This window comes from Ornithodoros turicata, chromosome 4, assembly GCF_037126465.1.
Source record: "Ornithodoros turicata isolate Travis chromosome 4, ASM3712646v1, whole genome shotgun sequence".
Taxonomy (NCBI): domain Eukaryota; kingdom Metazoa; phylum Arthropoda; class Arachnida; order Ixodida; family Argasidae; genus Ornithodoros; species Ornithodoros turicata.
Window position 1 is genome coordinate 53243078 of NC_088204.1, and position 67696 is coordinate 53310773.

Consider the following 67696-nt stretch of genomic DNA (forward strand, 5'->3'; position numbering starts at 1 on the left):
TCGGACGACGCTTCGAAAAGCCCGCCGCTTTCACGCATACGATGCCGCGATCGGCGCAGAGAAACGGTGTTACGCGGTGCTTTTTTCTCATTATTAAACACAAACGAAGAAAGACATGAATTTGTTGTTGTGGCGAGCACATACAGACTTTATACAACACAATAAACGGAAATGCACATGCGGACCCATCACGAAACCCATCGCCGCTCAAAGTAATCTACCCTCTTTCGCTAGATTACTTTTCAGCTTTGAAACTAATCTTTTACGTCATTGTTACGTCAAAATGACGTAGGGTCACGGTCCGAGATTAGGGCCGAGAGGCTGCGAAGGAAAACTAGGTATAAATTTCAATTGAAACGGGCGGGATTTAAGGGCGGAGTATATCGTGGCAGCCCCGCCCTACAGCTTGTGACGTAAAGTAATCGAGGTCGATTACTTTTGACGAGGATAGGGCCCCTGCAAGTGTATGCCGTTTTACGAGTAACACCCGGTTTATATGTTAACGTTACCAGCAACTTTTTTCATTAATGTTTTTGTTTTTGCTTTTTTTCGTTCATTCTCGTGTTTTAGATCCTTCGCACCACGGATGTTGTCGAAGTAGCGTAGTGCGCAGAGTAGTACTCATTGCCCCCGAAAGCCGGCGAATCTCTTAGTTGAAAGGTCCAACTACTGCACAACGGAAATGTTGAGAGATTCGAGTACTTTCCGGGGCCACGACTGCTCAAATTGAGTGACTGTCCAGGCACACACCACAATTACATGTTGCAATTGAATGCATATTCACTTGTGCCTTTTCAACTTTCCAGAAACCTTAGCTGCTGAGGCTCAAAGGAAAATATCGATCCATCGTGTGCTATTAACATCTCAAATACTTTGTTGAATGATTCAAGATGTCCACAAGGCAGTTAAGCAAGGGACCAATCAACCATGAAGTATTATCTATTCCATGTAACTCTGTAGTTCAGCTACTGCTATAATTTAATTATGTTATAGTTACGCTGCATGTACATTAGAATATGTGTAATGTTTGACTACAAATAAAATGCAATTTTGCATTGCAGTTCTTTCGATCTGCTGTTGCTGGGAACAGCGGTTCTGCAAAGGGGCACCGGTTACATACAAGCTAACCTCTGTCCGAACAGGCCGCTCTAAGTGAAGCCACTTCAACCGATCCCAGCTCAACAATGAGGTTTGCAACCAGTTCCAGTCGAGACTGCGACCGGTTAGAAACCAGTTGGGCCAACTAGTACCAGTTGAGACTGGGAGCGGCCAGAAACCAGTTGGGCCAACTGGTACCAGTTGATCGAACTGGTCCCTGTTCGATAACACAGTTCGCCCAGTCCCAGTTGCAACTGGACCAGTTCAACTGGGACTGGGTGAGCTGTGTTATTGAACAGGGACCAGTTCGATCAGCTGGTACCAGTTGGCCCAACTGGTTTCTGGCCGGTCCCATTCTCAACTGGGACCGGTTGCAACTGGGACTGGGTGAACTGTGTTATCGAACAGGGACCAGTTGTCCCATCTGGCAGTTGATCTGGGGCTGGTTGAACTGGTCCCTGTTCGATAACACAGTTCAACTGGTACCAGTTCAAAAAATTTTCGCCTGGGGAGCTGAGAAACTCATATCTGTATATCTTGTGCAGCAAGTCAGTGTAGAATTCTCAAGTTCTAGCACTTTCAGCTTGTGCAAACACGCAATATGAGTCTGTGACTGTATCTTTTTTTTTTTCGGAACAAGTCTGTTCTAGACGTTTTTTTTTCTTACTTTTTTCCTGTTCAAACTTGTCTAGACATGTGATGAGCACGTGATTGGTTACGTCAGAGAAGGTAACCAACAAAGTCAAACATGTCTATGCATGCACTGTTCGCAAAGCGCTATATAACACTGCCCTCCATGACGATTCTTCGCACAGATCCTCACAGGAGGAAGGGTACGTTACACTTTTTTTCCTTTCGCTCCGATATGTGGGAAAGTGTGCTTATATTTATTCTTATTTTCAGCTTCACTCTGTGTGTAGAAAAGAATAAGTGAGCCAGAGTGAGAAGTCACCACAAGAGAAGGTATGACATCTATTTTGGATAAGCTCGATAAACTCAAGAAACCTGGAGATGGAGATATTCAGAAAATGAGTACCCTACCGAAGAATGAAAAGCTGGAGGTCTTGGATTTGAGAAAGATTGACACGGTGTACGGCGAAGCGGTCTATGTAGAAGTGTTGATGGAGAATGACAAACGTGTAAAGTTCTACCTTCCTAGTCGCTTTAAGCGTTTGACAGAGGATGATCTAGAGGAGATGAGACAACTGCCAAATCTTAAAATTGAGAAAAAGGAGAGATTCAAAGATGGCAAGAGAGTTGCTTCGCCCGACATTCTATTCACTCATGGGAAGAAAAAGTGATGATACATCGACATATCGGCAGCACCCATCCTGAGACACTTCTCTCCACATCATGGTGACCTGTCACTTATGTCCTCAACACGAACGTCAGTACTATGCATCAATAGAGGGACTCCAAATTCATCTGGCAAACGTTCACGAACTCCAGACACCCTGCATACCATTTTGTGAGACTCTCTGCACACTACGGAACTACACGAAACGCTTCGAGTTGCATCTACATGACAGAGACGAGGCGGGGCATGAAGTGACAACGTTTTTTCATGACTATGAACACTATCTTGCTAATGTATTGCGACACTTTGGATTCCCACTGCGCTACTTCACATTTCTTAAAGTAGAACTTGGGCGACATACGCCCGATGAGGAGTTACGACTTGAGATTCATTTTGTACCTTCTAAAGTGAGAACTGTTTGGTCAGAGGGAGATGTACTGCCTTCGATTGCGCAGTCGAGTAGTGAGATAGCACAAACATTAGAAAACTTAGAAATTCAAGGCTCCAGTTTTTTTCTCTTTCGCATTCTTGCTTGTATTCTAAACATTGGACGTTTGGCTCCTCAACTAATTGGATGTTCCCAATTTGAGTTACCGAGTGAATTGAAACGAAAGTATCGTTCCCTGTTGAATGTGGATTACGGACTACATGAAGATGAAGAGAACATGTGTTTTGTCTTCTCCGTGATTGCTGGACTACATCCTGCCTCGCATCACAGGCGGAGGGCATCTTCCTACAGACCATACATAACACAGTATGTATTTCCTGATACATTTCCCGTAGCTTTCCCAAAAGATGTAGAGATATTTGAGAAACGTAATGAAATTAGCATTAATGTGTACGCGTACGAAAAGGAAGAAAACTACATTTACCCCATCAAAGTTGTTGATCAGGAGCGTCAGAAACATGTGGACTTGTTACTAGTTGACTCTCATTTTGTGCTCATCGCAAATTTTAATGGATTGTTTGTTCCACGTGGACAATTTCATTGTAAAAGATGTACAATGGGCTTCTGCTCAGAGGGAAGTCTGAAGTGTCATTTAAGTATGTGTAAGCAACAGAAAGTAGCCAAGACCATTTACCCAAAGAAGGGAGAGACATTAGCATTTGCAGGGGAACATCTCATGTCAGAAGTTCCCTTCTACTGTGTGTATGACTTTGAAAGTGTGCTGTCACCGTGTCTGGATTCAGGAAATGTGTATGAAGATCACATCCCCTCTTCATTTTGTCTGTTAGTGATACGCGCATCCGACTCATATGTCCTCCAAAAGCATCTGTATCGTGGACCTAATTGTGTCATTGTCTTTATGGAGCTACTGCACAGACTCCATGACGACATTTTGGAATGGATACATACAATTGCCCCTCTAGAAATGACCGCAGAAAACGAGCAGCAGCATGCCACAGCAAGTCACTGCAACGTTTGCGAGGAATCTTTTGCAAAGAAGAAAAAAGTTTGTGACCATGACCATGTAAGTGGAAAATTTCGACAAACTTTGTGTAACACCTGTAACTTAAAACTGAGAGTGCCTCCTAAGATTCCAATCATTGCACACAATGCCAACTATGACTTGAGTTTTCTTTTGTCTCACTTGCATTTGCTTAAGAAAGTAGACATAAAGGTGATTGCCAGTAGCTCCCAAAAACTCAAGGCTATAGACGTTGGCTCTTATCGATTCCTAGATAGTTTAAACTTCTTGAATGCAAGTCTCGAAACATTAGTGAAAAATCTACGTGAGAAAGGTGAAGACAACTTTCGTTGTCTTCGTCAATTTTTTCCAAACGAAGAACACTTTCAACTAGTTGTTCGCAAAGGAGTGTTTTGTTACAATTTTGTCACCACTTTCGAAGCCTACAATGAGCTTTCTCTGCCTCCTCGGGATCAATTCTTCAACACTTTGAATGGGACAGAAGTAAGTGAAGAAGATTATTGTCATGCACAGAGGGTCTTTAAAATTTCAACTCCGTAATCTGGGAGAGTATTCAGACCTATATTTACTCACAGACTCACTGCTTTTAGCAGACGTGTTTCAGGGCTTTCGTAAGTGAACACTTGACTTTCGCAAGATTGAACCTTTTCACTTTGTGTCTCTGCCCGGATTAAGCATGTCTTGCGCCCTAAAAATGAGTAAGGTAGAGCTAGAGTTCATTCACGACCCTGACGCGTACCTGCTGATTGAAAATGGCATACGAGGAGGTATTACACAGTGTTCGCTGAGGAAAGCGACTGCAAATGTACCAGGAACAGAGCAGTTTGACCCCAACAGCCCAAGTAGCTTGATCCACTACATAGACGTTGATGGGCTTTACGGTTCAGTAATGAGAGAACCACTACCTTACGGAGGTTTCGAGTGGCTCACAGAGGATGAAATCACGAACTTGGATATAACACACCTCCCAGATGACGCACCTATGGGTTACTTCCTCGAGGTAGATCTAGCATATGACAAAGAAATCCACCAACGTCACAGAGATCTGCCAGTTGCCCCCGAGAAAATGTCAGTTCCCTATGATCTGCTGTCAGAGTATCAAAAGGAATTGATGAAGAAGTTTCACCTTCCTGAGAAAGCTACCGATGCAAAATTACTGTTGACATTATTCGACAAAGAGAGATATTTTCTACACTATCGCAATCTGCAGTTGTATATGCATTTGGGCTTGCGTCTCACCAAAGTTCACAGGGTTCTAAAGTTCAATCAAAAGCCCTTTCTCCGATCCTATGTGGACTTCAATCACGATCTTCGAAAACGAGCTACGAATGCCTTCGAAAGCTCCCAAGCTAAGATTGCAATTAATAGCGTGTACGGACGTTCGTGTATGCAGGTTAGAAAGTTTGGAAACTGTCGTCTCACAGTAACCGACGAACAAGTGCTCAGACTCCTACGCAAACCAAACCTAAAGGAGTTCCGACCGCTGAGCTCTCATGTTATCCTCTTCCAATTCTCTCAATCTGTGCTCCGCATGAGACAGCCACTGTACCTAGGATTCGCGATACTGGAACTGTCCAAGCTGAAGATGTTTGATTTTTACCACAACCACCTTCTTCGTGTAGCTCCAGATACTAGACTGTTGTATATGGACACAGATCCCTTCATCATAAAGTTGAGTGAAGAGAAAGCGCTTCTCGAACTAGCTGACAATCATCTGGATAACTCTAGCTATGACCCCGATCATCCGTTATATTCCGCGAAAAATAAGATGGTACTGGGAATGTTTAAAAACGAGATGCCTCGTGATCACATTCTCAGTTTCTGTTGTCTAAAACCAAAACTGTACGCTCTCGAACTGAGTAGCAAAAAGCAGTACAACCGTGCGAAAGGTGTGAAACATTCTGAAGCTTCTTTATTCCCTGTACACCGACGCTCTTGAGTATGGCAGAATACACTCTATTAAACAGAACCTGATCGTACACAAAGACAATGTAAACAAAAGTGTCTCAGTGACAAAGATTGCTCTCAACCATTTGGATACAAAGCGTTACATTTGTGCAGATGGAATTGAAACGTTCCCTTTTGGTTTTCACACCTAATCATATGTATGCATCGGACAAGTGTAAACAAAGATGGAAGCATCAGGATGGTAAATGATGGAAAAGCCAATTACCATCAATATAGATGTTACCCTTTCTTTATTCTTGTGTTTTTTTTTCTAACAAGTGTTGAACACTAAAGGAGTGTTGATCGTACATATCTTCATTTGACTTATTCAGTGCACCTTTTTTCCTAAGTTTTTTTATGTGAATGAGAGAGTTGTCACTTCCTTAAATAATGAAACTTTTTCAAAGTGTTTGCAAAAAAAGTGGAGTATGTACTTTGCAAAACAGCTTGTTTCAGTTCTCTTGTTTTCAAAGTGATGATGAAATTGTGACTGTATAATACTTTTTGCCATTTTTGTGAGCTGTCTGATGTAATGTATCCTACTTTCTTGCTAAGATGACTAAATAAAGGCTCTTTTCTTTTTAAAAACAAATTCATTCACTTTTAGAGTACACTACAACATGACATGTTATCTGTTTTTCGTGGTATCTGTTTACGCACAAGTATTGCTAACAACCTATCATTGAGTTTAAAGTTGGTGTGTGAGAACCTCCGAGTACACTCTTAAAGTAGAAACCCACAGCAGAGAAGACTACCTACATAGAGACAATAAAGTCCACATGTGGCTGAGCCGTATCCCTGAAGTCGTTTCCTGTTGTAGTGAAATGAAGATGCTGGGTGTATGAATTTGTAGAACTCCTTGTATAGTGGTCGCATTCCGTAGCTATCGAAATAAGAAATGCTCCTATCGTTAGAGATATGGAATAGAGTCCAGTGTTCTCCCGGGGAAGATCTTGGAGCTGTATTCACCACATAAAGACCAGGTCCAGCTTTTTGCAATGCAATTTCATCGCGAGCGAAAGTTCCACGAAAGTATGTCCTTGTGCAATGGTTCCGAGCAAAAGCTGCATAAAATTCCCATTCTTCCATTTTGATTCGTTTATACGAATTTAACGCGTCTGTCTTTGTTTATTTCCAGAACACGAGGTGTCTCGGAAACAAAGAGCACCGTGACAGCTTCTGTGAGGTTAGCAGCAAATGTCAATGTGAGACGAACATTAGCTTGAAGCACTGGACTTAGTGACTGCAGTTCCACATCCGGTGTGAGGTGATAATAAAGCATAAATGTCTCTTTTGCATATGCAGCCGGAGCTAGAGGTATATCCTTGCTCTTAAGTTTGTGAAGCAAATTCATGTATCCCTTTGCATAGATGTCTCGTTGAAAGTCGAAGTCGTCGGTGTAGTGTTGACCGCCAACGTCGAGCACTGCTCTTTTGAGTTTAAAATTTTCAAGCTTAAAAGGGTTCCGTTCTCTATGACCCTGATATGCTTCACTCTTGACCATCAATACGGTCAACTTAGAAGGAACTCGTTCACTATAGAGATCATCAAATATCACCTGAGATTGGTTTGGAGCGATTGTCCTATACTTAATCTCTAAACCTCGAAGAAGGTATCTGGCGGGTGTCGTTTGAAGTCTTCTTTCAATGCCAACGAGTACGCTTGGGGAAACCTGCACACGTCGGAGGTAGAGCACAATTCGAGAAAACTCTATTGTATGCTTTTCAGTCTCGCTGGGACCAGAGAGGAGCCTAAATTCGTCAGTGGCTTGTCTTAGCACCACTCGTATGTCGGTGTTATTAAGGACAAATTTCTCTTGCTGACAGATGTCGCTAAAGATAGGAGAATAAAGATCACAGAGAGTTGATCCTTTGGTGCGTTTATAGCGTGCGAAAAGTCCTTTTGCTTCGTTGGGGATAGCAAAATTTTCAGATTCTCCCACTGGATCTGGTTCGTAAAGCATTGCAGACAGGGTGTGAGTTTGAGTAACATTGTTTGCATTTGTAACAATGTCTAAGTAAGAACGATAGGCATAATGTTCGAAATTAGATACCAGAGTCGAATTAAGATAAATGTGGACATGATGAAAGAGAGAAGATGCAAATGCTTGTACAGGAGTAACGTTGTCAGTTGTCACTGTACTGCCAGTTGTAGTCAATGCTGCGTCTCCATTTTTACGCACAACTCTACATTGAATGTGTAAGAAACTCGACAGGAGATCAAAGAAGCCGCCACCGAGACCTGGAACATTATATTCAATCACACCGCTCGAGGTAGGTGCAGAAATGGGGAAAAACTCCACATATTCTGACTTCTCCAGAGAAAAGTTTGTCGGTGGAACAGAAAACAGGTCCAACTGATTCGTTGTGCAGAAGCAAGAATTTTTATGTACTAAGGCGATGGTAGACATCTTTTTTTTCCTCAGGTGAAAAAGTCAACCTTTCTTCGTTTCTTCGTTGGTTTTACTGATCGATCAATTCTGTTGCCCTTGCTTTTATTACGTTTCCTACCCTTCCCTCTGAGTCTATGCAGCAACTCGTCACGAGTTGAATGGATGGTGCGACCAACCCCTTTCCTTAGTCCCTCTCCAAACGTTGTTCCCTGTTTCACTTCCTCCGCTATGTGACGTCCTGTGTCAAGAAGTTTCCGACCTACATAGGGCGCTACTTGTTTAGTCAGTATAGGTATAAACCGCTGCACCAACTCAGAAAAAAAGCCAGATCCAACTTGATAAAGAGGAGCTGAGTAATGTGGCAATGGTTGATCTCGTTTACCGCTGCCGAAATGCGATATACAACAGGGTGTCTGAGTTATATGCATTTTCGAAAATGTAATGTTACTCCCACACGACCAGAACCAGCAATGAAGGGAATGAAATCACCTATCTCGTTTGCCAGTTTGATTTGAATGCTAGTCAGCTCCTTGACAGTCACATATTTATAGTAAAGATTTGTGAAAGAGTAGGACATAACCTCATTCCGACTCTGCAGTCTAAATGGGAGAAGTCGAAGAAGGGGTGCGGTTATATCACCTACAGCTTCACTTTCGATGATATCGCTGTAAACGAAAATGTAATTTTGCGCTGGGGGAAGAGGCAGACATCACGCTGAGCAACTGTGAAACTGGAGAAGGTTGTTCGTTTTCCAAATCCAAGCATCAGAGCTAAATATGGGTGAAATGTAACGTAACCCTCATTGCGACGTTCCAGTTGACAAACTCCATTATAGGGATTGTAAAATATGAGACGAGCATCTTCTGGTAGGTGTAAGTTTGCTCGATATGCATGATTTATTGCATCGGCGAGGTCCTTCCCTGACTCATAATACCCTTCTGGAACTTCGTATTTGGTTGTACGTGAACGATACGTGATTAGGGTGACTTTCTCTTCAGTGTCCACCTGATATTTCAATACTTTTACTGGCTGGCCTTCATCCAATTCCGAAGAACCGATAATCTTTTCAGGAAGGCCAAGCTTAGCAGAGAGAGTTGAACTTAATTCCAGACCAGTATTTAGTGGAGGTTGTATTTCATAATGACCACTGACTCGTATTATTTTGGCTTGGTTTTTGAAGTGTTTCGTTAGAAGTTGACGAAAAGGTACAATAATGTTTTCTCCCGCAAGAAACTTAACTTGCTCTGTCGTGGTTACGCCACCGAAGAGGCTAGTCTCCGATATACCATTAACGATATCTGTGACATTATTAATTGCAAATGGGATATTCACCTCCGCCAGAGCAACCTCCCACTTTCCATCTAATTGCACTGGCTGAGCTAGTTTAACTCTGAACTTGCTCATTGTGTTACTAGGAAATACATCACTCGAGGCGTTTGACAGTAAGTTGACATAGAACTGACTCGCCATTGTTTTTCTTTTTCTAAAATGAAAACAACATTATCGTGAGGAGTTCTTTTAAACCAAGAGCGAAGTCAAATGGGCGCGAAATTTAAAATTTGGGGGCGCAGGTAGCGCCATATGTTGAACGGCGGTAAATTTGCTGGAAGTGCTGCCATCTCTAGATGAACGAACTCAACTCCCCATGACGCCACCTGGCGTAAAAGAAATCAAACGACGTCTCCATCCCACACAATTCTATCCTGATTAGCGACGCAAGTAAACATGTAGAGCCCATGGTCCAGATATTGTGCAATAAAAAAAAAAAAAGAGCCCATGGTCCAGTGGCTTGAGCTGCTCGTCTGACAACCTAAGGGACCCAAGTTCGATTCCTAGTTTGTTTCACCATGACGTCATTATTGTTTAATCTTATCATTGATATCATATCACTAAGATTAACTATGTGATGTCACTGATAGTTAATCGGTGGATACACTATCTTATCCACTGTGACCTCACTGATATGAGGGCGGAGCGGCTGCGGCCTGGAGTGACGTCATACGTCCTTGATGACGTCATTTCCTGGCTGCAGAGTTAATCTATAGTACTACTTAGGCGTAGTCATAAAAAGTCATTTCACGGCTGTAAACGAGGAAATTGTCAAAACAGGTCATAAATCATGCAGGTAGCCCCACACTAGCCCATTGCAGTGCATAGGGTAGTCCTAGTCCTAAAAAGTCAAATTACAACTGTAAAGAACGAAATAGTGAAAACATGCCACAAACCATGCAGATAGTACATGTAATCTCATTGCAGTGCATAGAGCAGCAATAGTAACAAAAAGTCAATTTATAGTTATGTCATATCAGTCAAATTATGCAGGTAGTCCCATACTATCACATAGTAGTGCACTGTGCAGTGAAAGTCACAAAAATGTCAGTGTATAGCCGTGAAGCAGAAAATAGTCAAAACGGGTCATAAATCATACATGTAGTCCCATACCGTCGCACTGTAGTGAAGAGCAATGTAGTCCCATACTGTCGCATTGTAGTGAAGAGCAATGAAAAGCTAACCCGAGAATTTAGGATTAAATTCCACGGCATCGGAATTAAAATTGTTAGCAGGAGGATTAAATTTAACAGTAGAAGGATTAAATCCAGCGAAACAATGATTAAAAGTGGTAGCATGAGGATTAAATTCCACGGTATAAGAATTAAATTCTGCGGTATACGGATTAAATATGCTGCACAGCCGCATTGAAACCACGCAGTTAGCAGGGTTCTTCTGGCACCTCTCAAACGCACAAAGGGCAGAGCTGTCGGGGACTCATGGGCAGCCGTTTCTGCTCTGTGAGCATGCTCATTGCCTGTTCAACAGCAGTGACCAGAAATCCACTGCAGTGATATATGCACGATGACCTTCATCATGTAGACGCTGAACTTGGTGGGGAATGTCTACTACGATGGGGGCCATCGACCCACGAAGCCCGATGGTTGCCGTACAATGCAAAGCAGCCCGTGAACCGGTGTAGATCACTCAGACACGCGGAGGAACTTGGGATGCTGAGTAGGGTGGCATACAGCACCTCCGATGTTGATGACGTACGACGTGAGAGACGATATCCACGTGAGACTGCATCAGATGGGACGACAAAAGCACACGACGAACACTCCCGTATATCCATCAATGAAGACGGCAGTGTAGTCAGGATATTTAAGGTGTCTCATGTCGCTGCCAACTGTTGAAGAACTAAAGTTGGCACTTGATGCTTTGGAACCTTGAGGCCAGGGACAGATAGGGGGAGTGATTGGCGCGGAAACGACCACGGAGGGGCTGTGGGAACTGTTGGGTGGATTACTAACTGAAGCTTGGGCTTGACTTCCATGAAACACTTGAAGACAACACTTCGGCTTCGCCGATAGATTTTCGCTACAGAGGGATGACGACGGTGGTACATTCTGAAGCGCATGTAATGGCAAATAGTTTCCATCTGCCGTAGGATCTCTAGTGGTAACTCACGGGTTTTGGGCATCGTCATCCGAGTTTCTGCGGCTCTCGGAACATGAAGACATATCCTCAGGCTCAAGTACACACCGCGCACTGAAGACGCTGTTCTTGAGTCCTGGAGACGCCATGTAGGACAGGGAGGCTGTACACAAGTGTGCCACGAACTAGAGCGTGGTGGAGGGCCAGAAGGGAATTTTCATCTGTTCTCCACTTAGCTCCGGCAAGGTGACGGATGACAGATATCCACCGATGGGGCTTGGTTTTTGCTTGGTTTTGGACTTCGATGGGGCTTGGGCTTATTTTTGTTTTGTTTTTTGGGCTGGGCGTTTTACCAATGGAAAGCTGGCAGTGGCGCATATCCTCCTTGGTAAAGGCCAGCGCTGCTTTTTGTTCAGCTAAGATATCCATGCATGCTTCAGTGAGATACCGCAAAATCCTATCCAGCGAAAGCTGAAGACGACGGGGTATGGCTGACATCGATTTCCCAATAGTTCAAATACAACTGTCATTATCGTTAACTTATTTGTTGTTGTTGTCGTCAGCATAGATGGAAATTTTCACACTTCGGCTAACGCAGAACTTGGAGAGACCAGAGAACAAAAGAACTTGGAGAACAACCAGATTGGAAAGAATTGGGCTTAGGACATTCCCTTGTGGTATCCCATGAGCTAAACCAATTTTCGGCGTGGACCCCTTATGCGTGAGAACAGAGAGTGCTCTGTCGCACACAAAATCCACCAGGCACAAGAACACTGTCAGAGACCTGGACTTGCAGCAGTGCGTGCAGCACAAAAGGGTGACTGACGGTATCGTAAACTCTTCTGACGTCCAGGAAAACAGCCACGACAATTTTCTTCTGGCTCTTAGCTTGTTCGATGGAGGTGACAGGGTCAAGGACGGACTCCATGGCACTGCAATGGCGACGGAAACCTGTCATCTCTGCAGGAAAAGTTCCGTGCGGCCGTGCCCCTCAAGCCACCATTCTAACCTATGCAGCACCATTCGCTCCAAAACTTTACCGAGGCAACTTGTCAGGCCGACGGGACGAAAGGAGAGATCAGAAGGTTTAACAGAGGGGCAACCACTGATCTCTATGTATAAAGGCTGGATCGCGTATGGGAGAGGGGCTCGTGGGAGAGAGGCACGCATTCGGGCCGCCATGTTGGTGGGCCCTAAAACGCTGCGTGTGCCCATTGGAAACAATGGGAGGCAACAGAGATTGTGAGTATTTATTGCGCTACAGGCGTTGATCATTGTTTGTCGTCACGCGATTTTGTAAGGTGCCAGTATACTGATGTATCCTAACAGTGTTTCGCAGGTGCCCTGCATTTCGATTCTTAATAACGTTATGTTTTGCATTCCGAAACTAGACCGTCACTGCAGTGCAGCGCTGGGAATTGTACTACAGCACGTTTCCCAGCCAATATTTCAATAAGAAACGATGTGAGGTTAACAACAACCATGTATATAATATCCCGTGCTGCGTTCTGGACAAAAATTGTTCCACAAAGAACGGTCCCAGAAGGGATACCCGCATGGTAGAAAGAAATCGCCCCGTAGAATCACAGCCGTTGTTTCAAACAGGCGTATGCGTTTAATTTGATTGATATCAAGCAAGAAAGGGTCTTTTAGTGAACGACAGTGGTGTCTTCGATGTAATGCCTCGCAAATATGAACACACCGAAGCATCCCAAACAATTACTGCACGCAATTAGATTACGCTTAGGCCAGTTAATCTAGGTGTTGATGTAAACTTAATGAAGTTATTTAGTAAGTGGTAACACCTCCTTGAGACACAAAACTTATATCCTTTTGAAGTACAGCACTTCTTTTTTCTTCTTCCTTCATTTTTTCTGATTATTTGCAGGTGAAATTGAATGTCCTTCTCGCGTACTCACATGCTTTTGCTGAATAGAACTGCAGCGTGAACAAAGCTGCGTAAGGATGGGGGCCTGCCATCCACTGCTGACTTTGTCATGCTAGTTATGTGGAGCACGTTGCAAAAAATGCAGCTGCACATCTGAAACTCCAATCATTATCATCGTCATCTAAAAGGGAATGTGGTAGCACTGCTGTGAAACCAGGCACAATTTCTGAAAACCCTCTATGGCACTTACCGCAGTTTGCACACTTTTCTTCAGCGTCAGTCTCTCTCATAGGAGTCACTTTGCATTAACAGTGACTCCCATCTTACATTTTCATGTGCGAGGGCTCTCTTGCACTACACATGTACGGTTTCCCAACTGCAACATGACGATTTGGAGCTTGAAACTGGAGCCCTGGTGTTCCCTGTGTATGAAATGATACCAACTGAATCTTGTCAAACGTGATGTTTAGTGGAAGATGGCTTTCTTGCATTCTGAGTGACAAAGATTAACACGATATGCTTTTGTAAAGATAAGTGATGTTATGCTCTATGAATAAAGAAAATATACATTTTTTCAAGTTCAACATTTATTCTGGCATATACGCATTTCAAGATACAATGAATGCGCAGGGAAGTGACAAAACAATACATTTATTATTTTGTGACCTCCCTGCAATGACAATATATATCACAGAAATGACAACGTACAGGTACACTATGTAAATTTGTTGCACCCAATTTTCATACATGCTGAATTTTAAATTTTTGTTTTGCTGCCTATGTGTTCAGTGTATTACAAATTGCGTAATGCAAACAACACTTTGTTAATTTCAAGCTTTTTGCTCCCATCCAAGATATTCCTGTCCTGAAGGAACCGCCCCTTCGACACCATAAATATTCAGTAGGTTTCACTCTGGCAGGCCCCGCCACTGCAAATTTCCTGAATTGAAACCCTTCAAACTGTGTCATAACCTTAAATACGTCAATATTTTTGCAAGTAGTTTACATGCTGGAGGACACTCCTCCTGCAGCTAAGGCAACTACAGAGAGTTCCAAGAGGCCGAAGGTAAACCTACAGCTGCATGAGTTTAATCAACAGTAGTGCATTCTCAAGAAATAATTTTCTTCTTATAGCATATATGTGCATGCCTAGTAACTGAAACAATGACCACAGTTCCGCAACGAGTTTTAATTCCTGAGGGTGTACACTGTAGAGGTGGGTTAGATCTACAACAGTTAATACAAGGTATTATACACTATGAATCAGTGATGGCCACTAAGTACTTCTACTATAACTACTAACTACTTTGCAATGGAGTAGTTTAACTAGTAGTTCAACTACTTTTCAGGCAGGGTAGTTAAAACTACTTCTTTAACTACTGCAGTGTAGTTTAACTACATCTATAACTACTTAATGTTGTCCATCAACACCAATCCCATTCTATAGCATTCTAAGACCCCTAAATATGAATCACAAGCAGTGATAAAAGTGAAAATTTAGTACACATGCACGGCACAATTGCTCTGCACCTCCGTTCTCATCAAACAAGTAGCTCAAGGTAAAAATCGGAAGCACAGCCATGCCGTAAAGCTTGCGGCAAAATCGGAAGTAGTTGGCGCCTGCAGTAACCTAACTACTGTAGCCAACTACTCGAAATAGTAGTTTAACTAGTAGTTGCACACTACATTTCTGCAAGTAGTTGATAACTACTTTTTAACTACAATCAGGTAGTTTAACTACATGTAGTTAACTACTGGCTATCACTGCTATGAATACCTTTAAAAATCTCATGTGACACATATGCTTTTACTTTTTGGAGGTGCTGCGGTGATCGAAGTTTGTGGGCACTGCTCAGGTTTTGCACCCATTTCTTGCGTATGTCGAGGCAGCTGTGAAGGAGAGAACATTTGTTAGGTTGCAACTAGTTAAAAATAAATATGTTGTTTAGTAAAAGCATCGCATAAATGTTTAAAACATCAGTTTAAAACAGGGTTTACAATCTTGATATCTTTTAAAAATTTCAACGTTTAAACGCTGTTGTAAAAGAAATTATAGCTTCATCACTAAGACACAATGCTGGGTGAAGGGGTCTAAGGTGTATATAAAGCTCTTTGAAGTGATGTGTTCCATGATGTGAACATGTAAAGAGAATGTACAAAATTGAGAGAGGCTCACCACAGTGCGTGCACTGGGGTGGTTCCTCCTCGTACAGTAGGAACCCGTGAATGAGGAACATGATACTTATCTGTAAGCTCGATCGCATCAGACGATGACACAGGTGATGCTCGATGACACAGACGATCCTCCGGGTAGCCCCCGTGAGGAAACCTGTATTGAGGGACCACACTGCTGCAAATAACACGACAAGATACAAATTATTATTATCGCAACAAGCTGACAACATAGCTCAGACACAAAGGCGGTATCCAAGTCACACCACACCACCGTTACGTAGGATTCTTTGTCACAAATCAAACCAAGGCACAAAATAATACCAATACAAGAAAAAGGGTGACTATCTTGGTCTTATTATGACGTAATACTGAACTTATACGCGAAGGTGGTTCAAAGAAATGACTGTGCACTTGCTTCCGTAGATAACACTTGGTACCGTGCTAGCAATGCATGCAGAAAAGCGCTCGAGTGCTCGCACATATTGATGACACCACTATCAGTGTAGTGTAACATGTTATCTCCAGCATGTTATGCACTCAAACTGTATTTGCCGGCGGGTAAAATGCATGTGGGTTCGATTGAACCTCGGAAGAGCGATCAAACAACTTGCACCCAGTGCTGGTTTTGGACAAAAAAACACTTCATAATTGTCAAATAAATGTACAGAATGGACGCCTATTTATTCCTTGATAAAGAATGACTCACCTGTAGAAATTTCGGCCCGGTATCATTGCCGGTACGGTTGGTACGACCGTAATTGCAAGAAGTTGCCATGATCGCTGCGGCGACTGTTTTGGGTACAGTAAGATGGCGGCCGGTTGCCGCACGATCGCGCTCCCTATCCGCGATCCAGCCTTTTACAATCGAGATCAGTGGGGGCAACTAACGCATCTTTCCTGCTCGCCGGCACTTCCCCGTTTCTCCATGAGGTACTGTAGACATGGAGCAGATAGGAAATATCGGCATCGCTAAGATTTCAGATGGCCCGATAAGTGATGCCGTCTGCACCTGGCGAGGAGTTGGCACGTGAGAGGCATATGGCAGCTCAGAATTCGGCAACTGAAAAATCCATGTCCATGACATACCTTGGCCACACTGTACACATTATCGATTGGTGCCTAAGCAGCACTAAAGAAGTACATATGTTGCTGCGTGTCCTGCTCACTTCGCAGAAATGCAAGAACATGCAGGGTGTGTTGGTTTACTTAAAACATGAAGAAGAAATGCAAGAGAGACAGACTCTGTTCACTATAACAACTTGTTTATTGAAACCAAGAGAGAAGACAGCTAACCTGGCAAGTCTCTCGCTGCAAAGTCGACATCCGCTGCAGAACTGTTCCCTTAACTTTGTCTCACATTAATGTGGAAGAACTCTGTCTGCAGTGTCTGCACAATTTCAATATTCTATTTCAGGTAATGATGTTGAAAATTATATTTTTGCACATCCAATGTGCTGTCCTCATGGCCTTAGCTGCTACGTCTGTGGTTAGGAGTAAATCACCAATATGGTTTCAATGCGATCCCTCGTAATTTCATAAGGAATTCCACTGTTCCCAGCTGTAGAAATGATTTTTAGTATCAGTAAGTGTAATGTGTATATTTTCGTTAGTCTACCACTGTTGCTACTCAAATATTTCTGTATCTGATGCCAGACGTTCTCAATTTTGTCGCTTTTCCGTTCTGACAACAGAAAGTCTTCTATGGAGCTGTTAGTGAACAACCCTTTCAGATCTAGCTGTCAACACTCCATTGTACCGATGTCTGCTTTAGAACACATAACAAGTACACACCACACAAGTAATTTAACTTAACACAAGTAATTTAACTTATGTGTAATCATACATCTTCTTTTAAAAAAATAACAATAGAAATCCTGTATAGTGCTGTGTTGAAATTTTGAGACCAGTGACATTGTGTTAGAGATTGACACGGGCAACTATTTTTCAGCCTGGCCCGGCAGGAGTCTGTCAGAGAATGACCAGGCCAGCTTGTCCAGTGGGATGCGGCCGAAAAAAATCACTCCGGAATATCCAGGGACACCGTCCAAGCTCACACAGACCAACACACGACAACCCTTATTGGCGGTTTAAAGACTATTGCAGAAGAAAAGGATTTTGTCCCCTTTTCAATATTCACAGTGCTGAAAATTAGTCTCTAAATGTCACGTGTTTTTTTTTAACTATTTCTAAACTGTTTCATTTGTCGTGCTGCTGCAGTGGTGTAGCCAGGGGGGTTAAACCCCCCCCCCAAAAAAAATCGTACCCTTGGTAGTGAATTTGGGAGAGGGAAGCGAGGATGAAGTCCTCCTCCCCCATGTAAAGTCCCCATAGAACCCCACTCGAAATATTTTTCTGGCTACGCTGCAGTGTTGGTGGTGTGTCTCCTATTTTCGGATAACGAATATTCACAATGCATAAAGCAACACAGTCCCGGAGCCAAACACGTATGGTTGACCCGAAGCCGTGTCAATCTTTACTATACGCATGAGTAAGTCCCCTGGTTTTGAGCTGCGGCAAATTCAAAATTTTGCGGCACTGACTCGTAAATTCCGCGATTTTCTGCGGCGAGTCAACGGCTGCTTGGAAGGGGAAACACTTCATTTTCTTGGATAAAGTGGGAACAAAAAATATGTTATAAAATTAGATTCAAAGCACTGTTGTGGCTCAGCATGACGTACACGATATCTTGTGTTCGCCTCTGAGACGCTCTGTCGCTTGCAATCACTCTATACCAGCTGAAAGGTATTTCAGCATCTACAGAGTTTATAGGTACTTTATAGGAAGATTATAGGAAGGAGCTTACAATACATGCCCTGGGGAAGTTCCATCTTTAGGACACCCTTTTTGTTCCTGAGCTGTAGGCTTAGCTGTAGCTTAAGGCAACCTCCCAGACATCAAATCAAAATCCCCCCGTGCCAGCACTAAACTGCACACGGGAGGGACGCCGCCCCTTCCTCAGGCGAAGTACGCACAATAAACTTGGGCTAACGTTATTTTAATATAAACTTCAATATGTCTGTGTTGGTCCTGCAGCATGGGCAATTTCGTAAAGCAGGCTTCCATTTTGTAAAGCACCCTTCGCCTCATGCAGGGAAGCGTCAGGTGAAACCCGCTTTCGGGAGGTGTCGTTCATATTTGGCGAATGATCGAATATTAGGTATTCGATTCGCGAAACGAATACTTCGAGTGATTGATATTCGATCCGAATTCGAGAACTCGAGTATCCGCACGCCCGTAAAAATAAGGGATTCTGTGAAATTCCGTGCCAGACGAAGGATTCCGCGATGAATTCCGAAATTCGTGAAATTTCGCGCGGAATTCCGGAAAACCCGGCGGCTTATGTATGAGTCCTACCAGATGTCCTTCCAAGGTTGCACCCACGGATGGACGCTAACTGCCATGCAAAAGTGAAATGTGAAAAATCATAAGCTCAAGCCCTCATGCTGTGTCGGAGTGCCCTTGTGTAGGTCTCAATTCGCAAATGTCTCGAACACTTAGCCCTAGATGATCTACTCTGTAGCCCATTGGCTCTTGGCCACCAAAGAGAACGAAGCTACCTTCACGAAAAATTTTGTGAATAAGTAGGGATAAATCCAGATTTGTTTCCAGACCTGCCCCGCGCACCGCTGACTCTGTTCATGTTAGGCACGTGAGCACTCCATGTAGCTAGCTCATGAACCTCACAAGGCTACGGACACGGCAACCTGGTATTCACGTGCAATTTAGTAAACTAGCACGATAGCTAATGTGAGGATTAAGACAAATAGCGACACATTAAAAACAACACAACAGTCTCTCAACAGGCTATTGTAAAGCTCAAGTCAACGTTAATAATAACACCGGAAAAAAGGCGGCCTCGTTCCCGATTGCGGTTACAGCAACCGTTGGGGACATGAGGAAAGCTTAATCGAACAAACTTTTTCTGTTAGTTTAACGCAAGAGAATATGATACCGAATTTTTTCCAGTGTTATTATTAAGGTTGACCGGAGCGCTGTACCTAATTTTTTAGCAGTCATATTAAAGTAGTAAACCAGAAGTAACCAATTGTCAATAATGTCAGCTTGCTGTTTTTCTTCGAATTTTTTTTTCGTTTCTTTTTCCAACTTGAAACCGGGAGCAAAGGCAACAATCTATAAACAGAAGATAATTCTGAATGCTCCTGAACATTCTCATAATCCTCTATGAAGGACTACGTATTTCTCAGAACCCGATTTGAAGGGCAGCTTATTTATTTCTCTCGCTACGTCAAATGGAGTTTTCCAGTGATGAATTCTGGACGCACTGTTCTGTTCTTTTGCACATTTTTATGGTACGATATATCGAGGCATATGGTAGTTACCCTCATTTCTTTTCTTTGTGGCATTCCGTGTTGTGGTCTAAGGTCAATTCGGTCAAGGAGGAAGGTCCACAACTTAAAAACCCGAGACTAGCAGGGGACAGACAAGGTTCTTGTCTGTGTTTGTCGTTTTTTTGTCCCCTAGTCTCGGGTTTTTAAGTTATGAATCTATACCACCAGCTCGCTTGCTACCTCTCTATTCTCTCGTTAGGAGGAAGGTGTGTGTATAGCCACCAGCTTCTCACAATTTCAGTTGTATACTACTTGTTTGCGTTACTGTTCCCTGCTTTTTAGTTTCATGATGTGCAGCACCTTTCCTTGCATTTGTTCAACAGATTCTCCGACTTACAGGCTGTAGCTCGCTGTTCACTAAATGAATGGCATGCTTCTTGCGTTGTCTTCTCAGGACGTTCTGCGCCTCACTGCAGAACATTCTCTGGAGCGAAGCATGCTACTGAAATCCTTCTGGTGTCTCGCGGTAACTCAAGGTTGTATGATGCTTACCACATAACCTCTGGAAAATATTTCTGCAAGTACTGCGTGTGAAAAAATGTGCTACTGTTAAACCTCGATATAGAGAACCATTGATTTAACAAAACCCTCTATTTAACGTATTATTTCTGCTGCACATACAATTCTCCACAGAAGCCAATGTCACTTCGGCGCTCGATTTAACGAAGTGTCTTCAATGGGCATGTTCTACTTCACAAGCCTGCAGTGCAAGAAGCCTGAAAAAACTCTACTGCAGCACTGCATGCATCCTCAGTGAGAGAGGTGAGGAGGAGTACCATCAACGTCATATAGTGCGTTCTTACTGGTTATCGACGTGTCACCTGGAATGATGTAACCGGCAGATAAGGCATCCATCTCATTGCTTTTGCTTTGGAAGCCACGAGATCACTCCCATGTCACTTTCGTGTTTCCTGACGTTCTTTGCAATTAGTGCACTTTAAAAATTAAAGGTTTTGTCAGTTGACGAGAAACTTGCAGTAATTGATGAGGGTGAAAGGAAAAGTGACGTCGCTATCCTCAAGTTATGAGCGTTCTGTGCTTGTATTATCAAGGACATTTCCGACTATGGAGGTGATGTTTGTGCTCAATAAAACATGCATGATATTCAAGAATAAGAATGTTGTTCGAATTTTTAAGCAAGTCTTACGAGGAAAGGACATACGCCAGAATGGGATGTGCAGGCCATTTTGTCTCAACAAGTTCGATTTAACAAACTAAAGTGTGCTCATTTTCAGTTTCGTTATATGGAGGTTCAACTACTTCACGTAGGGTTTGAGGTTTTCGGGTTTTACCCGATTTCTCCTCGAATTCTCCCCCCGGAACGCATATCAGACAATTCGGGTTAAACCCGATTTCCCCCCGAACCAATCTCTGAACCCGCGAAACGCTCCTCACGCGCAAAGGCGCAAGCGCGAAAATACAGCCATACAGCTCCTTTGCGGCAGTCGAGTTGGTTGAACATGAGCGGTAATCGATGTGGGTTCGAGTCCTACAGATGGCCAAGGTTTTCAGTGCCTTCCATCTTTCAGGGTTAGTTGAAATCGTTGAAATGAAAACTGTAGGAGAGAGAACACACACGCGTGAGAGAGAGAGAGAGAACGACACGCGCGCCGCACATGCGTCTCTTCGTTCGCGGGCTCCCGGCTGTTTTTCCGCGTTCGTCGTGGATTCACGATTTCCCTTACATGGAGATCAGCAAGAGGACGCGGGACTGCGCAGGAACCAGCTCCGAGTTCCTTTTATGTCGCTACTGTTGAGGTTTTATGCCGTGGACAGTCTGTGCGCGTGGCTTCAACACTACCGAGAGAGCATCAGTCAGACATCCAGTGCGGTCCAGTCAGCGAGAGAATGTGGTACACCACTTTGTCATCACACACCTCGCGCTGCTCGGGCCTTTTATTATTAAAAGATAACTAATCCGAAACTAAAGGATTTGCGCTAGACGCAAAAGATACAGCCCAACAAATGCCCCCCTGCGTCCAACAAATCCTACACATCAAGGAAAGTTTGTAAAGCCGAATCCTTTGCCGCACACGGTGTTCTTTGCGTTCGACACTGGTTTCGTCAAAGCGTCGGCGATCATGTCCTCAGTGCGTAAGAATGTGATCCTGAACCGTTTGTTTTCCACTTCATTTCTGGCGAATAGGTATTTGAGATCGATGTGCTTTGATGATACATCGGGTTTTCAGTTATTCTGATGGCAGACTGGTTGTCACAACGGACTTCTAAGGTCTGAGTTCCATAGCTATTGAATCCAAGTTCTGCCATGAACGTTTTAATCCACTTTCCTTCTTTTAAGCCTTCCGTGAGCGCAATGTATTCCGCTTCGCATGTTGACAAAGCTATTAGTTGTTGTCTCGTCGATCTCCAACTGATCGCACCCTGAGACATTGTGAATACGTAACCACTCCTCGATCTGCCAGTGCCGCACTCGTTCCAGCTTGCATCGGTGTAACATGTTATGGGCTCCTTGCATGCGCTGTACGTTATTCCTACGTTGCGGGTTCCCTTGAGGAAGCGGAGCACTCTTTTCGCCATCCTCCAGTGACTTAGCGTGTGATTTAAGTTGAACTGGCTCAGGTAGTGAGTGACAAATGCAAGGTCTGGGCGTGTCCCTTGCACCAAATACATTAAATTTCCTATCAGAGACTGATATGGTACATTCGGATTCTTCTCTGCAGCAGTCGCAGTCGTCGTGTCATTCCTCTGTCCAACTTCCATTGGTGTTTTTATCGGTTTGCAATCCTCCATCTTGAAGCGGTTTAAGATCTCGTCGATGTATTTTCTTTGACTGATCGTTAGGGTCCTGTTCTGTTTGTCATGTAGTACCTCAATTCCGAGAATATAGGTTGGCTCTCCCAAGTATTTCAGTTCTACTTTGTTCCCTAGGTCCCTGATAGCTGTTTTTAGAAGGGCTGATGAAGTGGCCATCATAAGCATGTCGTCCACATGTACGCTTAGAATAACCTTCTGATGTCCTTGGATCAATATGTAAACACATCTATCCGCTTCAAGTCTCCTGTAACCCAAGTTCCTGAGGATTTCATCAAGGGTTAGGTACCATGTCCTCCCGGATTGCTTGAGGCCGTAAAGTGCCTTCTTTAGTAGACATACTTTATTGGCAGCTCCGGGATAGCACAAAGGTGGCTCCACGTAGACAGTTTCCTCGAACAAGAGATAAACTGATGTTCTGAGGCTGGAACAACATAGAAGGGACAGATACAAACAAAGCCTCAAATTGCCTAAGAAATCAACGATGAAAGATGAAAGTCACTGAAAAGGTTAGCCAGCTGTAGAGATCGAACCCACATCTTCTGGATTGCCGGTCCAGGGCTCTACCAATTGAGCTAAGATAACACGCCTCCCCAGCGACTTTCAGGGTGCGTCATCTGAAGGGACGACAAACCAGCCACTCACTCTCACTCACCCTCCTTTCACTCTTACATTTTTGCTCACTCATACAGACATTCATACGACGGAAATCGACGCAAGCGGCACCTGTTGAACAAGAGATAAACTGATGTTCTGAGGCTGGAACAACATAGAAGGGACAGATACAAACAAAGCCTCAAATTGCCTAAGATCCGGCAATCCAGAAGATGTGGGTTCGATCCCTACAGCTGGCTAACCTTTTCAGTGACTTTCATCTTTCATCGTTGTTTTCTTAGGCAATTTGAGGCTTTGTTTGTATCTGTCCCTTCTATGTTGTTCCAGCCTCAGAACATCAGTTTATCTCTTGTTCAACAGGTGCCGCTTGCGTCGATTTCCGTCGTATGAATGTGTGTATGAGTGAGCAAAAATGTAAGAGTGAAAGGAGGGTGAGTGAGAGTGAGTGGCTGGTTTGTCGTCCCTTCAGATGACGCACCCCGAAAGTCGCTGGAGAGGCGTGTTAGCTTAGCTCAATTGGTAGAGCCCTAGACCGGCAATCTAGAAAATGTGGGTTCGATCCCTACAGCTGGCTAACCTTTTCAGTGACTTTCATCTTTCATAGTTTCCTCGAGTCTTCCGTGAAGGTACGCCGTTTTCACATCAAGTTGGCGCATCGCCATTCCTTCCTCAAGGCCTAATGCAAGGAGGATTCGCAAACTTGTCAACTTGACAACGGGTGAAAAAGTCTCAAATAATCCACGCCTTCAACCTGCGATGTCCCTACGGCAGCAAGGCGTGCCTTATACTTGTCTATATTTCCTGCGGCGTCTCTCTTGATGCGATAGACCCATTTTGATTTGACCACTTTCATGTCTGCTTTCTTTGGTACTAAGGTCCACGTTTCCATTTTATGAAGAGATTTGAGTTCCTCTTCCATGGCCTCGATCCACTGTGCTCGTTGTGACGACGCCATTGCTTCATCGTACGATCGTGGGTCAGTTTGCTTTTCCTCCGTTTGCTGTTCTGTCGCCATTTCACAGTAGTTAGCCTCCTTTGGGTCAACTTGCAGACGACTAGGTGGTCTTCTGATTCTCGTCGATCGTTTTATTGGAGCGTCGTTCTGTGGAGGCTCCACATCAGATTCGTCAGTAGCTTCATACTCACTGTCTTCTTCAAGTTGAGATATTGAGTTGTGATTTCGCACCTGGGGGGTCACAACATTCCCACCTTCTGCTTGTGATTCAGCCACATCCATATCAACAAATACGTTATCATGAGGAGGTTGTGGTTCTCGTGGTGGGATCTGACTTGAGTACTGAAAACTTTCGTAATCCTCCTGGCGGTTACTGTCGCTGTTCAACAGGAGTGAACCCTTTTTGTCTTGTATAAATTTTACGTCTCTGCTAGCAATGATTGACTTGCTGGACGGATCATAGAGACGATAAGCTTTCTTGTCTTGTTAATATCCCACGAAAATAACCTGCCGGCTCTTTTTATCGAGCTTGTTTCTTTGGTTGCCAGGAATCCAGGCATAGGCAAGGCAACCAAAAACTTTAAAGTATCGTACTGATTGATAGCGTTTCGAGTATATTTCCTCTGGTATGCCTCCATCGAGAACCTTCTTGCTGCAACGGTTTTTTATGTATGCCGCAGCGTTGACTGCCTCGGCCCAAAAAAAGCATAGGCAGTTCAGCTTCGTGCAGGAGCGTTCGAGCCGTCTCGACTAATGTCTTGTTCATTCGCTCTGCAACGCCATTCTGAGCGAGTGAATATGGCGCGGTCCTCTCATGAACTATTTCCCTTGCTTTTAAATGTGCCGAACGATCGTTGACGAACTCACCCCCATTGTCAGTACGAATCCTTTTGACAGTCCGTCCAAGTTGGGTTTCGGCGGTGCATATGTGTTCCTTTAATGCTTCAGCGGCTTCGCTTTTGTAGCGTAAGAAATGAACTGCTGCTCGTCTACTACAGGTCATCTACAATAACCATAAAATACTTGCTGCTCCCGATTGACTCCACTTGAAAAGGGCCACATAGGTCTACATGCAGCAATTCTAGTACTTCTGAGCTGTAACTTGAGAGCGCCCTGAAAGGTTCTCTTGAGTGCTTCCCAATGACACAGTTCTCGCAGGTTTCCATTCCCTTCGAAAGGAGTGGTAGGCCGGCCACCGCATTCGTTCGTGACATTTTCATTAGCGCGTCGACGTTCAAGTGTCCCATACGACGGTGCCACAGCATTTCTGCACTGTCGATCTTTGCATGATCCGCCCGCTCTGTTACCGGTATGGCTTGTGCATTCATTTTGTAGATGCCGTCAGTTTTCACCGCGGAGAAAACGAAGTTCTCTTCCTTGTGGACGGTGCAATCGTCGTCGCAGAAGATAACTTACATACCGCTGTCGGTAAGCTTAGACACGGAAATCAGGTTTTCCGTGTTGCCAGGAACATAAAGAATGTTTCCTGCTGTTAGCCTGTTGTCCACATCGTCATCTAGGACACGAAAAATGACGGTTCCGGACCCTTAAGCGTCAATAGTCTTGCCATCGGCCACCGTAACTTGCCTCTTCTTTTTGGGCTTGAAGTCCCTTAGGATATCCGTGCACCCGGTCATATGGCTTGTGGCTCCCGAATCAATAGACCAATCTTCAGAGGCACACTTAAATTCCTTAACGCCAAAAGCAAATTCATTGGTCAGTCGTTCGTTTCTATCTTGTGCTGTGGGTGTTCTGACTAGTCTGGCCATTTGCCTCGACTTTCCTGCAGTTGTGTCGGGATTTCGAATCCTGAATGACTCGTCGCGATTCCTGTTCTGACGTGGCGTCCCACTTCCAGCGTTTCCTGCTGAACGGGCCCAGCAGTTTCGTGCACAGTGTCCAGTTTTCCCACAATTGTAGCACTGGAGCGCTTTGGTTGGCGAAGCAAATTTATCCTCGTGCTGGTACCTTTTCGGCCGAACACTTGCTTTACAAGCGGCTTCATCAACTGAGTCCCTTTTCTGACGTTGTTCTTCTTGTAGAACGGCATATCTGACCTTTTGTAGGGTAATATCGGACATAGAACACACGTCAAAGCCTCGGCCTACTCCATAATATGCTCTTGGCAGTCCTTGAATGGCTACAGTAGCTACTTCAGCATCTTCGATAGTCTCGCCTAAACTCCGTAGCTGCTCAGAAAGGGATTCTACGCGGTGCATGTATTGTGTTGCATTTTCTTCTTTGGTCCACTTAATCCCGTTAAGCTCCCGTTTTAGAGCAATTTTCTTTTCGAGTACAGGACCTCGGTTAACCTCTTCGAGTTTGTTCCAAATGTGCTTTGCAGACGTCTGGTTTACGACGTAACTCGTCTGTGGGCATGACAGCGACTGGACCATGACGTTAGTAGCCTCGATCTCCTTGTCCATTCACGCATGGCATCCTGGTCAATTGGGCGTTCGCCTTCCACGGCTGACCAAAGTCCCTTCGCCTTGAGGTATATCGTCATTTTAAAACGCCATGTGGGGTAATTGCTGAAGTCAAGCTTCTCTAAGTGGACCGAGTGGTTATAGTCGACGTTCCCTCCGCCATTTTGGTTTCTCAAAAGAATATGAACTGGCTCACCGCTTGAGTTACTCGGTGTCTTGAAACCGATCTGGGCCCATAACCTTTGTTGAGGTTTTATGCCGTGGACAGTCTGTGCGTGTGGCTTCAACACTACCGAGAGACCATCAGTCAGATATCCAGTTCGGTCCAGTCAGCGAGAGAATGTGGTACACCACTTTGTCATCACACACCTCGCGCTGCTCGGGCCTTTTATTATTAAAAGATAACTAATCCGAAACTAAAGGATTTGCGCTAGACGCAAAAGATACAGCCCAACAGCTACTGCTCGCTAGAATTGTCCATCGACCCTGCCAAAAAACCTTACGACCGCGTGAGAGAACATGTGGCATCCCAGAGGCACTTGAAGGTCAAGGAACAAGCTAGGTCACCAGATGCCGAGCTGAAGCAGGCGACCATAGATGACATTCTTGTGCGTCGCCGTGAACAAGAGAAAAAATCCACTGGAGCAATTCACGACTTCGTGGTGCTTTGTGTTTCGCAGGGCTCAGTTTGCAGCACGCGGACGGAGCACTTGGGGACTTCGTGAAGCGCTACTGCTCGACTGCAAGAACAATGCCTGGCGCCAAACAGCTTCGCGACAGGCATTTGAAAGACGTATTTGAAACGCAAGTCACGGTCATAAAAACAAAAGTCGCCAGTGCGAAAGTCAGCATAATCGTTGACGAGTCACCGGATGTTGTTGGAACGCCAACGGTGAACACTCTTTTCTCCTACTTCGACAGTGAAACAAATGAAAATGCAGTCCACCTTGTTGACGTCCCACATGTAAACGCCTGTAACAGTGTCACTCTAAGCAGGGTGCATTCTTCAGCGTTAGAAAGGTATGGAAAATCGTGGAAAGATGTCCCGGCAATAGCTAGTGACTCTGCTGAATACATGAAGAAAGCCGTGCGCGATATCTGTGACAGCGAAAACTTAACCATCCTACATGTCAAGGACTCGCCCTATTTCATTCATGTGGCTGTCAACACCACTCTCTCCCATCAGTGTGTCGCGGTTAGGAATGCTCTATCGGTAACTAATCTGCCCCGAACCCTACTGGCTCCACACGACACAGGCGGGAAATCCTAAGCATCCACAGCTGGAAGGGGAGCCGAAGCTCCACACAACACAGGCAGGAAAAACTTAGCCTCCACAGCCGAAAGGGGAGTCTACCTCTTTCGCGACTTCCACAGCCGAGGGAAGATAAAAGTCCTCCAAAAGGCGGGAAGCGGTGCTAGAGAGGCAGAGTGACAAGAGGCAGAGACAATTTCCAGAGATCCAACCAACGACCCCCGGCAGTGGCCCAGGACGCTTCTTATATAGGTCCAGAGCATGGTCCGGTACCACTGCGGAGGCTACACTTTATTCAAATAAATATATACAAAACAAACACTTGGGGAGTGAGTGCGCGCCGGAAGGTGGTTTCGCGTTACAGTTACGAAAGGAGGAGAAAGTCGTTGGCGGGAAAGGCAAAAGTTTAACAAAGAGTTAGTCAATAATATTGGCAAACAGTTATATAGTAAGTCATGATAGTGGAATTGTCTGAATATGTGGTTATTGGAATTGTACTTTTAAAAAGGTGCTCAAAAATACCACACAAGTATAAGTATAAATTTAATATGGCACGACAAGTGTGTGGCCAATGTAAGGTCTGCTGTGATTAAATTTGGAGCTCTCTTTAAACATGCCAGTCAGCTGTATCAGGCTTACGTTAGTGTGTGCCTGTCAAATGGCATTGAACTGAGCAATGTTAAGAAGCCCCCCCCCCCCCCCCCCCCAGTGTTGTTCCTGTGCGTTGGTACAGCTTCTACAAAACACTTTGTGTTGTGACAGAAATGTGGAAACTAGAAAAGCAGTCCTCAAATGCTGAAGTGTCAGACCTGAGTGCTTTGATCAATAACGAGAAAGCAGTTGTGTTTGCCAAAGCTATGTGTGACCAAGAAGTTCTAAAGGGACACTGTGGTATTCAGGAAAGACTTGAAAGTAGGAAATTACTTCTGCACGAGTGTTACGACTTCATCGAGCTCAACCTAGATGTCTACATGGCAAAGATCAGTTCAGCACAAGTGCCTTCAGCATGTGGCTCTCAAAAGTCTGTCTTGTCCATGCTCCCAAGACAAAATGCTGCTCAGGTCAAGCACTGTGTAACACAGTTTTGCTCTTCATTGTTTCAAAAATGGCAAGCAACTTGCAGAAGGAACTTGGAGGGCAAAGATGGACATCATATCAGCCAAGTGGACATCTGGAAGCAGGCTAGAGTCCTTAAAGGGACTATGAAACGATTTTTTTCTTCGTTTCGTTCGAAAGAAGACATTTTTCTGAGTCTAGAACCGAAATTTTACTTTCGTCGCGCGAGCGGATTTCTCGGGAGCGAATTTAAACGGAGCGGCGAAGGGAGGACAGCTAGCGCCGCGCCGTGGCGAGCTGCCGAGCGGAGACACAACGGGCAACTTGACGCGACCACGGCCGGCTCAGCAACACGTCATCGTGACGTGTTGCCGAGCCGAGGAATCCCGCCAGGAGCATGCGCCGTAGGATCCCGCGTATGCGTTCATCGGGAGTGGAAATCTCCATGACAGCAGCTTTCGCGTGATCGGCAGATTTCGGCAGTGGCGGCAGCCGCAGCGCGAGCTCGCGGCATTACTTGCCATTGTGCAACACCGGTGACGTAACGGGGAACCGAAGTGCGGTCCGTACAGTTGCACCATCGGCAGGGAAATATGCGTGGGAGAGGAGGAACGCGGAAGAGACATTTCCAGCGCGCGCTCCTTGCAGAGTGGAGCGATTTCGTCCGGAAAAATTTGTGGCATATTAGTTTCTCTGCGGGAAGAACAGTTTCCACCGAAAAAAGTATGGGGGTTCGGGAAATTTCATAGTCCCTTTAACCCACACATGAAGCACACAATGAGCAAAGACATAAACACATATGCTGGTATGTTTTCTTTTGTAACCGACCTCAACAGCATAGTAGATGAGTTCCATATGTATGTGAAGGAAGATGTACCAGGAAACGCTTCCCGCAACTCATTGACCTCCTTGGCAAAAAACTCCAGCTACCCAAACTTAAGCCTCGCAGCTACAGCTTTACTTTGTTTGCCAAATGGCAGCCGTGAGGTCGAGAGGCCATTCAGCAAGCTCCGGTACGTGCAAAGGCCTGAAAGATCACGTATCAGCAGCGAAACACTCAAAATGAGTGCAATGATGTTTGTCAACAAATGCCTGTATTGAGCATAGGAGCAGTGGATCACCTGCAGACTTTTGATGTCGACTGTATTAGGGTCGATTCACACGAGGCAACTTTTTGCTGCAACTCGGTTCCCGCTACATTTGCACGCAACCGAAGTTGCACCGAAAAGGTCCCTTTCATTCTACGAGCAACTCGGAATGCTGTAGTTGTCACCGAGCTCGCCAGATGGCGCGAAAAAACATCATAGTCATCATTTTCGTTCAAGCACACTGCGACTTCTGCACGTTACGACTTCAATCCCTTGCGAGTTTGATAATTTTGCATAATTTCCACTGGTCAGTGATAATTTCATCGTTTCGCGTACCACGACTGCAATAACTGACACATCGAAGTCTTCCTGATTGGTCGCGCTTGCAAGGCGGAGCCGTGTGATTGACAGGTTGCAGCTAGAGTTGAAGAAATCGCTCCTGAAGCGATCGGCTCTGCAACTTCTGCAACTCGGATTGCGCAACCAGGGCCTCGCCGTTCATACGGTGCAACCTGGTGGTGCGCAACTAAAGTTGCATCGTGTGAATCGACCCTTAAGTGGGTTCAGTCATGCTACTGCCTATTTAGTTTTCAACCTATGTACCACTGCTCAATAAACCCGATTTTTACCCGAATTACATCCTCCTCAAGATTTTTGCACCTGATTCTGCCCGATTCTGGGCTCAACTTTTTTCACCCGATTTTTACCCCCCGAATTCTGTCAAAAATATTTCCCGAAAACCTCAAACCCTATTCATAAGTAGGGCCCGAATTTTTGTGGTTACATTTTTCAGCAACATCAGAGGGTAAATATTGGGTTATATTTTGCTCCAATAATTCCGGTGTAGTTTGGTTGAACTGAACCTCATTCAACCCAACTCTGGTTGAATCAGTGTAAATGTTTGTTTCACTCGGCATAATACATGTGGCAAACCAGTAGATGCAGAGTATCAATATTGAGTCCATGCAGGCAGCAGGGTCTCCGTTTTCACAGTTTGTATGAACATATTTACGCATTTATAACACAGTTTCCAAAGTTCTGTGTTACTTGCGAGGACTTCGGATCCCCCTGGTCGAGCATAATCAGGTATAACCCTAAAAAGTCAAGCCCTGTTTATAAGTAAATTAGGATGGATGTAGGTATAGTTGGGGAATATTTTGCGGAACCTTAATTTCATGGTGCATGTTCTCTGCTGCTGTACCATGGATTAGTAGAACAAGGTATGTTGGGTCAGTCCCATTAAGACGTTTCATAACCCTGTTATTCTGCGAATGGTCTGGCTTTCATCAAGTTCGCTGTGGAACAGTGATTTTAAAGCTATACATGCTGTAGAGCACGCACAAGGATTCTTGTGGTCAATGATCTGGTTAGAAGGAAGCAGAATAAACTTACACTTTCCTTCCATGCAGACGGACAAAGTTAATTGTGCTCAAATAAGTTGCAGCCTGCAGGTCATCTTGACGTTGGGAAAACTCATTCCTTGCATATTTCGTTATCTGTACCTTCTATCACCATAATTAATGTCACAGAAAAGCACGATCGTGACTTTATAAGAGTCAAGGCCTCACAAATATTGCTTTGACACTATGTGACTTTTGTACCACAGGCATAGGCTACACAAGTGCAATGTTGAGCGGTGTGTCTAGAAGACAAAGTATTTTGTAGCATCAACAACAACAGTTAGAGAAGATGCTTTATTTTTCGTATGTTTACCTCAATCTTCCACCGTGCTCCACAGTTAGGGTGTTTTTTCACATTTCCTCGTGAATATTCAATACAAATGGCTAAGAAGGTTGCCATAAAACCCATCTCCTCTTCCACAGTCACTATATACACCAACAGGTTGGCTGCTGGCCATCCAGGGGCAATCCTGTAAGACCAGTGTACGGAAACATGTTTATTCTAAGCAAAGCAACAAAGAGTGTAAGTAGAACCTCGTTAATTCGAACTCTGATAATTCAAATTCCTGGTTAATTCAAACAAATTTTCGAAGTTTAGTTTGGCCCGCTATGTTTTCAATGCATTTGAAGCCCGCTTAATTCAAACCTCGACTCCGGTTAATTCGAATTTTTCACTCCCACCTCTCCCCCCGCCAACGTTTGAGATGCGCACTTCCGTGCTCGCACTCTGCCGCCGCTGTCACCGAGACTCTGAATGCCGAGCCGAACGGCCGAACCCTCCCGCTCAGCACCCCTGGTAACGAGGCTACGTGGGCGAGTCGATTCCGTGGGAGAGGGAGAGCAGAGAGCAGTGTGTGCCTCGCGGAAGGTGCACGTGCGAGCGTGGCCGCTAATTGCGTAGTTGCGTTTTGTCCACTCAGAACAGCGTGTTGCGTGCGTCCTCTTCGCGAGAAGTGAAACCGACGGTGTCCGCGGTGTGCTGTAACCAATGTCAACGAGGTCCAAGTATAAAACGCTTTCCCTGAAGGAAAAGCTGGCTGCTATCGACGAAGTGGAGTCGGGGTTGTCGGCGACTAAGTATGGAAGTGAATGGCCAGAAGTTCGAATCTACCGGTAAGCGCCCCTATCCTGCAGGCGAAAGCCAACGAACTGGCGGAACGTCTCGGACATGCGGATTTCAAATGCAGCAACGGTTGGATCTCACGATGTAAGGAGAGACACAGCCTGGTCTTCAAAGCTGTCAGCGGTGAGGAGGCTGCAGTGAATCCGAGCGTCGTACAACACTGTCCTGTGCTAGTATGTGCCAAAACATGTTTTGTATGAGGCCTTGCTTATACTACAAGCCAGAATCTTGCATTGGAACACAGGTTTTGATAATTCAGACTTCCCGATAATTCAAACAAAAATCTGTGGTCCCCTGAAGTTCAAATTAACGAGGTTCTACTGTACTATATTCAGACATGAGATTGACGATGATTTCAGTTACGTGATACTTACTAGCATAGCTCACATCAAAACCATAAATTACGCTAGACTGGAGGTAAAGAGTGCTATCCTATGGTGTGTGCATCCAATCACACACACACTTGAGAAAATAGTGCGGCTGTGACAAGAATAGCACATGTGCATGCAACCTCTTTGAGCAACTTCACATAACAAAGCGTTCTCATCCGTGCATATAGGTAGTAGATCTGGGATTACAGTAAATCGCAAACTCCACCATCACGTGCAATGTGTTCTTCGTATCCGAAGTTCATCAAGTCTAAACTGTAGACAGGCATCAAGGTTACATGAAACTAATCAAATATAATTTTAAAAAAAGTATTTCGTAATATATTCAATTGTTTGCGGGTGCTGGCAGCAATTACACCATGATCTAAAGTGTCCACATGGACAGCGTTAAGTGCCTTCGTGTGCGCAAAATCATAAAGCAAAGCAATAGAGCTCAGTGCCCACGCTGTTGCGACATCGAATGGAGGCGATGGCAATCCCTCTTGGTTGTTCAAAAGTTTGTAAACTACTAGTGGTGGCCATACGTCTGCAACAATAGCTTTTTTTCACTTACATCCACTATCTCTGTACCTATCATCATCAGCAATCATAAAGTCCTCAAGAGATTCACAAACACTTGTAACGCTAGCAGCTGCAGCCTTTCTCCCATAGGTGTCCGTCATAATCCCACCAGCTACACTAGTTCCCTTTGTGTTATCGCTGGCCTCACAAGCCGTGGTCAGGGATGGTTCAAGAAATCCAGCCCCTTCTTGAAGCACCTTTCAAAGTTTTATGTTTCATTTCCAACCATGACAGTTGTATCATCTACACAAGCACTGATAAGGACAACTTGATGCACACTTTCAGAAAGCTAATCAATAATGCCTGTTTTTGTATGCCTCTCCTATGCATGTGCCACAAGTGTGGCTCGGCTTCCACAAGTAAAAAAAAAAAGGTTAAAACTTGGGCACGTTGGAGATGAAAAAGGAGACAGCACACTGCACTGCACTTCAGTGCAACATGTTATCGTCTTGTTCTTGTGTTACTGATTCATTCATCCCCGCACCTAGATTATCATCGATATCATCGTTATCATCGATTTATCAGCTTCCACGATATCGACCAAAGAATGAGTAAGGTAGTTGTGAAAGGTGTAGAAGGCGCTACTACATGATTGGGCGCAACTCAAAGCAAGCGAGATCATGTCACCTCTTCTGAGTATGCACTCTCTACATATCGTGTGCCTGTGGTGCTGAAGAGGAGAAATAAGGTGATGGATGACCAGAGTTAATGGGGTTAGTGTTCATGTGCTCGTGGCGAGTTGTTCGTAATACCTGTCATGGATTTCCATAGGATTAAGGAAAACTGACGGTCATTCGTAACTTGTTCGATATATAACCAAGCCGAAGTTTGTTGTAAGTGGAGCTAATATAACTGAGACTCCCTGCATAGACGGCACTACAAAAAATGTGGAAGCTTTAACTAACATGACTAGCTGCTCTGCCCATCATGCCTGGTAAACGAGCAACTGTGTACATTTCAGCTGTTTCTTCTTGCAATTTTCGCGACGGAACAGGTGTGAAACCATTGTTTCGTAAAGTCAATTGGCAACTAGGACAAGTGTCCACACACAAGTCCAGTTTTCACACTTTTTCGAGTTTTGTCGGTGTGCTTCAGAATTTTGAGTACGCAAGTTTTTCTATGCTTATAGGGTTCCAACACCATGTAACAGAAAATTGTTACACCTATTGGTTTATTGTACGAAGGAACTCTGTACGAAATGAGGGCCTGGTATACACTTGGGACTCATGCTTTGCACTGAACCGCTGCAACCTGCAAGGTTGCTAAACTACTGTTTCACCTTTTCACAGCTAAACTTACTCAGTTGGTGCGTAACAACACTACAGTGCAATCCTGTTAATTAGTAGTCGAAGGGGACAGAAGATTCGTTCGAATACAGCGCAGTTCTAACAAAAAGGCATCAGTTGATCTTGATATGTTTGCAGCTCATACACACTAGCTACATTGGGGGCGCATCATGTCTCGCTGGGCCTTGCCGCACATTTGCGGTCACGCGATGCCGGAAATATGAGAGGCCCATTCCTACCGTATTTACGTGCATAATTTGCGCACCCAGAGTTTGGTGCGAAAAATGCCCAACCCAACCCAGTCGCTAACCTCACTCCTAATTTGATTACAGCGGTCATCCACTCATTTTTGTGGGCTGTGTAGACAACAGAAAGGGTTCTGATGCCCTTAAAGCAGCGAGGCATACTTGCTTTACCGGTTACCCATTAAGCGTCGTCGTTCTGTGCCAGTCGCGTTCACGTGCACCATTCCTTGTTCCTGTTTCCCCTGGCACAAGCATCACGTTTTTAAGTAGTGGTCTTACAAGTAACAAGCAAACTTAACGGTTGATAAACAAACGTGTCCCTGACACTCCAGCAACGTGTGGTCGCATGCTTTTGTGCTGGTGCGTAGGTCAGCTCGACTGGGTAACTATTGCACGCGTCCGTATGTTCGAACTACCAGTTTTTTTTGTTTTTTTTTCAACTGAAATGCACTGACTTGATGGGACAAGAGAGTCAGATCGAATAATCCAGAAGTTCGAATTCATGGAACTGCACTGTACTGGGTAAACATGGACACACACTCTTGAAAGGGACACAAACGAGGACAGTGATTGCTTAATATGTAACAACAAAGATGATGATGATGGTAGAAACAACAAAGACACTGGCAAAGAATACTGCACTTGTATCAATCACTCCTGAATATAGTGAACGTCACAACTCCACTCACCAACATCATTTTTCACCTCTGTGATTTTCTTCTCCATCACTTGTCCTTGTTTCTGATCTGCGATCCTTGTCTCGAGAGGAGTTCCTGCAATAGATCAATACGATGCCAAGCATTTTAAAAAAGGTTGCATGTTGTTTTGAGACATACAAGACGTATCTTTAGCAATGATAAATCATCAACTTGCAAATTCAGGGACTGCATCTTGAGACACACCCCTTGTACAGGCCCTGAAGTATATCACTTCCGTGAGCTGTGTTGAAGAGCCCCAATTAGGGCGAAATTGCCACACCACAGCAGGGACAGTGGCATGCTTGATTAAAGCCCCTAGGTTTCTGCGGTGAGAAATTAGATTTTCCATGAACTAGAATTTACAAGTCCGTAGGTGTCTGTCGATGAAAAAATATCAAATCTGCGGGATGCTCCTGCAGCCATGCAACCGAACAAGAGATACATAAAGGATTTGATTTATTTGTAGTTTTTACATAAAATGGAATAACCGAGTGCAATAGCTGCCTTGGCTTGCAAATGAACGAGGGATCCATCTGAAGGACCCCTCAGCATCAGCGGAGTTGATTGGTACAGGAAGGTACCGGAGAGCAATGGACGCTAAAGCAGGCATGAGTTTTTTCATCCCAGACCAGAAGTTGATACAGTAGAATCTCGATGATACGCTCACGGATAATACGAATTTCGGGATGCTACGAATTCTGTTCCGGTCCCGGCCGGAATGCCTATTCTTCCCATGTATTAGAGTTCAGATGATACGAACGCGTTATCTTGCCTTTACGGATGGTACGAATCAGCCGAGGATGCAACAGTGGTCGTTCCCCCGTGACGCGAGAGCGCGCAAGTCATGCTGCTGCGTCTTTCGAAAAGGGAGGGCGATCCTCACCACAAACTCCCTTACATCATGCAGCGCAATGCAAGCAATGACTTTCCTTTTGGTGGTGGTGGTGGTGGAGATAAGATCGAAGGGATTGAACGGCCCGGGAACCTTATCACCTTATCGCTGTTTTGACCTTTTTACCCCCCTCGCAACAATAAACCGCAAAGCTGTGTGACATCGCTCTGGCGGAAAACAACTACCAGAACCCCAGAACACGTGGAGGGAACATATCAGGACAACTTGTGGCAACATTACGCGTCACCATTCCTCGAGTCAGCTTCACCTAACGCCTGCTTGCTTTAGGAGAAGCTCGCTTTAGACCACTGTCGCGCGACTTGCGGGTGAAAAGCGCGTGCTACGTCTTTTGAATCATCTCGCGTATTTGGGCAGCACTGGCCAAAAACGGAGACACAAAAGTGTTACAACCTACCTCTTTCATTGACAGATGAACTGTCACTGTCTATTTTCTTGCCTCAATTTTTATTTTGGTTTAATTCGTTTGATACGAATTTCGGATGATACAAATTTTTTCCGCGACCCCGTGAGATTCGTATCATCGAGATTCTACTGTAATGTCAAATCTGGATCAGAGCACTTTTCTCTGGAAATAAATTCAGAGAGTGGGTTATCATTGGCTTGCAACTCGCTTGCACTCTTGCAGTACAACTGCCATCCAGCAGACAGGCTTGCTGGGTGAGCTGCCAGACTAGGAATGGCACTGTAGTGTTCTCTGTGAAGGTAATAGGCCATTTGCAAAAGTTCCAGGGAGCAGCGAGCATGCCGGGAAATGCTGTGAAAAAAGACAGCGACGGTGTATACACCAGTAGGACGACGACGACGATCGGAGACGATAGCAAATTGCTGTCGTTTTGCACAGCATTTCGCGGCATGCCCTGCCAGGGCGAGGGCTGCTCCATGGAACTTTCTCAAATGGCCTATTTGCAGTGGGTCTGAACACAAAATGCATTTGAAAAACTTCCAGGTGTTAGAGCCTTCCAAGTAGGCTTCTTGTTTTTCAGCAGCTTTTCTCATTCCTCCAGAAATGTGAGAAGCTTCAGTTTTGTCAAAACGTTACTCGGTGATGCCTTCACAAACAGTACGCTTACTGCTGACTTTGCCCTATCATCAGTGGTTTTATCCACAACCACCAAAACTGTGGCACCTTTGAACACATCTTTCAGGGCCAACTGGTGGATGGTGAACAAATCCTTTTCCGCAAAGGGACGGACAACGGGACGGAGCCATATTGCATCCAACGCGGGTGCAGTTCGCGCACAAAAAAAGCATCAACCAGTCGCCAGACACATTCCCTGCAAACAAGACTTACATCGCTTACGTCCTCTGCTCACTCCAAGGTTGCACCAAGCTAGCCCGACAATGACCAAGGTCGTTCACTTTTGATATCACAGCCAGTTTCTCCGTTGTGCCAACAGCAGAGGTGCCGAATCAGTCGCCTTTTTTGGTCGTGTTATTAGTGAATATCTCCGTTGTTCTAACCAAGGTTGAGTTCATACTCCACATGGTGAATGATGAATATGAATGGGACTAGGAATGCATACAGATGTTCGCGGAAGTTTTTTTAAATCTCTTTATGGTCCTTTAAGCGACCATCGTTCCAACTTATGTGCGAGTGGATGTGTGCAGCGTGGGAAATGATATCTCCCGATATAATTTTCGAAAGCTTTAAAAAGAGTGGAATAACGAGTGAACCAGACGGTACGGACATCGCGGACTCGAACGACGATTTTGAATCCGAAAATAGGGACTCTTGTAGTGGCGACAGCGAGTATTGTCAACCATATAAAGGTACTGTTGTTTTACGCTTGTGTGTTGTGTCGTAAAATAATCATTCTCAAAATTTCCAGCGCAATTTGCGCACCGCTAACTTCAGTCATTTTTTGGGGGAAAATAAAGCGTACAAATTATGCGCGTAAATACGGTAATATCGTCGATGAAGTGCTAAAACCTACCCATCGCTCCTGCGGTCTCTTGACGGGCGTCTGTTGCGCCCATCCCTGTAACGTTCCCGCTCACGACTTCTATTGCGCCGGTTGTAGTCCGAAGATCCCCGGTTTGCTCGACGGTTGGGAGACCGTGAACGAGACCGCCGGTTGCGTCCTTCTCTGGATCGAGACCTAAAGGCAGGAACGAGACTGCTACACAAGAGCATCCTGTTATCAAAGGCAGGCACATCCTGTTGGGCTTTTTCTACCCTGGGACTACAGTCGCCGTCCGATTTTTCGGACTCGGCGGGGATCGCGCAAAAGTCTGAATAATCGAGCAGTCCGAAAAAACGAATTTCGCTTCAAAATAAACTTTACTAAGCCCTAGTAGGCTGGAAAAATTTGTCGATGCTTTCCTAACGCCTGATAACATCAGCTTCTATTTCCCGAAGCGACATTTCGCCACTGTAAGTACGCTGACAGAGGCACCACCGTCATCAAGTCCGCAAGTCGGCTTCACCTAACGCATGCGTGCTTTAGGTGAAGCTTGCTTTACAGCGCTCTCGCGGGACAGCAGCACACGCTGGGCCGTTGGCCAAAAACGAAGACGCAAAAGCGCTACGACAGACCTCTTCTGCTCAGAGGAATGGAAAATCAACAATCATCACTGCCTATTTTTTTTACTCAATATTTTAGTTGGTTGATTTCTTTTGATACGAATTTCAGATGATATCAATGTTTTCCGTCACCCCATGAGAGAAATTCGCGGGTTGGGCAAACAGAGTCCGAAATATCGAGCGACAGAGCTGCACGGCGTCCGAAATTTTGGGCGTTCTTATACATCAACTCTATGGGACCTGCGGCCGTTCCGCGAACGAGTCCGAATAATCGAGCATGTCCGAAAAATCGGTCGGCGACTGTATCTGACTTTAGAGGACTGAAAACTTGTTACAAAACAGAAATGAGGAGGAGCGATTCAGAAAACACAAATCATGGTAATTAGCCACATAGAAAGAAGCACAAGAGGTCACTTTCCTGGCTGCTGCTTCCTTATACTCAACAGAGACTACACAAACGGTGCATTTCAGTAGCACACTAAAATCTCTCGTGAACCACTTTATAATGTGGGGTCTGAAGAACCGTTTGAAACACAATACTCAAGCCTCACGACACCTAGTTGCATATTTTCATCAGCCACTCTTCTCTAATTAAAAATACTATAATAATCTAAACTTCTCACTATTATCATGATCAAAATCTCTTATCAGGCCAATTCCTGAATTATCGTTAATAATGTGTATCGGTTGTACAGTACTGCATGTTAACCATCCCCCATGATGCAGAAACCAATATGCGAAGCACCTTGTTTGGCTCGTTGTTGACATTGGTCTACAGCAATCGAGTGCAAGCACCAAATAAAGATACAGCAAACCACACATACACACAAACCTGTTGACAATGTGTGAGTGAGATGTTTCTTGTACCGTATTTTCTCGAATACAAGACGACCCCCAAGTTTAGGGTACACGAACTAGAAAAAAAGTAAACAGGGATTGGGAGGCCGAATAGCAGTTAAGTATTTATCATCACTTTCTACACCACTGTGTTCTTTGTTGCTAACTGCACACAGCTCATTGTCCGGCGTTCTGTCCAAAAAGTTAGACAAACCATATTTCTTAAGAGTGTGCACGTCAACGTTGTCAGGCACATCGCACCAAGTGTCCAAAATTCACTGCGCTGGCACAATTCTTGATCTCTCCCTGTTGTTTTAGCCACCTTGTAACACTTATTTCTGATACTTGAAACTGCCTTGCCACCGCTACATTGTTGCTGTATTTACGAAACTTAACTTTTCATCAAACCGCCAGAGACCGACGCCATGACAGTGAATGAAGAATGAACGCCGTCCCCATTGTGCCCGTATTGCCGAACTTGCATCGCGCTCACACCGCAACATGTGATATTGGTCGTGCCGCGCTATTGGTCGATCCTGTCACCCGCTTCCGCCTCTCCCCTGACCTTGTTGCGGCGTGCATATTCGAATATAAGACGACCCCCGACTTTGGAACGCTGAATTTTGGCAAAAAAGGTCGTCTTATAATCAAGAAAATACGGTAAGTCTCCTGTTGTAAGTCTTTCAGCTTGGTATTTGTACTCAATTATTACGGACCAAAAAGCACTACAATTGCTTTCCCTTATGAGGGAGGCTATACTATTCTCTTCTGCTTAGTTTACATATTCCCTCTTCCTGAAAGTCACAAAAAGGAAATTGCTGTCACACAGGTCACGTTTCTTTTGCGATTCTATGATACAACCAGACTTTTAAAAACACAAGTTCGATCTAGTACATACCGTTGACGTGGTCGTCTGGAGGGGCTACGGCTATGCGACCTTGTGGCCTCCCAAGTCCGTGGTGCTGCTCTGCGGTTGCTGTCGACTCCACCCATTCGCTCTTTTTCATGTTGCTCATGACGAGCCTTCTCACGCTTTTCAGTCACCATTTTCTAGAAAACAAAAAGTGGTTTCCTTTTCTTGACCGACAGCTCCAAATGGCAGAAATGCAACACGGAGACATGTTTCTATACCACGACTATAACATGTAAGCTACAACATTTGCAAAAAATGACCACACTGCATTCCATCACTTATGTCAATGGTGTGAGACTCCTCTACAGGGTGTTTTACCTAAAGGGATAAAATATTTTAACTCGCGACGTACTCGCCGGAGGATTGTGGGACTTTCGGCAATTACTTTCTTGAAACTTTTGCCACCATTGACGAAAGCATTTGGACAACTTTCAATTGCAGGAAATTTTTATTTTTTTCAACTGAACTCTGAAAATTGCCAAGCAAACCTCACTTTTCTTTTATACAGAAATATGAAGTCCTCCACGAATAACCACAGGCCCAACAAAAACTATGCACAGTATCGCAACAGAAATAGTCGAAAAAAACGCTTTAGCCCCGCCTGCTTGATGTTCGCGAAGAAGCGGCCGTGACAGGTGCGTCTAAGAGGAGGAAGTGTCACCTCCATTTGTTTTGCCTTCCTTGTGATAAGACCGTTACTTTGTTTTCTTTGTGATAAGACGGTAGTCATCAGGATCATGGTCAAAGCGGGGGAAAGAAAGGCTAAACAAGAGGCTTTAGAGGTCCTTTAGTAGTTCATACTCCACTTTATTTAAACAGATCTTCAGTCCCCTTAGAGCTCGAATTAACAGGATTGCACTGTACAGTAAAAGATGCAATATCTACAAGACATCTACTCCAGCAGGATGCCAGCTGAATTGGGGAAACGACGGTGCAAAGGTTAGTATGGTACTGAGAGATTCTAAAAAAGTGCCCGATTGCTTTCCCACTATTACACTGTTAACTATGTTATGCTAGTGTTGAACAAACTACCATATGATGCTTAGCTACAACTGTGTTTTGTATTTGTAGATACTTTACTTCTATGTCTATGCGAGTTAATAAAGATTTTGTATTCGTATAAATAGATGTGCAAGCACTTGCAGAATTTCGGACTCCCTGCCCTAAAATTCGAGATATGCAACAGCAGAAAGACCATGCCCTTGTATAGCAGTGAAAGTAACAACACTTGTTTCAACAACAGCATTAATTTCAAGCACTGGTGGCACAGGAAAAGAAGTATTTTGGAAGATACTCTGCTTACCTTCAGGTCATCCAACTTCTCACGTATTGTGATAAAGCCAAGATGCAACTTCCCTCCAAAATGATCGGCGAGACGCCTGTCGTTGTCGTGGATACCAAGATAAGCGGAGCATACCTCGCACACCCTCAGCTTCTGTTGCTGGTATGACGAGGCTGGCATTGAGTTGCGGTAGTCTTGTTCAGCCTCTGCTTTCTTCTTGCGCACATCCTCGACTTCTTCCAATAGCTTTAGCGATTCCTCTACATTGCCATCAGCACCTTTCGCCTCTGCAGCTGCAAGCTTCTTTCCCATAAGTTCTGCAAGCTCTTGCATGCGGTTCAGCTGTGTGTTGGAACACAAGACACGCCACGTAAGTACACTTTCACCGGGAGGTCTAAAATCATTTAATTGCACCCACAGATACCCTGGGGGGATGTTAGTCAAGCGATCTACTCAGGAGCAAGATATAACTCAAAGGTTTGCATCGGGTCTTCATCAGCACTACCACATAAGCTTCCTGCTATGTGAGGACTGATGTCTATTGGCACAAAAGCAACCAAGGCCATATGCATCAACCACATTGTGGGTGATGGATTAAGTGTTTAATTAAATAAATGAGGCACAAATGTGTGGAATACAAGGTCAAAATGGAACCACAACAACAACAACTTTATTACGGGATGATGGCTGGGGAGTTTCATCGCCGGGGGCGACACTCTACCCCGTTGCTGGCGGTGATGCGGGGAATGAAATAATGAGCCCCTTCACAATAAGGATCGAAATCCTGCGAAGTCCAGAATGGTGAAGAGAGCCTTGAGGGCAGCTCGTTGAGGGATGCGAAGAGTACGGTTCGGGAAGGTTGGTAGTGTGGGCAATGGAGAAGAATGTGCTCTAGATCTTCAACAGCACCACAGTGGCTGCAGTGGGGAGAGGCAACTTGTCTCAAGCGGTAGCACCACTGTGCTGTGAAGGCCACGTCGAGGCGCATTCGATGAACTAATGCGGCATCTTGACTAGAGATATGTGCAGGCATGCGGAAAGCGAGCGCTGGATCAACTCTGCTCAGCTCTACTCAAAATGGATGCAAAGAAATGGCAAGGTAAAACCGATACCCTAGATGATAATGGCTAGTTAAAGGGGCAACTAAAGTGCTAAAATATCTCTTCGCGATACGAAAGACTCCGTATATCGTGAGAACAATGCAAAAGAAATTAGATTCACCCGTTGCGCCGTTTGTAATTAAAACGTGAATAAAGGTGCCAGTTTGGAGGTTCCTCTTTCCTTCCTTCGAATCGGTGCAAAACGTCAAGGGTACGTCACCCCCCAGCACATCCAATTATCGAAGCAAACACATTGTGGGAATGCCCACTCCCGCAATATATTCTGTTTTGTACATGTGTATATGTTCTTTGTCCAATCAACACTGTGCGAGGGAAGCTCCGACTTTGCTGCGATGCATAGGGATACACACTTCACCTGGGCGCATCTGTAGTAGCGGAAGCTTTTGCTAATACAGCCAAACAACAACCTAACAGGCAGAATCAGGCAGCATTCATGCGGGGCAACTCTTTCAGCAACTATGCCGTCAGCCAGCTGAAGCCAGGAACCTCCAGCAACCAGAGTTGCTCTGCATTGTTCTGAGTGAAACCTTGAGAAGTTGTTTATGTTCCCGCCAATCAGTAATGAGAGCATTGCCACGTGACTCCCGATGGTATGATGTGATTTCATTCGTGGGTTTACGGGTTCAAATACTGCAGGGTCAGAGAAATATTTTTATCTTTTTTTTTAATTAATGCCACACAAACAAATTTTATGGTAGATTTATGGAAGCCAATGGTAAATGATGAAGTTCAGCAGGAATTTTACGAATTAAGCAGGATACGGGGCAGTTTTCTTCAAATTATGCCATCAGATCGAGGGTCTACTGTATGCGCACTTCACAGCAATGTTGAGAAGGTCACGCTGAGTTGGACAGAACGTGTGTGGTGAACACGTGAATACAGGTGGGCACATATGCAGAGGTCGCAATGTAAGCTTTCGTACGATCCGGCAGTACAAGATGTGCTCGGAGTTCTCCATGTGGCCAGATGAGAAGCAATGGCAGTCCACATTTGGTCTGATAGATGAACACATTTATAAGGAATGACTAGTTTAGGAAGCAGATGGAGGGGGTATTTGAAGCTTTGTGGCTTCATTAAACATTGCGTATGGATATGTATGAATACGTTGTAAATTACAACTATCATGAAGAAATACTCCCAGAGTTCACAGGTTTTCAAGGTTTCCGAGGGTTTCAAGTAGGGTTGTCACCAGGCCGGTATTATACTGGCACGGCCGGTTATTTGCTCGCTCTGCCGATTGCCGGTAGGAAGGTGATACCGGCAGCCTTTTGCCGGTATTTTTGGCTCAGGGCCTTTCATAGGGGCATTTACGGGGTTCTCTCTTCAACATTCCAATACAGCTCGAATAAATCTGGAGCACAGACCTAACTCCGCAGTCACCAGTCGTTTTCTTAGTTATTCATCATTATTATTATCATTGTTATTCACTAAGTCTTGTGTTCGAAGGGTACAAGAGCAGTGGTTGTGCACTGTTGGTGGTTGTGTCGAGCCAGCGAGAACTTAGGCCGCATACAGCCATCATGAGATCTACGGGTTTGTAAAGGGGCAAAGAAGGGTTTGTCTGCTCGATGAGTTTTTCGAAGTAAGTGGCAGTCCAATCCGGTTGCTCCAATACGATCCAGTGTAGCATTCATGCTTGTTTATAGCAATTTCTAGCATCAATGATGCAGCCACACACAGGAACATATGTTTCCTTGAAGTATCTTGAGCGAGCACGCTCGCTCTTTCTCTCTCTCTCTGTGTGCTTGTCCACCCCTCACACTTTCCTGCGAGCCGTTCCTCCTTTCCCTCTATTCCACCTCCTCTCCTTCTCCCGGTATTTTTCACTACGAAAGGTGGCAACCCTAGTTTCAAGGCCATCTGCGAACCCTAAAGAAGCTGAGAACCTGATTACACTCTATTCACAGAATCAGGAGGACAAAAGAACAGAGAACATGTTGCGTAGCAGTGTGACAACGCGTGAGCAGGTAAGACAACAATAACGTTTCGCACGTGTATAAGGCCTACAAGACCAACGCTGTCGAGTTCGTTTATGTGCGAACCCACTTTAGTATCATCCTCATTCTGCCTCATGTTAAGCACGAACTGCAGATGGTCTTCTCTCTATGGAAAGACACAGATGGCTCAAGCGACTTTGTTTGATTTAAAAAACGATAGGGGACTATTTCGCAGATGCCTGAAGTGAGCACATCCTGACAGAGAATGAAGGACGCGATACATCTGCCTTCACTAATCGGGTGCCTGACCACAAGCACTCACCGGCGCAGCTCTGTGAAGCATGCGTTCATTTAGCGGAGAAGGATTAGTAAAACTGAAGTAGCAGACAAGCAAGCTGGTGCACAGACGAAGTGGGCAACATAACCGGAGCATTCTTGTTGTGCAAGGAACAAAAACAGGTCATCGAGGCCTGCAAAACATCTAGACTGCTGGTTGTTGTCTCCATGTGTCCTTAAGAACACTATGGCTCCACACAAGAAGATTACTGTTTTGGCATTCCCCTTGAAGCTGACCCTTTCATGTCAGATAAGGTATTCATTGATGTTTCTGAGCCTCGTTTATCCACTTGCCTTGCTTGTTAGGAAAAAAATAACACTAGAGGCTAACTTGCATTGCGACAGCTCGCAAAGAGCCATTGAGAAACTGATGTTTGTTGATGAGGTCAGTAATTTTTTATAAACTGATGTCACGACCGTTTAGCTCAACAATTTTCCATCAAGAAAAAAAAACTGAATGTGGTCCCCATTTTACGCACACTGCAAATTCAACATGTACAGTGGGCACTCGGTTGTGCTATACACTGCTGAACAAATGCCATATAGTGAGAGAGAGAGAGAGAGAAAAAAAGAGAAGCAATTTGTTTCTTTAGTTATCTTCCGAGCAGAGACCTTAAAGTTGTCAATATTCTGTAGCAAACATTCAACACATCCCTTCTCCCATGAAGAGCTGTGGAGTCAAGGTCAATCGCAACCCTTACTTAAGATCCCCGCTTACTAAAACAGATTTAATGTGCCGCTGTGCGAAGTTTGGAGTGCACAAACTGAAGAAACGATGACAACACTTGTTACGAGCAAGATCACGCCTTGCTGAATGAGCTAGGGTTATTACGCACCGTGTGTGCCAGAGACAAGCCCACTAATACGAGGACAGTGAAAGCAAAAGCACCAATAATGTTGATGAAGATAACCATCCCACCTTTTGAGTGACTTCACTGCTCAGTTCCTCTTGAGTTTCTGCCAGGCGACGCTTGGCCTGCTCCGTGCGACGATCACACTCCCCAATGAAGTTCTGAAGGTGCTCCATGGCCTGCGTTTTAGTAAGAGACTGTATGATGACAAATGAAACGAAGAAGGTCTCACGTCCTGAACCTACTCATTTAGACCCCAACGGTCATTGTAGTCGTTGCTCTACCACAGCTAACGCAATTATAAACATTTTCGAAGTAAGCCTGACTTGTGCCACCCATTCTCCATCGCAAGTGTCTGCTCGGAGTACGTACAAACCAGATAGTGTTCATAGCATCACTTAAAGATGAAGGCGCCTTGAGAAGAGTTTTGCTGACTCAAGAGCCCCTTAGGACAACATCTCGAAGCAACACATTCTACACTTTCTTGCACTTCAGGGCAAGTTTGAAACTGACAAAAGCGTTGACGGATATATTGTCTCATGTAAGCAGGAGGGAACTGGAAACATCACTGAGATAGAGAAAGCCTGCCTACCCGTCGACATGAGAGAGAGAGAGAGATTATTGGTTTAATGGCACAAAGGCAACAAAGGCCATAGAGCGCCAAAACTACGACCCGTCGACGTGATGTAACAGCTATATAAGAGTCAGCCAATCAGGATCGTGTTTTCAACGGCGGTAGCCAGTCACAAACATGCTTTCAGCGGTGGTAGCCACAGAGACGAACCACCGTCATCTCCAACTAATAATCGAATGTCCCCGCGTACTAAATGGGAAAACTTGGAAATAAAACGCAAAACAGTCCAAATCTTTCTCAAGATTGATTTTCTGGAAAGAGTGTTGCACTTTTTGTCTACAGATTCAGGTCTACAGGTTCCAAGTTAGCTGCAACCATTTGCGAGTTCTTGAATTCGCAAAACGGCGACACGCAGTAGCAGATGAATTCCGACTTTATATGTCCACGTAGCGAAGGAGGGAGAGGGGCAATAAGCAGGCCTTCTGTATCTAGGTGGCGTTGGCACTGCACTCTGACAACAAGTATGTTCCTGACAAGGACAGCACCACGTGTGAAGCCCCATGCCGCACTGCAAAAATTGGGTGTGTTTGTTAAGTAGGCGCCCCAGAGCGCGAGTGTTTCATACTCAATATTCAACAAATGCTAAAACTTTCCCACTGCTGGAGAAACATACAAAAGGTATGATAAGACACTGGATTTTAAATATGATCAGCCAACCTGCTCACCATGCTAACTTTATTAAATTTCATACTCGACTTGCTTAACGCAACACATGCAGCATTGGCACACTTCGGAGTGTCAGACACCAACACGTTCTTAGCGCTGTCGTCTCATATAGATGCACCGGAGCAGACTACAAGCTCTTGGGGCATGAAATGTTTGTCGAGACTTATTTCCTGCTGTGGGTGCGATCCACCAGGTGCAGGCAGCTGGCACTGGCAGAAGAGTACTCTTAATTTGTTCGAATGGTTTGCATGGGAGTAAAATGAAGATATACTATGTTACCGAATTTTTCCATTTTGGGAAACTATCATTGTTTCTTCAACTGCCATCATGCTTTCCTATTACTGGGAAACTTCTACATGGATGTCAGCAGTTACTCGTGACTCATGCAGGGCTCTAATGCAGGCACGTTCACACGAAGCTGTCAATCTTCATTGAAAATTGCTCCGGTGGCATTTGTTACAAATTTCCATCGTTTATACGTCTCAAATCGTATTCGCTACTGCGAGAAAATGTCCTCAAAACTACCGTCGTCCAAATGAAGTCACTGCATTGTACACTGCATGAGCAAACAACAAGAAGCACCACCCCCAAGGGAGCAGTGTAATCCCGCTTTCGCCGCTGTGTTTCGCTGTTAAGTGGCCGCTCTGGGTCTCTCGTACTCCTCGTTTGGGTGTGCCAAACAAGGGGGTGCATGCTTAACACACACACTGTTCCAACACCCAGACCAATACACGTGTGAAGGAGCACATAGTGAAGATTAGAAAGCGATTTACTTTTCTTTTAAAGAATACAGACCGTCGTAACACAGCTTCTTCTTACCTTAAAAAATGAAAGGTAAATAAAGGATGGTATGACATTACTGTACTCAGCCTCACCATATTAATGCGGAGGAATAATGTTTGTGTAGCACAAGCAATAAGTAAAGATTTAATTCTCGTTATGGCTACCAAGCATCACAAAAGAAGCAGCCGTATTTCCATTGCTTATCTTGCCAATTCAGTACTTCAGTTTTGGGTGAATCAGAGAGTTTCATTGGTCTGCTTACACAAGAATCACCACAGTTTTAGAGTCTTTGATAAAAAAGATTTAGTGTGTACATCAACAGTATACAAGGAACATCTGCTCCACAGGCCTCCGCAGCATTCGTGTGCAGCCTTCCAAGACTTTGGAAGACAAACCATGATTAACAAAAGCTGCAGCAAAATGAATGCAGACGACGCGACGCATCATAAAACATGTTCTGTTTGTCTCTGTATCCATATCCATACCTGCCAACTTGGGAACATCTAAATTAGGGAGATTTCAAAAGCGCGGGGGGGGGGGGTAGGAAAAAGCCGATGTTGGGAGACTTTTATTTGCACATGTAACAGGAGCACACTTGACCCCAGCAGGCACATCAGGCACAAGTCTTGCAGCAACAAACTTTGCCCTCTCCAACAAACTATCTGGGTGTCAAGCTGTGACAAAGTTATGACAATTTCTCAAAAGAACGTGAAGACAACAGGGTTGGCTACCGGAAACGGAAACACAAACGAGAAACGGTAACTACCGAAATTCAACAGGAATCAAAAATGGAAACGGAAACAAAATTGTTTTAGTTTCCACTACAGAAACTAAAAAGTGGTAACGATAACGGAAACCAAATTCGCAGGACGTTTCCCTCAGTGTTTTCGCGTTAATATGAAAATTATATATATCCGCACTATTCTTCCAGTCATCATTCATTCATTCGTTTATTTACGGGACTTACTTTCGTGTTGAGGCCACTGTGCAGCAAGATGGACGCGAAAGTTTTAGATGACGTGTTATTTTTGCGCACGAGCGGAGACTTTTGAAACTTAAAGGCATGTATTTCCGCAACCTTGAGAGGCATCTGCTTGCGGTGTATAAGATTCGTGACGAACTTTGCATTAAAGTCTTTAGTGTTTGTGTTTGGTGTGGCTGTCCTTTTGTATCCTGTATGCAACTAGAATATCTGACATGAAAAAGCCAAAACAAGATAGTACGAGTTCCAGATGAGAAACAGAAACCAATACCGAAATTACCTCAGAAACTGAAATGGAAAGGAAATTCTTAAAAGGAAACGGAAACAGAAACTGCTACCGAAAATTGCCGAGAAACGGAAACGGAAACGAAAAGCCGAGTTTTTTAGTTAACGGAACCGGAAACAATATTTTCGGTAAAAGACCCTGGAAGACACAAAACTTTGCCTATGTTCTCTTCGCGGTGCTGAACTGCCCTCACACTCAACACTACTCGTTCAGCACTACCACTAATGTGTCTGAAATTCAAAAGCCTATCTGGACTTCCCAGGAGAGCTTAAACATAATAGTTGTTGAACAACTTAGTTAACGAGTCATTAAAAAGTAGTTTGCATAATACGTCAGAACCATCAGTCAGAGTTGTACATCGCTGTGGTCAGTTCAGCGCGCGTATCATGAGCTCTTAGTTCAAAGCCCAATCTTTCGCCGTGTTTCCAACTCCCGACGCTGCAAAGAGTTTTGCATCGTCGCGAGTTTGGAACACGGAGGACGAGGGCTCGAGCGGATAACATCGTAGTCCTTTTCTTGGTTTCGGAAAGACTGACCTAGCTGGCACTGTTTGTCTTGGCATTTGAGGCGCCGCGCTTGTGCTTCCTCGACGTAACATGGGTGACAATGTCGGTCCACCCTCCATGCAGAATGCTGATGTCTCAGCCGTAAACTGTGCAGAACACTGCCCTACCTGGACGCGATCACGCGTCCCAATTGATCGGTGTATTGCGTATTGCTTCAGAAACACGTGTAGATACTTGTTTCGCTTACACTGAGCCGTGACGTGCAATATGCATGGCAGAAAGGCACCTTTGTCGCACGAAAAAATGGAGGAGATATCCGGAAACTCGAAGTGCTAGAACTAGAACCATACCATAACCAGAACTCTTGCACTCCTCAACATAGAGGCTCCGGAAAGAGGCAGCGATGCCAATGGCAATCGGGCTGGTATTGGATTGATGTTTTCATCTGTGTGCCCAGAGCAAAAGGTAGGCGTTTGAGATATAGAGGGGGAAACTGCATTTTCTGGGAGATTTGCTTCTCGGTCGTACAATCTTACAAACCGGTCTGAATCCGGGAGTCTCCTGGATGAATCGGGGGAGTTGGTAGGTATGCGTATCTGTTTTGCTCCAGCTTCTATTAGGCACGTATGGATGCCAACTACCCCACATGAAGGACATTAGGACGAGCCATCAAGTGAACAAACATTTAAAAAATGCAAAGCTAGGTGTTGCACATTGGACAACACATTGGCCTAGAAAGCTGCCTGCTATGGATTCTTGATATTTATGAAGTCCAAAGCAAAGCAACTGCAAATCAATGAAGCACTGTAGAAAAATAGAGGAAAGATCACTTCTGGTGCAAAACCACAGTGAACAGCCCAGCCCTAAAGCTCTACAAATACTCCTTTGCACATCAATAATTTGACCAAAGTGTCATAAGTTAAACATATTGCTCCTCTGTAACGCAGTCAACATTCTTCCCCATCACCACAAAGATATACTTTAACCTAACAGTGGGGCAGAGCTGCAAGAATCATGGGGGATGGAAGATGGAAGGAACCTCCCACAAGCAAGCCAGCAAGAAAGAAAGCAAGGAACACCTCCACAAAGTTTGTACAGCTGATGCTTGTTCACTGCTGCAGTGACAATGCTTTTGAACAGCAGCTTCGTTTATGTTTCTTGCTCATCTTGTAACAACGTGCTCTAACGTTGACTCAGTTATCTAATGTTTACAATATCCCAGTTGTTCTGGTTGTGCACACCACCGCCGTCATAAACTATACGTGACACGACGAAACGACACAACTGTTCTAATTTTAGCAACCACGTATTTGCTCAATGATGTGTTGTCTTGCACGAGAGACAGCTATCAAGGCATTGAAGACTTTGATGGAAACCATGACCGGCAATGTTCCCAAAATGCAATTTGGAGCATCGAAATATGAATTTTGGAGTACTTTAGAGCACCCAAATATCAATTCTTCGAGTACCTTGTAGCATTATCAAAGCTTGGCTTCGCGTAACCTGTGTCAGGACAATGTCCCTTCCAGTACACATATGTGGTAATTGAGCCTGCTTGGTAACCTCTGTGCAACAATTGCTGCTTCAAGTAAAATCACGTGGGGTTATGCAAGGAGATGATCCTCGGTAGCACAGAAATATATAAATGTCTAATTACTAAGTGCGAGGACAGCATTGCTTGGAACAAAGTTTCGAGTAAGTGTGCTCTCCTTTCGCTACAATGCCTACCTTGTCAGTGCGGAAAAAAATAATACCACATAAGAACACACAGCAAGCTGGAAATGTTTGATATGAATTTCCAAAATTTTTTTTGGCAGAACAGAGTCATGTGTAATCAACAGTGATAGAAGTGCCTCGAAGCGTTCTGGCAAAAGAAAAAATCGAATTTTCGCACAGCTTGGGATAAACACCGGAGATAGCAGAATGCCCGCCACAATCATTGCAGGGTCATAATGACGGCGCCTATGTGCATCTCACAGACGTAAGCCTTGAGGCTGCTTGGCTAGGCCTAGGCTAGGCATAGTTGGCATTGGCTTCAACTGACTAGCCAGCTAGCAAGTCGCCGTGACAGCTCTCTCTCATGTTTAAATTATGTCGAATTCTAGTGAGTCTCGTTATCTACAGGTTTCATTTTCTCGTAACACACGTGATCTCCGTGGGCCGCGAAGTAGTCGCCTACCCCACGCTTTGGCACATCTTTGGAGCAAATGCAGCGAAAACACGTCGTACGGCGCAGGAAGGTCCAGCACCCAGTGATTGGCACAGCTGGGTGCAAATGGCGCAGCACTTCCATCACTGAATCAATGTACCCACGTGCCCTTGAGGTTGCAAGAAAATGATGTGCGCACCCTCGCAAAAGGAATGCTTTATTCCGCAACCAGTTTTTCTAGTGCTCTACAATCGCTGCATGCAATTTGCAATTCCTTGCCGTTTATTTTGTAGCACTTGACACAATATTGCAATTTTTATCAGGATAGTGCAGGAGCAGTGTCCCTGCATGACACAATTAAATCTGGCATGCCGCACTTACATCCACATCATAGAAGTAGTCCTTGTCCTTCGAAGCATTCTCAAAATCTGCACGGAGGGCCAGGTCATGAATTTTCAGGCACTCCCCGAGATCCATGCGCTGCAACAAGTGCAAGGGTCTTTTATTAGAACAGATCATCCTGTGCACATATATATATAAATATAAACTAAATAAGTATCAAAAAAGACTTACAGTGGATGCCAGAATGTCATGTGGACAACAGTTGAGCAGGAAGCTCTTGCAAACCCGGGGATCGGTGAAATGTACCTTGTAGCGGTTGTTTTCTCCTACATGGCGGAACACAGCACAAAACAAGAAATTTGCATATTAGTCCTCGTTACACTCAATGGGGTGAATGATGATGTCCATGCGCATGTGTGCCTTCTGAGCATCAATGGACAGGAGCCCAGCAACTGCTACGACTTCCCCCCCTTCGTATGTTGCTCAAACACAAAATTGGGCTCACCCCAGCTGCAGCTGTAAATCCTTCACCCCCAAAGGAGGGTCCAGACATTCTGGGACTGGCGAGAACACAACATTTTGGCCTTACAGCAGCTGTCCTCTGCATCCCATGCCTTCTCTATCTCTCCGTATCACAGCCTTAAATATTCATACTTAAGGTAGTGCCAGAACACTTCACAAGGGTACACTGAAATTTTCCGTCGTCTTTAGCTAGCTGCCCTACTTTACAAAAAAGTGCAGAATATATGCGCGTAACTTTCTGGACCAAACACAGTGCAGCCAGTGAGACTCAGCACTTCAGTAATATCCGTAAGCAATGATGGACTACTCTACAACAGTAAACCCATTGAACAAGCATTACTTCACTACAACTAATACCACTACAAAGACTGGCTCTTACCCCTTATAATGAATTAAACATCCGAGTATTTCATGCTCCTTTAGAACCACTTTAACGTGTAAGTAGAATAAAATGAGATTGCACATACAGCCAGACTGCTATTGCTAATTTTAATGGAAGGCTTCCTTACAGAAATAAAGTTAAAATCTGGGCGGACTGCATTACAGCTGTATATCATGTACACATTTCATTCAAGGTGCTACGCCAGCAAACCTTTTATGTTCCATCTTTAACTCAGCTTTTCGAGTGTCAGACAACAACAAGAAGAAAGGCAGTAACGTGAGAATACAGAATTTCAGATTTTATATCTTTCTCAAAATTTATTTGTGGCACTAAAAGATTTTGCTACAGAAATAAGGCACTCGGCACATGCGGGAAATTTGATGTACAAAGAGCAGGATTTTACGCAGCTCCGCACCCAACATAATGTTCACAAACAGACCTCTCGCAAATGAGCTCCCATTCCACACATACTGGAGGTAGATACTAAATCCTCGCTCCACTTTTGAGTAGAAATCTGTTTGCAAATGACATTTCTTGCAGAAACTGGTCCCCCCCCTTAAACCAAGCACAGTTTTTCGTCTTTCCACAGAGAGTTGTCAACCAAACATTGCAGAAAATTGTCGAGCGAGGCTGAGTCAACCCTGTGGTACGCACACCACGACTGCACTGACACACATCAATGAGGAGAGAAAAAGAAAGTTCTACGTACTCCGACAACACTTACGTAGCCGTCAGGGACAATTTGTCGAGCACCGTGGGGGAGAAAAGTGGGAAACAGAGGAGGTCCCACTGGCCTTGCTCCCAAACATATTTTAATACTGATGCTTACCGCAACAAAATAAGAGACACTCATGGGATGACACATGCACTGAAAAGCAGCTTTGGAGACGCACAGGAGCTTTTGCTACGTTGCCATCATAGCTTCAGACGACGTGATTGTGCTTTGTGTGGTGCAATTTCATTAACAGAGTGAAACACTGAACTTGATAGGCCTAACCTTCAAGGGGTTGGGAAACCATTTACAACTGCTTTTGCACAAGCAAGAACACCCTGAGGCTGGTGACAGCGATGTGTCGGGGAGACAATGCACATGATGCAACTAACCTATGTAACTCAAGTCGCAACTGAAACGACTGACCTGTGGCTGGGCAACTCGACTGCAAGAGTCGCATTAACAAATCATTAGGTAGACCTAACCAATACTTGTCACTCTTTCGGATACCCCCCATCGGTGCGGGTGGCCTTGGGCACTTCACTTCCATCAGGAAACTCCCTGCTGCTCCCGCCAGAGCCTGCTGGCAGAGATTTAGTCATGATGAACCGTTGCAGGATAGATATAGGAGGAGGATGATATATCCAGACCCCTTCCTATGCATGCCTATGAGGGGCCTTTTTTAGCTCATCTCTAGACAGGTATTAACAATGGCAAATAAGGGGTCTTACAAATGGCTGTAATAATGAAACCCCTCCCAGTGATGTCGGTATTACTTTATCGTTGTGCATGTAGCACACTACCAATAAGCTTGAATATTTCCATTTCTGCTTAATATATGTGAACGATATGCATCGTGTGCGCCGGCCCCCAGCAGAGCCACACTGCTACTGCTGTTTCTGGTAGCGCACATGAATGATACTGTTGAGAGTAGAACACATAATAGCAGTACACAATTTATTGAGCTAGTTCTTGTACCACGAGAGTGCCTGAACACTTGATGAAGTGCTACCTGATGATTGCAATATCCTTCTATTAGCTCACATACTGCCTATGGTGACTTCTTTTGTTCTATTATTGAAAACGCTGCCTATACTCTCAAATAATGAATTGGAAAGAGAAGTGGGACAATGGTTTCACAACCCCTGTAAGGGGCATAATGCATGTCTGAACATGAGCCAAGAGAGTGCATGTGCGTTTGTCTATGAATGAAAGCACAGCAAAACTATTTCATTAGTATAGGTGTATCACCTGTAAACTGTCTAAGAAGTGAAATATAACTTTGCAACTTGTAAGTGGTTACTTCACATTGCTACAAAATTCAGTTTAAAAGCTCCTGCTCCTCCACTGCTGAGTAATAAGTATGAGAGATGCAATCCATACGAATAGTTCCACAGCTGCGGCTCTGAAAACACATCTGGCCCACACAAGGTGGTAGTTGACGTCTGCATGTGTATGTGGTATAATATGCACACATGTTCAGTTTTCTTTGGATGTGTGTGTTTATAATATATAAGGAATAGATATAGACGGGGTAGAGCGCAATATAAAGACTCACGCAAAGTACAGCATTGAACAACTACACTCTCCCAGTGCCAGGAAAAGAGATGGGTGTTTCTTTAGTGCTTCGCCTGGAAAAACACGGGAACACACCTGTATACAACCACTGCGGCTATACTTCCAGCTCTGCCAGCACTCTGCGGTTTCCACGGTTAAATATTACACATCCACGACAATCAGGCGCTCATAAACCCAAAATTACTTTTCAGAGTCACTTCAGAGTGAACGACGACACAAGCGCAAACGAAGTAATAGAGAGTCGGGGAGAGCTGCACTGAACCATTTTTCTGGGTGGTGCAGGCGGTTCCATCGTGCACACGATTGAAGTAGATCAGTGAGCCAGTAAAGACTTAGATTAGTTCTCCCAACAAGACACATTATACTGTAGTTGCCAAATGCGTTAGCTAGCAGAGAATCCTGCAGTGATGGCTACCAATGAACCAAAGATGGCCAACTTGCAGCTCCATCAGGAGGCTTATAATCGCCACATCTATAATGTTTATTCGGTCAATCTGAAAAGGAGGGCCACGCGCATTTACAAGTGAGTTTCATAGAGGATACTTACCATCTCTGCCTGTGCCCATTAATTGATCCAGCATTTGCCGCATCTGTTCGTGCGCGGACATTATAATTATCTGTATTTCCTCTGTTTTCAGCACGCAAAACACGTCGATCCCCGACACAACGCAGCAATGGCGCCCACAACTCACTCGTAGTTCCTTCCGCACTAAAATGAACACCCATTTAAATGAACCACCTCGATCCTGAAGTGCTGTTCCGTAGAGATGTGTTCCTCCGCCGCATACAGCTGCGCCCACTGGCTGCGCCTAGACCTGTGCGCCGCCGTGCCGTGCCGTGCCGCCGCCGCCGCCATTTCTCCGCACCACGGCTCCGCACGCTGAAGCCGCCGCTGGCGCCATTATGGCGGGCTAGAATAGCGCCATAGCACCATCCCGGCGTGCGGTGTGCCGATATATCCCGCGCATGTTCCGTGTTCCGATAGGTTCCGCTGCGGAGCGGGAAGCTCAAAGTGTTTTCGCGCACTCCTGCCGATCTTGGCCTCGCGAGTATTGAGCTGTCATGACATCAGAGACTGAATCTTCGTTTTTGAAGCGCGTGTCGTTGTTTTCTGCATTTAAAACGAGCGCGGTGTGGCGTTGCTTTGGCACCTTAGTTTAGCAAGACAGTGACAAGAAGCGGAAGATTGTGTCTGATTTCTTCCATGATAGGCAAGACACGTAAACAAACACAAACACGAAGGCTCAAAACCAGCAAGACGTTTAATTGATAACAACGAACTTCATGAACATGTAGACGGTGCGAGGGAAGACAGCTTCGCTCGCACCATCGCTCAGGCGTGCCTATCATGGAATTTATCCACCAGCTAGCCTGCATTTACGCGCCATTCTGTCTCTGATTTCTTCTGCGATGAGTGCCTTACAAACGCAAAAGAGAAGGATGGAGATAAGTCTTTCGATAAGTGAGTATGTTGGTACATGAAAATCCCCTCACCGTTACTGAACGAATGCAAAACATTGGTAAAAGGAGACGTGTAGAAAACGCTCGAGCTTTTTGGCTCTTATACTGTCATTATTATTGTTGTTGTTTTCATTCATTCGTGATAGTATTAGGTTGATCCCACGGGCGCCTCGAAGGGGGGCAAGGGGGCCGTTGCCCCTCCTCGCCCCGCTGGCCGGGTTGATTTTTGTGCATGACAACTATGCCCTCTGTAAAAAATCCCTCTGAGGGTACGGCGCGTGTGCAACCATGTTACTCTGCACAGATTACGGGCTTTGACGGCTTGTTGTCAAAATGTGATCGAAGTTACTCTATTGTTTGTGATAAATTTGTTACGGTGAGACATTTTTTTCTTCACATAAAAAGTGGAACCTTTTTAGGATGTGGTGTCGACTGTAGTCTAGACAGTACCCAGTAAACCACCGATGTCCCATGGACGTCCTGAAAAGATCCCGAAGTCCTGATCCGCGAAAAATGTCCCAATGATGTAAATAAGACGTCATTCGAAACGTCCTAGCGTTGTCTAGCCAGGATGTATTTTAATGATATCGCTGGGACTTCGAAATGGCGTCCCGATCGGATGTTGATTTGGAATTAGAATACAAACATACTTTCGATGCTCATTATATTTTTGTATCCTTATGATAACGCTCAACAGCGTGCAGCAAGAAACTAAAACAGTGACACTAATTTTTATCCGTGTTACCGAAGTGGCAACACACAAAAATTATTCATCTGAATTTACAAAGAAACTCCCGACATGGTCCGAGCTTAGCAGATGTACCACAGTATCTAGCTTCTGTTTCCTTTTACTGTAGTGCTAATAAAGGTAGTTCGGAAGGCCGAGAAGACCTCGATATCTCTTGCAATATCTCCATGTAGAACGGAACACACACAACTACATCTCCAGATGTGCTTCCCTGCCGGAACGAGAAGACATAACATCATTGAATTGTCGCCACAATTCCAACGAGATCCAAAGACAAATCAGACAGTCAATTCGTTCATTATGTAGCCGTCAGGTACAAGTTCCTCACTGACAGAATCAGGGTTTTTGAAGAGAAGCTATACCTTCGCGACATCATGTTCCACTATGTTGTGTGGCGAAGACCGTACCCACGGAATAAAAAAGCAATTCAATGAATTGGCTTAATGGATATAAATGCCAAACGCTGATTTCCACTTGATTTAATGTAATCGAACATGTTTTGTACACACTGCACCAGTTCAAAGAATGCGAAACCAATTGAAGGAATTGGCCTAGAGTATCAATAAAACAACAACTTTATTTCTAAGGTTAATAATGAGGAGTTTCGTCGCTAGTGTGGATACCCGAGCCCACTGGCATAAAATGCGATGAAATGTGCCCCTTCACCATAAGGATCGAAGTCCTGACGTGTCTAAAAAGACCAAAAAAGCTCTCATCACAGAGTGTTGATGGGCTGTATTTCACCAGGGGCCAAGCAATTTTCATAGAGATAGAAAGGGTGAAATTCCAACTAACTAAGGATCTGAGAGAGCGCGGTTCGGGAAGGTTGGTAGCATGGACAAATAAGAAGAACGTGCCCAGGTCCCCTACGGCACCGTAGTGACATCATCGGTCAGAATAGATCAGATATGCATAGAGATTCCAAATGAGCACTGCATATGCCACTTGAGGTGGCTGTTGATACCGCGGCGTCTTTTAGCCATCCAGTGATGGTTTAACCCCATCAGAATGACATCGCCGTGTTTCGCTATGGGTTCCCGTGTCTAATATCTTGGCCTGCAGCGGCGATATCGGGATGCTGTTTCTTGTGACGAATTTCCATTCCATCCCCCTACGCGTGCACCTTGCGGCTTGTGAGAAAGCCTGGCGGTTGTCCAGATATTTGAAAGTCTAGGCAACCGTCGGTGCTCCTGACACCTTCAAAGTCTTATAAATCCCGCCCGGACTGTTGGATCGAGACCAAAATTCAGGTCCGAACGGGTCTGGATTAGCTGTGTGATCGTGCAAATCACACAGGAACTGATCTGTAGTGGTTTCGAACTCGTAGGCGGAGACGCGTTAGTAAAATTCGTTTTTCCGAACTTCAGTGCCCTTGTTGGAAAGAAGAAACGCCTCGGACAGGGTTCATACTGGGAGAACCCACTGTTCTCGACGCGGAGCACGTGATAAAATTCACCGCGTCTCTCTAAATTTAGCAGTTCTCGAGTTAGAGGATTCCGCGTTCACACTCCTCCCAATACATGGGACCAGCGGCTTTCCCGCCCCCCCCCAAAAAAAGCCTTCCCGTTGCTGCCACATGGTCATGTTTGCCTTCGTTATGAAGGTCTCAATGTGCTCTTTCCAACAGCGTTTGTCCTGCAGGCGCGCGATGTTCCGTTCTCCCGATATCGGCTTAAGAGCATGACGAGCTGCGAGGCTGGCTAGAGCCACCCTGAAACGCTTCCCACTTTTCGGTGTCGTAAGTCGATTACCCGATGTCCGATTTAGTCGAAATTTTGTGTGCGCGTGCTCTGTTCCCTGCTCTACAACTTTCCAATTGAGACCAGCCGTCGATTTCCAGTGGTTAAGACGTCATTCTCGAAATTCCTGACACCGACCACCGTTCACCGATTTTTGTCCCTGTCTTCAGGCTTGAAGCCCACGGCGGATCCGACTTCCTTTTAATGGGCACACGCACTCGACATGGGAAACGCGTAGAAACTTGCCGCATCTTTCTATCACACTCGGTTCTCGAGTTAGAACACCGTGGCAACGGCGGTTCTCTGATGCATGGGCCTGGGGCATTTTTTTCGATATCGGGTTCTTGCTGGCGTAGGAAGGTGATTGAGATGTGTTTTTGAAGAGGAAAACGTCCTCTTTCCGATAGCCTTGGTCCCGTCTTCGCGCGACTTTCCGTTCCCTTGCTACATTCCGAGGAGCGCCTGGGCGCTGGGGCATGGACTGGCGGGCAGGTGGCCTTCCTGCCGTTTCTGCGCTGCGGGCGGCGTCCATTTCGCTTGCAAGCTTCGTTGCGTTCGCACGCCTTTTTCTGGCTCCCGTTGTCTCGCGTTCCGTCGTTGCTCTGGTGCCCTGGACTGTTGTGAATGTGTTTTTATGCCCTACTAGTGTTGCCTGGGGGTGCTTTTATGTGTGCACCCTGGAAGATAGGTCCAGAAGCCTTGCGATTTCTTATATTAAAGGTTAGTTCTATGTTTGTACGATTCGTGCAACTTGTGTTTGGTATCATTCCTAGCGTGTGGGTTCTATTACTTTATGCTAGCAGTGTGATTATTACCCTTTTGATTCCTATTACCCTATGCTTTATCTTTCAGCTAAGTGTACTCGTGACCCTACCAGCACTTTTCAAGGTGAAGATGCAACATCGTCAGTGGCCCCGTTACTAATGTCTAATCTATGATTTCAGATACTTTCGGCATAGTTATTGCCGTGAACAACGCGGTTGGGACAGCACACTCACGACGTGGGAAGGTCACAGAAATGTTGAAAGACATCAGGTAAGTTACGCTAAAGTGCGTTTCAGAGCTCTTCAGTGACTTGTGTTTACTGCGAAACAGATTGGGCATACGCTTCACCCGTGCAACTTCGTCATGTGCTCCACGGCTTTACGGCTGTGCCACTGTATGTAAAAAATGCTGAGTGATTTTAATAAAGAATTTGCAGGGAAGTACAATGTGTCGCACCTTGTTGACTCTTTTACACATGTGTGGAAACGTCGTAGCGAATGAATGTGAATTATGGATCTCCAAGTGGCGTTGCCCGCGTCATTTTCAAGATTTTACCCGTTTTGAAGGTACGTAGTGAATGTGCGAGGCATTCACGTTCCTACTACGTGGTTATCCATGCGTTTCCCGTCTTCGCAGGCAATAGGGCTGTTGATAGGGAGAATGCTAGGCTACTGCAGACTGCAACCATAGGCGCTGTGTCTAAAGGTACGCGTATACGTCGATGCGTACTTCACAGTGACATTTTGCTGTAGCAGTGTTTTTGAAATTACATTTCTTGCAGGTTAAGCTCACATGACGCGGCAGGGAAGGGAGTCCGTGGCGAAAGGTGAATATAGCCGAAGTTGGATAGCGTTAATTTTTGCGCACGAAAGGCAAGCTGGACACATCGGAAATCTCCAGTTGTACGAAACACAGTGCAGCATGGTCGTCGGTTATGCCAGTGCTTCAACATATGTTTCAGCGTCGCACTTCGGACATTGCGGGCATATACCTTTAAGTTTTTCCCCTTGTGGACCGATGCTGTGTGTGTTCATGGACATCATGTTTTCAAAGACATGTAAGTTCTCAATAATAACGCGAAAAAAATGCTGGTCATGTTACGCTGTGGTATAATACCTGGTGAGGTAATACGATGCTATGACGCTCAGTTTCATACGAAATAAAGTGTTTGATCTAATGTTGCTTGTTTGTGCCACTGATACGCACTGCTGTGCGGTGTTGATGTAATGTTCAGAGAACGCCAGTAAGCCTGGCTAAGGCACGGGAAAAAGGTCCACTAGAGGTCCGTAAAAGGTCGTCACTGACGTACTATGGACTTCCTTGGGACGTGCGCGGATGTTATTCTGGCAGTTCTGAGTACGTCCCAAGTATGTCAAAATTATGTTTCAGGATGTCCTCAGGATGTCTTCATCGTCCTGAGGGTAACATCATGTAGACGTCCTTGGGACATCGGTGGTTTACTGGGTATACACCTCGTAGGCCACCAGCGCTTGCGTACGCTTGTGGGCGGCTTATGCATTTACGCCCTCGCGCCGCTGACTCCGCCAGCACTGTACCGCCAGTGCCAAAACCGGCTCTACGCCGCCGCTGGTCAAAGTGGCATCGGCGCACAGGTCTAGCGACGCCGCGACGCCGAGCTGTTTTTGACTTGGATGTGGCCGATTTGGCCTTCGATCGGAACCACGATATTTCTTACACATTTACCGGCTCCGGTGTTGAGATGGAACTGGTGATACAATTAGTCCGAACACGCCACATGATGGGTGTACATTAAACACCAGACTGCCGGTTTATGCCACTGCATCAATTTTTTGAACACCTGCGAAGTAAGTGCATTGAACGCGAATGGCATGTGTGTATTAGTGTAACAGAGCATGAGACCTACTTACCTGCTTCTGAATTGTACATTCACCTGGTGCTGCTGTTGCCTGGGCTGAGAAAAAGTGGACTTTCATTTGTTGCAATCTGCAATAACAGAGCAGCCCATGGAGCAATTTTGTTCAAACGCTCTCACCTTTGAACCGAACATGCTACTTGCAGGTGTTACTAAAACGTTCCCTCATCTGGTGAACATCGACGGACATCCAGCGAGGAGCTTAAACGAAATAATGCAGCAAAGCTGCTTCTCTGGCTTCACGTCCATACCCCTACCACACAAATCCATCCTCAAGCAAACCGCTGTCTCCTAGCGCATGCGCACGAGAAGCGAGCAGACGACAAGGCGGCGGCAAAGAGCGACAGTTGACGTCCTTGCTGGCGCATGCGCAGTGCAATTCATTTTCCTCTCGCGAAGGCAAAGTAATAGCGTCCTCGATAAACTGCTCTGGTGCGCACTGAACGTCCTCGATTAAAGGAGTGCACCCGTTCAGTGCAGCACTGAGTTGCCCCGAACCCACACCAAGAAAATCGGCCGAGCGCCAGAGTGCAATCCCAAGAAGCATCGCGATTGCCGGAAGCACGGAGGAAGGCGGAAGCGGCAAGTAGCCAGATGTAGCCGTGCAAGTAGCAGCAGACAGTCATCGTCAGCATGGCATTCGATCGGTGCCGCTCGCCAGGTGCCTCTCGCTACGGGTCGCGCAGCCTACGAGCCACAACGAGCACAGATCTCTAGGTAGCGCATGCTAGTATCCATCAGATCCACCAGTGCAATGCAGTTTCATGTTCGATAATGCCTCCGCCCAGGGCACCGCCAGTGTAGAGCGCCATGCACCACTGTGGTTTCGGGGCAATCCCGGAGCAAGTTTATCGAGGACGCTATAAATTTTTGCTCGTCGCCGCCGCCGGTTCTCTGATCGGCACGGCGCTGTCGGTGAACGAAATTTTAATTTTTTCCTGCAGATTTTACAAGTCAACAGGGTGAAAACATGAGTTACTGGGAATAACATTGCGACTGTCCTATGGACAGTCCAGTTATTATGGCGAACGGGAGCTTCATCTCTCACACAGGGGGGACACAAACCCGCCATTGTTGTAACTACCCTCAAGCGGGTGCTTTTGGCAAAACTGCCGTCTTGTCCTGGTCGCACGTCATAGAAAACGTCATTTTCAGGTCATGTGACTTTGTTTATACGTCGTTTTGCCGCTTACCGACTTATTTTCGCCGTCATAACACCAAGAGATTACCGTATTTTGCCAGCGTAAACTATGCGGTGCTGCTTCCGCAACATGGTAGCCCATTTCTCCTCAGTTTAAGTACATGGCATAGGCTCGGTAAGTCTTAACGCGCAGTCGTCACCACATCTTTGGAAGACAACAATACGAGGCTTTGTGTGCAAAACTGCGCGTTTTACTGCAAGATTATAGGATAAAAATAATTACCGTGATCGAAAAACATCCGAAACGTCGTCCAGAAACAACAGCCGCATTGTTTACAAACGGTTTGGCCGCCGATCACGGGCGCCGCCATCTTTAAGGTCACGTGCGCCTTGACGTTTGCTGTGACGTGCGATCAGGACCTGTCCAGGATGCATTGCATTTGCCCAGCATGCTTTCGTCTACGGAGGAATACATTGGATGCCACCCCTGTGATCTCTCAGCAGCAATGAAACAGCAATGGTATTGGCACCGCCAGCAAAAGATGATAGCAACATCGAGGAGTGCATTGCAAACGGGGAGTAAAGATTGGGAGAAAGTAGACCAGTGATTTCCCCAGAAATTCACTGCTGGGAGGGGCGGTGCCGAAATTTCAAGGGGGTGGGTTATGCTTGGTGAAGGTAAGGAATTTTTCTTAGACACGGAAAGAATCGTGGCACAATGGTAAGTACATTAGAATGCAGATTCATTAGGAACGGCATTTCAACATACCAGCTCCGGTGGCGCAGCGGTAACGCGTGCGCTTGGAGACTGGGAGGTCCGCGGTTCGAATTCGCGGGCCGGCTGTGCCGTCTGGGGTTTTTCCTGGGTTTCCCTCAGATGTGTAATAGGCGTATGCCGGCACAGTTCCCCTGAAGTCGGCCCATGGACGCTATCCTCACCCCGAGCGGATTCCGCTCGGTCTTCCACTTCACCCTTTCCTCTCCTCCTCTCCACCACCTTTCCCTTCTCGAGAAACATGCCGCCTAATCAGGCAGGCAGACCTCTCGGGTTCCTCCCAACGACACTCCTCCTCCTCCTCCTCCTCGCATTTCAACATTAAGATGCATAGTCACACGACCGACAAAGAAAAAAGGCTAGCACCTTATCTCACCAAGCTCAATGAATACCTAGCAACCAACGGTGAAAACCTCCCGATCGAAAAATCCATCAGAGCCAATCCTAATGGAACCGTTAGGCCAATAGGCCTATCGTAATTTCGGACATCTCGAATAAGACTAACCGTTTGATGGGCACATTAGGACCTAAGAGGGGATACCACCTCCGGCGGCCCCATGTATTTTCTATGGGACAAACTTTGCAGTCTCTTTCGGTAAATAATGAACCGATTTTCACGAGACTGGTATTGTTGGATAGTATTCGGAAATGCGCTTTGTCGCTTCAGGAAAAAATATTGCTTTTCTCAAGACATTTTTCTAAACGCGTTATTGAAGTACAAAAAATTACCAAAATTGGATACTCAAGCTTTGACACGCTCTGATAAAAAAACTAAGAGACCTATGCGGAAATTTTCCTGGAGCGGCAAAGCAAAAATCTTTCTAGAGCATTTTAACACGAGGATCATCCACATCCGATTATCTGTTCTCTCGATATATGATAAAATGTGAAGGTTGGTAACGCGCTGGATTTTGCGCCTTCCTGTGGCGCCATATCGCGGGATAAAGGGGTACAAAGAATCCCTCCGCCACACAGCAGCGTAAATCCAACACCCTATCCTAGATTCCCTTTCCTGAAAGGTTCCATTCCCTCTGATGAAGTCTTTGAAACAGCTCTTTATGGGAGATTAGGTAAGGGAATGACAAAGGCGTCTGCTGTTTGGGATTGCTGCAGATAGTATGTGTGTCGCAATCTCCCAGTCTGTTCCCTGCCTAGGGTTTTTCCGACCTGATCGGTATGGCAATGCAAGTTTTCCGGCAGGCAAGTCTGCAGCTATGTCGATCACCCTTGTTTGTTTTCTGTGCACAGTGGCCGCCAATTTTTCGGTGAAAGGACCATGTATCCTACTTTTATATGGTGCTGTCTTTGAAAGCATACAAGTTTTTAATTGCACTGAGTATGAAAATCGGCACTGCTTTTGTTATTAGTTGCTCCGGTGCAGGGTTTTAGGAAAAAATGCCCCCACCCCCCAAATAATCAAAATGCCACTGAAAAAATTATCAGCTGGAAGAAATGTGCACACAAAAAATGTCCCCTGAGGGACATCCAATATTGATGCGCGTGGGATTGTTCACTTTGGACGTCGGCTTTTTGCTGTGTGAATAAACACGGGGGGGGGGGGGGGGGGGGGGATATGAAGATGAATTAAAGAAAAAGGGAAAAAAAGGAAAGGTCAACCGAAGCGAGTAGTCGTATATTCTGTTTGAATTCCGAATCAAACATGCAATTCAACGTTCGAATTCCTAATCGCATCGATGTTTCTTCCAAACCGAACACATTTCAATAATTGATTGATTGATTATTTAAAAGAAAATCAGGGAGAAACATTTCAATAATGTCGAAGCTGCACACGTTTAGAGGGCATAAAATAATGTGAGCGCTGCTCCAGCATGGAAAGCAACGGAGGACACGAAACGTCTAGGTAAATTGTAGCAAGATAAGCTAAGTTGATAAGGAAATTTAAAGATTACGTCCGTTTCATGCTGAATAATGATTTCGCATGTGGTGGATACCATGCGTACGGGTGTAGAAAAAAATGGTCGACAAAAAATGGCCCATCAAGCAGTCTTGTGCCCGTTAATCGACAAAAGTAATTGATTACCGTTATTGTTACTTCTACGCAAAAGCTAATTGATTACCGTTACCAATTACTCGACTCCAAATGTGATTGAGTAGCGAGTAGAAAAGTAACGCGTTACTCCGGTCGTTACTCTACATTCACGCAAATTATACCCGTCCTTGTGTGCCCCAAGAAAAAAAAAAAAGAGGAAAAGAAAGAAAGAAAAGGAAAAGAAAAAGCTGTTCAACAGCGGAACAGCTGAAGAACAGCAAAAAACGCAAACGCGTAGAAGAGGTAGATCTGTACGGCTACTGTATTTATGGCCTCGGAAGCCATTGACCCGATTGTGGGAGAACATTGTGTGGAACTTCCCCATGACTCATTAAACCCCAAAAGCTTCATGTACCACACCTCTGGTATAGGAAGGGATTTGGGAGAGCGACCCTGAGATTCCAGAACGTTATTACAATGACCTCCGCTTGCTATAGTAGAACTAGAGTCACTAAAAAAGAAGAACGGCCCAACTAAGGCTGAATGAACGTCGAATGAACGTTTCATCAAAGGCAGATTCACCGAATCCGAAAATCGAAAAAGACTGCAGATGCATACTATAAACAACGTTGAACTAAGGTTTTATATGGCTGTTAATTCATTATTTTTCGTTGTACCATGGCGAAATTATCTTCGTATAGCACCCGCAGATTTCGGGTAGCTTACGCGCACATATCGCTATCCCATTTCAGATCTTTCCCTACCAATGAAAAAGGTGCCCAGAAAATATAGAGGTTGCACCCAGCTTGGGGTAATTTTTTTTTTTTTTTTTTCAATATGTGTCCTACTGGTATGCGTGATTGTTCCGCACTGTTGTATTCCGCTGTGCTGTTCGTGAATGACAAAGATATGAAAATAACCAGTGGTCTCCCCTCTTCAGCTGAAAAACCAAACAAACAAAGAAAGGAAAAAAAATAAAGAAGAAAAATTTCGCATATTCGTTTCGAATACAGCTATTTACAATTCGTTTCGCATGTAGTGCCGCTGCGAATTAATTTC

The 67696-nt window shown here is 45.1% G+C and overlaps 1 protein-coding gene across 1 annotated transcript; it reads right to left on the reverse strand.

Moving 5' to 3' along the window:
* Positions 1-31841: 31841 nt before the first annotated feature.
* LOC135391546 (putative RNA-binding protein Luc7-like 2) lies at positions 31842-56836 on the reverse strand. The gene is made up of 9 exons (XM_064621845.1): positions 56672-56836; positions 53162-53256; positions 52970-53068; positions 46651-46761; positions 42359-42679; positions 41041-41192; positions 38716-38880; positions 35860-35943; positions 31842-32036 (listed from the first exon to the last, which is right to left on the reverse strand). Exons 1-8 carry the CDS (start codon positions 56730-56732, stop codon positions 35865-35867), a joined length of 1083 nt encoding a protein of 360 aa, XP_064477915.1. The 5' UTR covers positions 56733-56836; the 3' UTR covers positions 31842-32036; positions 35860-35864.
* Positions 56837-67696: the final 10860 nt, after the last annotated feature.

Bases quoted from the DNA above. Each gene is read 5' to 3' on its own strand.
- LOC135391546 (XM_064621845.1), bottom strand. From the start codon at position 56,732: ATGTCCGCGCACGAACAGATGCGGCAAATGCTGGATCAATTAATGGGC. The intron at 53,257-56,671 runs GTAAGTATCCTC...TCCGCCATGTAG, and splicing joins AATGGGCACAGGCAGAGATG to GAGAAAACAACCGCTACAAG. The intron at 38,881-41,040 runs GTATGTACTAGA...TCCTGCCTTTAG, and splicing joins TCCAGACGACCACGTCAACG to GTCTCGATCCAGAGAAGGAC.